The sequence below is a fragment of the Mytilus galloprovincialis genome, chromosome 3, assembly GCF_965363235.1.
Source record: "Mytilus galloprovincialis chromosome 3, xbMytGall1.hap1.1, whole genome shotgun sequence".
Classification (NCBI taxonomy): Eukaryota; Metazoa; Mollusca; class Bivalvia; order Mytilida; family Mytilidae; genus Mytilus; species Mytilus galloprovincialis.
In genome coordinates this window covers 58,189,291-58,250,683 of record NC_134840.1, presented here as the reverse complement: position 1 = coordinate 58,250,683, position 61,393 = coordinate 58,189,291, and the positions used below count along the sequence as shown (strand labels likewise).

Genomic DNA, 61,393 nt, shown 5'->3' with positions numbered 1-61,393 from the left:
TGAATATTTGTTATAAATATCACAACGGACTCTTATATATGTCATGTGACATACATATCACACGTGTGCAACTCGAATGATTCTGCGCTCTCTTTTATCACAAATAAATCTTCTCGAGTGATCTTATTGAGCAAAATGTATAACGACCTCACTTACTGTTATTGTGCTATAAATAAAACAATAGCATTTGAGTAATATGCAATACAAGTTGAGGTATTTATATTTACTGTGTCGTATGATGTTATAGAAATATAGAATGATTGTTCAAAATTAAATTAGTTAGATAAAGTAAATATTCAAATGAAGCACAAATGAATAAAAGTTAAAAAAAAAAATATGCACAAATGCACGCAAAAAGCATTTTAACAACATTGGTAATCATAAGCACACTAGCTTGTGACAAGAATGTAAATCAACACTATTATTTTACAGACAAAACATGTCAACGCGCGCTGACTGTCGCTTTTTGAGGCCATGTGATTCCCAAAATGTTTGCTGTTTAACCTTGGTATGGATTGTGAGATTTGAAGGTCGATGAACTACTTTATACCTTAATTCATGAGTCTAATGTACGACGCAACATATGTTTGGTGTACACAATTATATACCTGGTATCTTTGATGAGTTTCTAATCAGGATAATGTACATTATGCAAAAAAATCACAAAAGAGAAACGAAATACACTAGAGGGACAGTTAAACTCATAGATGAAAATAAACTGACAAACAGACAAATAACAGTATTTATATTCACAAGTGTTTGTAACACAATGTAGACTGCTGTATCCCTTTTTTTGACATTTTTACTTATTGCTTATTGTGTCTTTTGTTCACGCATCGTTGTCAATATAATTGATTTGATGCGACTGTCATACAAGTGAGAGGTTTAGCTAGCTATAAAACCAGGTTCAATCCGCCATTTTCAACATAAGAAAATGCCGGTACTAAGACTGGAATATAATAGTTGTTATCCATTCGTTTATGTGTTTGAGCTTTTGATTTTGTCATTTGATAAGGGCTTTTCTTTTTGAATTTTCCTTTGAACGCAGTATTTTTGTGATTTTACTTTTAAGCACTGTTTACTTCCGAAATTGAAAATCTTTGTAGCTAGTCTTTTCATTATGTCGCTTATAAATATGCAATATCAGATGATAAAATAATTTCATTTCCTTTAATAACTAGTATCTTCTTCAGGTAAACATGCTCTGATGAAAATACCTTTTGATTTGGAATAAGAATGCAACAAACATTTTCATAACTTATTTCTATGGTTCTTGTAACGAACAATTAGAAATATACCTTGGTGTATACAAATAACATTTGCGATTTACAATTCTCTTAGAAATCTCCGACTTAAATCTAATATTCAGATTTGTTAAAATGAAAGGAATATACCGAAAAAAAGATTGCCTCTCTAAACCTACTTACCCTGAACCGAAACATATCTATTATTATTTATCTGAATATAAAATAAATATCAGCATTCTGTTTTTAGATACTAGTACAATGAAATTAAAAAGCTTCACCGTAACTATTTCAACAAATTGCTAAAAATCAAAACAAAATAAGGATATGCCAAAAGACACTCAAAAATCATAAATACAAGAAAATCGGACAATTCCATGACAAAAATTGACGAACGTACAAACAACTAATAAAACACAGCAAAGAAAAGTATAGGACTAAGAAACACGAATCCCACCAAACATTGGGGTGAACTCAGGTATACTCAGGTAGGTTGTTACACCACTGAGTCGATGACACTGCTGGTGGACGTTTCGTCCCCGAGAGTATCACCAGCCCAGCAGTCAGCACTTCGGTGTTGACATGAATATAAACTATGTGGTGATTTTTTATTTTATAAACTTCCTATTTACAAAGCTTCGAACTTGTTCGAAAAACTAAGGATTTTCTTATTCCTGGCATATTTAACCTTGGTCATATTTGGCACAACCCTTTGGAATATCGGGTCCTCAATGCTCTTCAACTATGTTTTGCTTTATAAATATTTTGATCTGAGCGTCACTGATGAGTCTGATGTAGACGAAACGCGCGTCTGGCGTATTAGATTATAATCCTGGTACCAATGTACTTTTACTATTCTCAGAGTATAAGATCCTCATATTAATTAACACAATTTTAAATGTCATACACTGACTTTTATTTTTGGATCAAAATACAACAATCTTTTCTGTTATATAAATTGGTGGTCAGGGAAGCTACTAAACCAGCTTTAACTCACCATTTTTTCGGAAAATACCTGTACCAAGCCAGGAACATGAAAGTTGAGTTATTCTCGTTTGATTTTGTCAATATTTATAAACTTTCCTTTCTTGAATTTGCCTTGGAGTTCGGTATTTATCTTTTATGGATGCGTTTGTTCGGATTGGTGATTGAAGACTCCATAGTTATAAAACCTTTAACAGTCATTTTCACAAAATGTTTATACACCTAGTGGTATCCTTATGTATATTTTCTACAGAGCCTTTTCATTTACATCTGATTAAAATACAACAATTTCAATATGCACAAAATGGGCGTTTCATGCGCTCTTGGCGCAGCTGTTAATGAAATGTGTTGAAAAGATAATATTCATAAATAAGCAATTTTACCTTATATTTTCATATTTATATATTACATCACTAATATGCTACATGTATGAGTTGTTTCTGTATCCATTATAACTTTAACTTGTTTTGTTTGATGATTCATTAAATGGTATGTTATTCTAAAATCGAAGACAAAAATGAATAATTTCCCGGTCTGAAAGGAAATGGGACGATAATGCATGCATAAAAAATGATCATTTTCTATATGCTCTAGTTTATTTTTATACTAACAAGTGCATAGAGTTTATCTAATCAATAACTTATATGATTTTATTTGGTAACTCTGACGCTACTTCGGAAACTGTTGTAAAATAGTAGCATGTTTTTGGATCCTCGAAACAATATTAGTATTATCTCATGATAAATTATTACATTGGGAGCCACTTCAGAGCATCGGTCAACACCTCCGGCATATTGGTGTTCATGTTGTTAAATCTTTTGTTTTCTGTGCTGTGTTTTGGGAACTGCTATTTTGCATGTTGCATGTTGCGTGTTGCGTGCTGTATGTTGCGTGTTGAATAAAGAATAAAGTTAAATGACATTTTTATACGCCCGTCAAAATTTTGACGGGACGTATTATGGTATACAAATGTCCGGTGTCCGTCCGTCTGTCTGTTCGGCGTAAACATGTCGCACCGTAACTTGAGAACGACTTATCTAAATTTCATGAAACTTTATATAGTTGTTTTTTATGATGGTCAAATGATCTGTATACTTTTTGGTCAAAATAAGATTTAAACTTTTTGAGTTACGGCACTTTGTAACTAAAACAGGGGTGTGTTTTTTTTCACATGTCGCACCGTATCTCAAAAACGATTCTTGATTATTGCTTAAAACTTTACACACTTCTTAGTTATATTAATCTTAATATCGGTATACTTTTTGGTGATGATTCAAAATTTCATTTTTGAGTTATTGAGTATTTTGTAAAAAAGGGGGAGAGTTTTTTATATGTCGCGCCGTATCTCAAAAACGATTTATGATTATTGCTTAAAACTTTACACACTTCTTTGTTATATTAATCTAAAGATCTGTATACCTTTTGGTGATGACTCAAAATTTTATTTTTGAGTTATTGAGTATTTTGTAAAAAAGGGGAGGTTTTTTTTTACATGTCCTGCCGTATTTCAAAAACGATTTATGATTATTGCTTAAAACTTTACACACTTCTTTGTTATATTAATCTAAAGATCTGTATACCTTTTGGTGATGACTCAAAATTTTATTTTTGAGTTATTGAGTATTTTGTAAAAAAGGGGAGGTTTTTTTTTACATGTCCTGCCGTATCTCAAAAACAATTTATGATTATTGCTTGAAACTGTACACACTTCTTTGTTATATTAATCTAAAGATCTGTATACTTTTTGGTTTGATTCAAAATTTATTTTAGTGATATTTATAAAAAAAAAAAACCATGGGTTTCACATGTCCCGCCGTGTCTCAAAAGCAATAAATGGTAATTGCTTAAAACTTTCTCAGAAACTATTTATGATTATTGCATAAAACTTCCACACAAGACGTCGGGCGTATCATGCGCTCATGGCGCAGCTGTTTATTTGTACATTAAGTCTAATCTTTCATTTTAGTTTGTTGTTGTGCGATTGCTGTTTCAATGAGGTCATTCAAAATTATACTACAATACCTTCGAAATATGAATGGTGCTTTAATTTTTAAGGGTGGTTAATTAATCATCACGAAAACAAAGGAGTAGGTCCGGTAAGGACCGATTTTGGCCTCAAATTTCAGGTTCATCCGACGAAAGATTTTGACCACTTTTTAAACACTTAAGTGTCTATTTTATTTGAATTAATTAGTTTATGTGAAAGATTTTAACAGATTTAGTCATTAAAAACGATCCGATTCAAGCTCAAATATGAAAAATCTACCTAATATGCCGAAAAATGTCACTTTTCAGATGGTTTTTGGTAAAAATGAAAGTGGCCGCATCCGTGTTCATCCTCAACCTTTATATATGTTATGTATTATCATAAAATACAACTTACATTTCAATATTTAGGATGAACACGAATGCGGCCACTTTCGTTTTACACGAAAACCGTCTAAAATTTAACTAAAATGCTAGAATTATGACGATTTCAGTCATTTAGCATGACTTAATGGTGCTAGTACCGGATATATGTGCATTGTATTGTCAAAAACAGCCCATATGTATGTAGCAGAAGCATTCTACTGTCCAATAAATAACTAAAGGTTTACATTTTAACAATTTTGTAAAACTGCTATATTTTGGGGCCAAAAAGGGGTCTTACTGAACCTACTCCTTTATAGATATAGGAAGATGTGGTGTGAGTGCCAATAAGACAACTCTCCATCCAAATAACAATTTAAAAAAAAAGTAAACCATTATAGTACGGCCTTCAATGTATGTTATTTTTTTACCAGTGTCTGCAAATGTAACTCTTTTTTATGTTAAAGTGACAGAATCTGAAAAATAAACACTGTAAATTTTCGATATTCATTCGTTTAGTTTACTTGAGGTTCAATGTTTAGATTTATGTCATAACTGAATGAATGAGTCAAATTTACTCTGCAGTATATTATGCTTGTAGATATCCTTCAATTCATTTAAAATTTATAATTAACCTTTCAACAAAAGTCATTTAAACTTGGATTCTGGAGACTGATAGTATTAATTAGATGATATGGGTAATTTGATAGAATTGTATGACCTGTTAATTATTTTCAATGACAGAGATTTTCTCTCAACATAGATATCTTTATATTCTGCTAAAATAAATAAACAATTTATCAAGCTAAAGGTGAAATGATCTCTAATAGTGACCCCATACAATAATTGAAAAACAATTAAAACTAGAATTGCCATTGCAAGCAATAGCGGATGTCACCCTTCCCCCTATTGCCACTAAGCGGCAGCCATTTCAAACTTGTTTAACAGTAAATGCACAAATATGCATGGCTATTCATCTTTTTGTAAATGTTCAGTATATTCAGAGCATTTTAAAGTATTTCACATTTATACCGTTTCCATGGCAACGGCAGCCATTTTGAAAATTTCAAAGTCAAAAGTCTCATCTTAACTTGTCAGTTACCAATAATATAAAATTTCATTAAGTTAAAACCATTTTGAGAGTTTTTGACATTTTTGCAGTTTCCATGGCAACCGTGGCCATTTTGGAAATTCCAACTTCAAAAGTCATATCTAGACTTGACAGTTAACAATCATATCAAGTTTCATCAATTTTGAAGCATTCTGAAATTTTTGCTCCTGTATCCATGGTAACATAGTAGTTCCAATGATTATCAAAATCATTCAAAACCTGTATATAGTGGACAACTATATTGCATAAAAATTTGATGATTTTAGGTTCAAGCATACCAAAGTTATTCACCAAACCCGGAAGTTTTTGGAGCATTTTGACCTTTTTGCATTGTTTCCATGGAAACGACAGACATTTTGGAAATTCCAACGCCAAATTCCACATCTACCAAAGTTGCTCATCGTTATGCTAAAGTTTCAAAAAAATTGGAGCATTTCCATATTTTTGAAATTTTTGGTGTAGTTTCCATGGCAACATAGCAGTTCCAAAATGTGCCAAAATCATCCAAAACCTGTATATAGTGGGCACCTACATTGTATTAAAATCTAAAGATTTTAAGCTTAAGCATTCACAAATAATTCAAGGAACTCCAAAATTTTATTTTTTCACCATTTTTCCGTTTCCATGGTGATGACAGCCATTTTTTAGTTCCAATTTTGCACAGACTCTGGGGAGTCAGGGTTCCTTGTTATAGTGCACCATCATTCGGATTGGTACTTTTGGCTCTGAGAAAGCGGGCGGACAAAATTAGGTGGAAGTATAATAATAATAATACAGAAAAAGAAACAGAGGAAAAGCAATATGTCACCCGACATTGTCGATCGGGTGACATAATTAAGGAACGCCCATGTGAAACGGTTTATTTATCCCACCCCCACCCTCTTTTCGGAAAGTCATCACTAAACATATTCAACTTTTTTCACATTTTCACATTTATTACTTTTTATTAATTTTATGTAAATGGACAGAAAGTCACAGGACAAAAAGCCACAGGACATAAAGTCACAAATAATTTGTTGTCAATTGTTTGAATATATAAAAGAAATATTTGGAAATATTTAAGCCTCGGTCACACCTTACCGGATAGCACGAACGGACGACAAACGTAGGAAAATAAAAGTTGTCCGTTGACAAAATTGTTATCCGTTGGGAGTTTGTTGATGTACTGACCAAATAAAACGGAGGCGTAACGAATGCATATTCTAATGCAACAACGTTTGTAACGTTAATTTTGATTGGATAACGTCACTTTCTTACATGGCATCAATTGACAATTGATGCTATTGGACGTACGCGCAAGCGCAGACGACATATGACAGATTTTAAATACATGTTTTAACGTTGTTTTCTGTTAGTTTCATTAGAATGGAGATAACAATATTGTATTTTAAGCTCCGACGGCATCAATTTGGGATTTGATGGTCGCAAATACCCGTTTACTGTCTCCGCTAACGCGTCGCCAGTAAACTTAATTTGCGACCATCAAATCCCCAATTGATGCCGTCGGAGCTTAAAATACAATATAGTTATCTCCTAAACGGACACACACCGGATATGCATTGTACGAGAAACGGAAACGTATCGGATAGAACGGATGTCGAACGTACATCCAACGGACGAGTACCGCACAAAACGGACACCGAACGGAAGCGTACGGATGAACAAGATATACGGAAAAATTAAAGGCGACAGTAATAATACATGTAAATCGCATAAATATTCAAAATGTTTCTGTGTAACTGGTTTTGATTTGTTCTCCAAAATGCCGCCAAAGGACAGTGTCTGGCCTAAGAGCTGCTTGATTGTGAAGACGTGTCCTTACTCTAAGATCGATTATGGTTAATAAGATTTCATGAACCTTAAGAAATCTAATAGGCATTTCTGACGCGAAATCTTCAATTTGGCATTTATCCGTTTCAGATCCGTTCGTCATCCGTTTTATCCGTAATACGTCCGGTAGAAGTCCGCTTCACATTCGTTCAACATCCGTTAGACGTCCGTTAGACGTCCGTTAGAAGTCCGTTGGTGAATTTATCTGCCAGACCTCCAACGGATGTATAACGGACACGTAACGGATACAAAACGGAAACGTAACGGACGAGTACCGTACAAAACGGACGCCTACCGGACGTTCCACGTACATTTCATCCGTTGGACGTCCGTTCAAAGTTTTGAACATGCTCAAAATTTTCCACCGGACAAAACGGACGTCGACGGATAAAACGTACGCTTATAGTACATGCAACGGATATGGACGGACGTCTAACGGACATGAACGGATTGAAAAAAAGTTATCCGTTAGTCATCCATTCGAGCTATCCGTTAAGGTGTGACCGAGGCTTTAGGCATCCGTTCGAGGTATCCGTTAAGGTGTGACCGAGGCTTTTAATACATATATTCATAATAAAGCTTTAGAAATGTGTCATTATACTTGAAAAATAAAGAATTGTTAATTTTTAATCATGCAAAGGATATATTTCTTGGCACCATGAAGCCATTATGACTTTTTTATTACCATCATTGATATTTTTTTTTGATAAATTGTGTTTTCAAAATTGGTTTATATACAAAAGTTCAAGAAATATATAAAACTGTTTTTGCAAAAATAAGCGTTTTCTTATTCAAAGAAAATAATTAGATAAATTGAATTGTGACTTTTTGTCCCTGACGTTTTACTCCACTGGGACGATGCCACTGCTGGTGGACGTTTCGTCTCCGAGGGTAGCACCAGCCCAGTAGTCAACACTTCGGTGTTGACATGAATATCAATAATGTGCTCATTTTTTAAAATTTCCTAAGGATTTTCTTATCCCAGGAATAGATTACCTAAGCTGTATTTGGCACAACTTTTTGGGGAATTTTGGATCCTCAATGCTCTTCATTTTTGGTATTATTTGGCTCTATAAATATTTTGATATGAGCGTCACTGATGAGTCTTATGTAGACGAAACGCGCGTCTGGCGTACTAAATTAGAATCCTGGTACCTGATAACTATTTCTGTCCTGTGACTTTCTGTCCTACATTCTTAATTTTGACCAGGACTTGGATACTTTCTAACATGAAGCATTTAGTTCCAGTTCACACAACTTTAGGAACAGGATTTAAAAACAAAAAAGTCGTGAAATATTGAGTATAATACATTAAATTTAACAGTCAATGGTCAGTCTGCTAAGTACAGAAAAATAATTTATTAGTAATTTCAACACTCCTGAAAATAGCAAAGTATGGTCAACAATTAAAAACTGCTTATTATAGATAAGATATAGTTTACAAACTTAAGCTCAATGACAGTATTTTAAACTTTAATTAAAAGACAGATATTGAAAAAAGTGCAAACTGCGTGATAAAATTGAGAAAGGAAATGGGGAATGTGTCAAAGCGACAACAACCCGACCATAGAGCAGACAACAGCCGAAGGCCACCAATGGGTCTTCAATGTAGCTCGAAACTCCCGCACTTAGGCGTCCTTCAGCTGGCCCCTTAAAAAATATATATACTAGTACAGTGATAATGGACGTCATATTAAACTCCGAATTATACACAAGAAACTAAAATCAAAAATCATACAAGACTAACAAAGGCCAAAGGCGCCTGACTTGGGACAGGCGCAAAATTGCGGCGGGGTTAAGCATGTTTATGAGATCTCAACCCTCCCCTATACCTCTAGCCAATGTAGAAAAGTAAACGCATAACAATACGCACATTAAGTTTCAGTTCAAGAGAAGTCCGAGTCCGATGTCAGAAGATGTAACAAAAGAAAATAAATAAAATGACAATAATACAAAAATAACAACAGACTACTAGCAATTAACTGACATGCCAGCTCCAGACCTCAGTTAAACTGATTGAAAGATTATGTCTTCATCATATGAATATCAGGCACAATCCCTCCCGTTAGGGGTTTAGTATCATACTTTCATAAACATATGAGAAGAACATAACCCGTGTCATGCCAACAACTGTTTCTTAAATAAATGTGTTTAGTTCCGATGCAAAGACCCTATAAGTGAATCAATATTAAAACCAAAATATGCAATCTTTAATGACCTGACAACAGTATCGTAACCATGTCCCTTCTTAATAAGTCTGTTTAAAGTTTTTGTAAGCTTTTGAGGTGAATACTGACATTTTTGTGCTTTGTAAAGAATATTACCATAAAAGATTGGATGTGAAATACCTCATCATACTTTATTTCCTCCTATAGGAGATTGACATAAGACAAAATACAAATATTATGTACAATTAGAAAAGTTTTGAAATCACATAATTAGAAATGTCAATAACTTAATATTTTGAATGGAAAAGTATTTACAGTCTACAGTATTTTAGGAAGGAAAATCCCTCGTTAAGGACTTCCAAACGATGTTCTGGTATTAAAATGTCACAGAGATCTTCATGGTTGCCAAGCAAAAGATCTGAGAAGCTCTCATCCGATTTTGAAACCGTTGTGTACATGAAATTGAAACTAGTTAATTCAGTTAATCTGTTATAAAGTGAAAGTCTGTGATTGAAGTTCTGTGCACATGCATATTTGGTGGTTCAGTATATCTAGAACAAAGTGTCCACACAGTTTGCAATTTCCGCTAGTAGGAGGAGTAGTCCAGAGTTTAGCTATATATTTTGCGGTTATAAGACTGCCACTAATTTTTGCATATTGCCACAGGAAATCATAGTTATTGTTTTCAGATAATCTTAAGAATTTGACGAAATCGTTGTCCCTGCGCATTCGCTCTTCCTTTTGAAGTCTTTCAATTGGGTTAACAGCACTACTGACAATGTTTTTCCACTGAAACTTGGTCGGGAATGTGCCTGTAAACATATAGTTTGTCAAATATTTCAAAAGGGAAAACTTTGATAAAATGTTAATCACATCTGGGATGAATCCATATTGTTTTCTACATGTATCTCCGAAAAACTGGTATAGTCTGTAGATGAAAATTTGTTTTGTAAGAGATTCCGCCTTCATTTCACATAGTTTACATAGGAACATCAGTTTCCGTTTTTCAACTAGTACTGGTAGTCTCTCGAGGTTGATCATCGATTCGCACATATCTGACCGTGTTCGTCTAGGAAGGCCTTAAATATGCTTCACAATGAAATGTTGGAAAGTTTCAAGAGACGTTATGTCTTTCATTTTTAACCCATTCCAAAGCTCACATCCGTACAGTACCGTAGGTATTACGATTTTTTTGTAAAGGCTACACACAGTTAAGGGATTTAGCAAACAAGTTCCAGTACCGGCTATAGCAAAATACGCATTTCGGCCCTTCCTACATGAAAGCTGAATATCTGAGCTTGGCGATAAATCAACCGTTCTTAATATTCCAAGGTGCCTTGTCTCGGTTAAAATGTTAACATCATTATCTCCAAGATTAAATACGTGTTCTAATTCATTTTTGTAGCATAAAATGACAGATTTTAGCGGATTAAACTCAAATCGCCATCTAAGTGAGTAATCGTAAGCACAATTTAACAAAATCTGGAGTCTTTGTGGTGAGGTACCGATGCACACTACGTCGTCAGCAAATGATGGATTACTTGTATGAATATTTGAAATATTTGCAGTTCCAACTAATTCTAATTCATTTAACAGATCATTAATGTACACCAGGTAAAGAAAGGTCGATAGTATACCACCTTGTCTGACGCCTTGTTGGACTTTGAAGGGAACTGATACGTGTTCATTGACGTAAACGGCACTGGTTATATCGCTATAACAATCGGAAATAACTTGTAGTGCTTTACTATTTATACCAAGACGGAATAGTTTGTATATTAGGCCACTATGCCACACTGTATCAAATGCACGGGAACTGTCCAAAAACGCAACGAACAATTTGCAGCCTAATTCTAAGAGGTAATAAATAGTTTCTTGGAAGTTGAAGGAGGCAGTTATACAGCTTAGTCCATTTAGAAAACCTTGTTGTTGTAAATTTGGGAATAAATCATTCTGCAAAGAGGTTACTAGTCGCTTCTTTAATACAGTTTCGAACAGCTTGTAAAGTATTGGCAATAGCGATATAGGACGATAGTTTTCGGGCGCTAGTTTGCACTTTCCATTACCTTTATACAATGGGATTAATAAACCATGCTTCCAACACAAGGGAATACGACCCAAACGAATCACTGCATTAAAAATACGAAGAATAACTGTTTGTAGTTTACTTCCACTGTACCTAACATGTTCGTTTTGTAGCTTGTCATAGCCTGGTGCCTTTTGTAGCTTGAGGTTTCTGATCGCTGTTTCGATTTCAACTGTTTATTTCCCCTCCTGGGAGGAGGCCATTATATTTTGCACATGACTCGAGTGTGCGATCTACAAATTCAGTCACGTAGGCCTTGAAATCACTATCAAATTTAGCGTTTTCGGTTGGAGTATACACGCCTGCATAAAAGTCAGCAAATGCATTGGAAATATCTTCAGGAGATTTACACTGTCGGTTATCATGCAGTATTTCTGAAATTTGGTTGGTTTTACGGCATTTCCGACGGGATATTAAGCGCCAAAAGAGTCTAACATCACACTCGGCTGCTTCGTCGATTTCACGGTAAGTATTATCCATATTGGCGTTATATGCAAAACGTTGACGATTACGAAATTCGTTTTTCGCAGATTTGTATTCAACATAGGAAGGAAAGGACTTCCCTCGGGGTCTACCATGATTAATCCATGTCCTGCGAGCTAAGCGTTCAGCTTTGTGTGCTTGTTTTACTTGATCTGACCAGTACGGCTTAGTGTTGGGATTAAAGCTACCTGACGGTATTGTTATGTTTGCACATTCTTTCAGTTTATCTGTAAGTTTGCTAGCTAGTGTATCTAAATCTAGAAATGTGCCTAATGGCATATCCAAAAGATCAACTGCTATTTCATTTGTAAGTTCGTTGTAGGCATGCAAACTACTATCAGATGCTTTGCGCCACGACGGCCAAACAGTATTACCTCCATTTGACGAATTAGCAACACACGGTATACTCAGTTGTAAGAAAACAGGTAGGTGGTGACTGGTCTGAAGTAAGACTCAAAGTTCCTTCAGGAATATTTTCGCAAAAAGTTACGTCATTAGCCAAATCCTCGCTGACGAGGAAATAATCCAGTACAGTACGAGTCGGAATGAACGTGAATGATGAAGGATCACAAAGATTGCTAGCATTAATCGGAACTATGTTATTCCTTAATATGAAATCTGAAAATATGATGGATTTGTTCACATTAGTTCGTTCAAGGTCGGTTACTCTGCAACTAGTGTTGAAATCACCAGCTACAATTACGGGACCAAATTTTGCATAGTTGTTGACATAATCTTCAACAATGTTCAGTTCATATTTGTAATTTTGCATGTTACTGTCTGCGGGTAAGTAGACCGAGAAAACAAATATAGAGTAGTTTTCGTTACACTGTATTTCAATTCCTAATAATCTTTCAGAGACCGGACAGTTAATTGGTTTTATGTTGAATTTCAATGTTTTCTTGTACATAATTGCAACGCCACCCTTTCCACATTTACAGGTTTCAATGTTAATATTTGTATCTGCTATACCTATACTGTGGTAATTAGTGTCTAATGTGTTGAGGAATTTTAGAGAGTGGTTAAATAACTTGTGCTCCGATAATACGGCAATGTCACAATGTGTATACCTAAAAAGTTCTGTTAGACAAACTGTTGATGACATGATACCGCGTACATTCCAAGTCACTAGAGAAAGCATGATTGTAGTTATTAAATATCCAAAATGTACATGAATGTAGCTAAGAGCCATCTTGATAGTGATGTGTTTCAGTTGATTGCTCATTGTTAAGCCGATCGTTCCAATCACGATTACTATACCAAGGTCGACAGATTATGTTTTTAGGCCAAAACTCACTGTTTTTAAGTAACGGTTTAGATTCCATCGTAACGTTTATTCTACCAGAAATTCTGCCTTTACGTGGTTTGAACAGTATGACGTGCGTAATATTAACTCCGCGTTGTTTCGCATAGCTCAATAGGCCCTCCTTACTTGAGGAAGGATCAATGTTTGTGATGTAAAATCTGGACGTTCGTTTTCGGCTTACACCTGTAAAGTTATCATTTTCTGGTTTGGGATCATTTTGGACCCCGTTAATCCGTACCGGAATTTGAAAGGCAGGTTTTATTGCTTAAAATAAAGAATATTACCATAAAAGATTGGATGTGAAATACCTGAACGTATAAGATGTCTGCATGTTGAGTTATATTTACGAATTATTTCCTTATATCGATGATAAAATTTAGTAAATGTTTTGACTAGTTTGTGATATCGAAAACCCTGGTGTAATAATTTTTCAGTAATACATAAATTTCTCTCGCTAAAATCTAATACGTTGTTACATACACGAGCGAATCGTACAAGTTGAGATATATAAACACCATAAGATGTTGACAAGGGATGTATGTCAAAGAAATATGTTGAAAATTCGTTGACTGATAATAAATTTTACAGCTAAATTTTACAAAAAGTATATGTATATCATAGGAGGTCATATAACCTTCTTGAATTATCATAATTAAAAATTCTTCCAATTTTACAAAAAAAAGTATAAGAAATAATGCAACACGCAACACGCAACACGCAACACGCAACACGCAACATGCAACATGCATAATAGTCGATTTCCTGTGTTTTGTGGTTTGTTGTAAATGCTATCGTGTTCTATTTTCGTCCTATATCCCTGTCAATATTTGTCTAATGAGTTTGATAGCCTTATGTAATTTCATACTTTCATACATTGGGCGCCTTTATAAAGCAATATATTATCATTCTTCCTTGTATTGTTCGGAGGGCAGAGCAGTACAGGGATATTACACTGCTTATGACAAGTGTCGATTCATACAGTGTATTGATTACTTGTAGCTTTATCTTCATTGGCGTAACATTCGCATTACTTGCAATTGTACCTTTATATCATAGAAGAATGAAATAAATAAAAAGTTTGCATTGAAATGAGACAGTAATCGTTTCCAAAGATGAAATATCTATTACAATATTGACAAAAGAAAGACATCAAACTAATATGGGCAAAATTTAAATATGATACCTTAATAAAATAAGGAGGTGTGGTATGATTGTCATTAGACAAATATCCACCAGGGTGCAAATGTTAGCAACTAAGAGTCACAATATGGCCTTCAGTAACAAGCAAAACCCGTAATGTAAAGTCAGTTATGAAAGAGCCCGAGCTAAAATATGTAATCTTAATTAAACGAAAAAACATCTGCCTGTTCATTAATAAAACAAACTAAAAACAAATACAAACATACAACAATCAACGATATCCACTGAATTACAGTTGTGGAGTGGTTTCGATTGTGTGTGAAAGTTCAACCAACTCTTTCCTCAATGCTCTTTAACTTCGTACTTTATTTGGCCTTTTTAACTTTTTTGTATTCGAGCGTCACTGATGAGTCTTTTGTAGACGAAATGCGCGTCTGGCGTATATTCAAAATTTAGTCTTGGTATCTATGATGAGTTTATTTACAACCATTGGGTCGATACGACTGCTGGTGGAGATTTATTTCCCGAGGGTATCACCAGCCCAGTAGTCAGCACTTTTGTGCTGACATGAATTATCATTGATATGGTTATATTTATAAATTAACTGTTTACAAAATTTTGAATTTTTGAAATACTGAGTCTTTTCTACCTCAGGCATAGATTACCTTAGTTGTATTTGGCAAAACTTTTAGGAATTTTGGTCCTCAATGCTCTTCAACTTCGTACTTTATTTTGTCTTTTTAACTTTTTTTGATTCGAGCGTCACTGATAAGTCTTTTGTAGACAAAACGCGCGTCTGGCGTATATACAAAATTTAGTCCTGGTATCTATGATGAGTTTATCCTTAACCGAAAAGTCAAAATTATGCAAGAACAAATTTGATTTGTGAAGTTGTAACCTTAATAATGAAACAATTTAATTATGGATTAAAGAAAAACCCGAATTTATGTGTATAAAAAAAATCATTATAGTAGTACCAACAGGCTTGTTGAAGCCGTTCTTGTAGTTGCACTTTTTATGACGAGTGATTTGTACCATCACTAGCTGTCATTCCATAAGTAATAATAGTTTGGCAACCTCCTTTACACATTTTATTGTTAACAAAAACCTCGCCACTTTTTCTAACTTTTCGATTTTTAATGCTCTTACCTTCGTATTCTATATGACTTACCAACTGTATTTAATCGAACGTCGCATATGCTTATTAAGACGAAACACACGTCTAACGAAACAAATTGCAAGCCTTATACAAGTATCTTAAATGATATTTTGTATCAGTGATTAGCAAGATACAATTTTATGCCCCATTTATGGGCATTTTGTTTCCTGGTCTGTGCGCCCGTCTGTTCGTTCGTCCGTTCGTTCGTCTGTCCAGCTTCCGGTTAAAGTTTTTGATCGAGGTCAGGTTAAAGTTTTTGGTCGAGATAGTTTTTAATGAAGTTGAAGTTCAATCAACTGGAGACTTTGTACACATGTCCCTATGATATGATCTTTCCAATTTTAATGCCAAATAAAAGTTTTGACCCCATTTTCACGGTCCACTGAACATAAATTATGATAGTGCCGGTAGGACATCTGTGTACTTGTTAGATAAGAGAGAAAGATATAACAGATTAGAAAAAAGAGTAATTTACCTTATTTTATCATTGACTATTGTATGTTGTTGGCATATTATATATAGATTTATATATAAGATCCTGTACTTTTGAGTTTGCAATTTGCTCAGGGACTTTCTGATTAGAATTTCCTCGGAATTCGGATTGTTTGTTAGTTTACTTTTTATTTCCTTGTTTATTATTAACAAAGTAGTCAGTACATAATTAATAATCTGCATTTGTTAAATATTCCATTGCAATATTTATAAATCATTTAAACAAATATGTTGAAACTGCCTTAGTCAAAGTTAACCTTTTAATTGTTTTGACTATTCGTTTAAGGTCCCCTTTTCCAATACAGTTCCTTAATTACTTATGCAAATTCAGCTTTAAAAATTTTGGTTTTGATCGTTCTGTATGAAGGTCTTTCATACAAAAGCTCACAGGATCTATGTTGATTTTTTTATGAACCACTATTTTACAAACACATATTATGGTAAAAAACATTTGATCAGAACTGTGTAGCTTATCTTGTTTTCTAATAAATTAATTTGGTATGTAGGGGCATTTAGAATTTCTTCAGGGTGGAAACTATTAGGGGTTACTATCAGATACGTTTCTGCATTTTTGAAACTAAAAAGCACATACGTTTCCTTCTACAACTGTATTTTTTAACTAAATATGTGTATTAATAAGAAGAACGATACCAGTAAAAGCTGCTTTTATATTTAAATAAATGGAAACGTAACAGAACTCCATTTATATATTATGATTTAAATTTGAGTTATGACCCTTTGACTGATCGTCTTTAAACATGTTAGTAAATTACATTTATTTAGATTTAGATAAAAATTATAATTTCCTAATCGAACAAGAAATCTCTAAAAGAAAAACCAATTCAATTCCTTAAATCGTTAAAAAATACATCAATGGTAATATATTCATCGGTATAGAAAAATATAAGTGTTTTGAATAATTGAAACATTCTTTAAACGTTAAACTTACAGTAAATGAACACATCAATGTTATTTCATGGCAACACAAAAGTGCAGTATTGCCATACTGTGACCTATACTTGTTAACCTCTAAATGTCCCTAGTGGAGGGTAATCTAAATGGCAATCATACCACATTTTTTAAATTTATATTGGGCTTTCATCGGGGATTTCATCGGGGACGAAACGTTCACAAGCAGTTTCATCGAACCAGTGTTTTTAAAACTCATCAAAGTTACCAGGCTTATAATTTGGTACGCAAAACGAGTGTTTCGTCTTCCATTGACTCGTGAGTTCAGCTCAATTAACAGTTGGAAGACAAAACTAAAACCGAAAGTTCAAAAAAGTTGGATATATGGCTAAGGCAAGCTATTTCTGGTGTAAATAAACCTTCATGTTTTGAATAAGATATTACTTACTATTTAACACTGTATTATGATCTTTGAAAGCCATCAGTTATTTTTTCAATACAATAGAAAATATATACAACAACATGAATCTAAAAAAAATAAAATTGCCAGAAATCAACGTACGATGTCAAAGAATAGTGTTACAAAGTGTAAAAAATACTGAGTGTTATATGTTATTTCTTTCCGACTCCATCCTGGTACACAGAGTGATAATCTTCATTATACAGTGAATTCACTTTCAATATTGGATGTAGTCGTTTGTTTACAGAGTGAGTGACAAATGTTAGTTCGTTTCATTATTGGCTATAATGCTCTGTTTATTATCTACTGTCAATCAAATGCTATAAATACAGAAAATCGAGGAGAAACATAATTCCACAAACATAAAACTGAGTCTGGTATGAAATGTGTCAAAGATTCAAAAAGCGGAGTTGAAATATATATGGTAATAGTAATTTGTTTGATGGTGTTTTAAGTGCCATTTTTAAGCGCCACCTTTTGGGCTATTTCGTGGCGGTCAGTTTTTATGGGTGGAGGAAGCTGGAGTGCGCAGAGAAAATCCATCGAAACTTTGACATGAAAACTGACAATCCCCTGCAATGAAGATTAGAGTCGAGTGCACAAGCACGAGCTGGGTTCGAACTCTCAACCTCAGTGTTTACTGGCTAGTGATAACAATAGTAGAACTACTTAGACCACTTGGCCACCGGGTTCCCTTATACCCGCGTCACACTGTGCCGATTTTTACGCCGATGGCAACACGATTAAGAAAATTTTCAAAATCGGGACTGATCGTATCCAGATCGGGCTATTCTTAGTGCCATCTTTAATCATCGTAGAACCATCGGCCGCTTTTTCTAGCTTTCGGGGACAACTTCGGGAAGGGTTCTAAATTTTTTAACATGTTAAAAAATCCCCGAAGGTGCTTCCGATGTTGAGGGTTCGTATTGAGTTCGTATCACCATCTTCACCATCGTAATGTCACCGGGAACGCATCTTTGAACATCGTATTGCATTCGTGTTTCCATCGTTTCCATCGGGCAGTTTTGACATTACGATGTCTACACGAATGAATCACGAAGCTACCCGAAGGTCTTACGATGGCAACACGACTTCGTGAAGACCTCGTAGTCCCATCGTGTTGCCATCGAATAAAAGTACGAAGGCGACAAGATGGAACTACGACGGCAATAAATCCAGCTAAATGTAAGTTAATTTTCGCGCTAAAATACATTTAAAGTGCCATGCGCGATATGCACTGGTCAGCCTAATACGACAGTTAAGAAAGACGTTCACAAAACATGGAGTTCATATCATATGATTCTATGAGAACAAGAAAGGCGACAGCGTTGATTCTATTAATTCAAATTGAACAAGAAGAGCAGCTATTACAGGCTCAGGGTTTACTTTTACAAGTAAAATATTATTTTTTGTCAATTTTTCATATCAAGTCACATATTATTGAAAATCATAAACGCGCCTCGTACACAAACACTGTAGGTACACGTATATAGGGAAACCAACTTTTTCTTCATTATTCTGATTTTTTATGTATCGTCCGAGTTGTTGTCACACGAATGTTTACTCCCTAACCATTTTGTTTTGTATATGTCATATTTTGCCGCATTTGTTGCTTTCCCCACATCCTTCCTTTTGTCTGCATTATTATGATATTCTCCTGGAAAGAGCCCTTTTTGAATAAAAGGTGTCAACGAACCCATTACCTTACCTTTAAGATAGATCAGTAAACATGGGCATACTTATGGGTGATTACTCAGACTAGTGCACACATTTAACAGTTCAAACAAGGCAATGCCGAGCGTGGCATCCCCTCGTATGTAACATATTGGGGACAAATATGGACACTATATTTGTATATCGGCATATAATTTAAATGCATCGTAAGCTGTACACGACGTCTTTTATACATCGTATGGCCATCGCGCCATCATCGTAATCCATCGTGTAACCTTCGTGATCCATCGTGTAGGCCTCGGCTGAGATATGAAGCTTAAATACCCGTCTTCGGTTAACCTTCGTATGTCCATCTTTTGCTATCGTATATAATTTCGACACCATCGTATAGACTTCGTTATTCATCGTACTTGCTTCGGTCACTTTTTGGTATTTTAACGAGATCGGGACCAACTTCCTACGAACTTACAATTTTCGCATTCGGGTGTCCATCGTATATAAAAATCGGGACAGTGTGACGCGGGCATAATTATAGTAATTTGAAAAGACAAACAAAGGATACTAACACATATATTTGCGGAGCCTTTATTCGAATTGAAACAGGAAAGATGATATCTACTCATTCCTACATGTTTCTTTGGGATGTTTGCTGTAACAGACATATATTTTCTAACATTTTTGATAAATTGAGGTGCACACCTTCTATAATAAATCAAATTTAATAAAAACAAAATTGTCAGTTCTAGTACTGTATTCGTTTATTACACAGAATGGCTACTCTAAGTAGATAATATGGATGAATCTTCAAAATCTTCAAAATCTTTAAAATGTAATGTTACTAAGGGTAATGCCCGCGTCACACTGTCCCGATTTTTACGCCGATTGCAACACGATTATGGAAATTTTCAAAATCGGGACTGATCGTATCCAGATCGGGCTATTCGTAGTGCCATCTTTAACCATCTTCAACCATCGGCCACTTTTTCTAGCCTTCGGGGACAACTTCGGGAAGGGTTCTAAATTTTTTAACATGTTAAAAAATCCCCGAAGGTGCGTCCGATGTTGAGGGTTCGTATTGAGTTCGTATCACCATCCTCACCATCGTAATGTCACCGGGAATGCATCTTTGAACATTGTATTGCATTCGTGTTTCCATCGTTTCCATCGGGCAGTTTTGACATGACGATGTCTACACGAATGAATCACGAAGCTACCCGAAGGTCTAACGATGGCAACACGACTTCGTGAAGACCTCGTAATCCCGTCGTGTTGGCATCGAATAAAAGTACGAAGGCGACAAGATGGAACTACGACGGCAATAAATCCAGCTAAATGTAATTAACTTAATTTTCGCGCTAAAATAAATTTAAAGTGCCATGCGCGATATGCACTGGTCTGTCTAATACGACAGTTAAGAAAGACGTTTACAAAACATGGAGCTCATATCATATAATTCTATGAGAACAAGAAAGGCGACAGCGTTGTTTCTATTAATTAAATGGAACAAGAAGAGCAGCTATTACAGGCTCAGGATTTACTTTTACAAGTAAAATATTATGTTTTGTCAATTTTTCATATCAAGTAACATAATGAAAATCATAAACGCGCCTCGTACACCAACACTGCAGGTACACGTATAAAGGGAAACCAACTTTTTCTTCATTATTCTGATTTTTTATGTATCGTCTGAGTTGTTGTCACACGAATGTTTACTCCATAACCATTTTGTATTCTATATGTCATATTTTGCCGCATTTGTTGCTTTCCCCACATCTTTCCTTTTGTCTATATTATTATGATATTCTCCTGGAAAGAGCTCTTTTTGAATAAAAGGGACCAACGAACCCATTACCTTACCTTTAAGATAGATCAGTAAACATGGGCATAATTATGGGTGATTATTCAGACTAGTGCACACATTTTACAGTTCAAACATGGCAATGCCGAGCGTGTCATCCCCTCGTATGTAACATATTGGGGACAAATATGGACACTATATATGTATTTGACACATGCAGACAATGGTAAATTGAATATGCATATTTGATACATAAACTATTTTTTTAGAAATCAAACATATCATTCAGTAACTGGAAATACCTTTAATATTGTCTTTAGAACCAGCATGTAAAAAATGAGCAACCAATTTCCTGTGTATTATGCTATTTCAAGGAGAAAAAACAAGTCCATCTGTATGACCTTGACCTTTGGCCTTGAACGTAAAAAATGTCAGATCATTACAAGGAGGAACAATATACCAAATGTGGTTAAAATCTCTTGAAGCATATTGGTTTTAGAGTGTCCACAAGGGTGATATTGCCTTGTATTACAACTGCCACTGTGACCTTGACCTTTGAACTTTAATGTCAATAGCGCTTAAGATATTCTCCTTCTCCCTGATTCTGCTGGCATTATATGCAGAGACTCAGAGTCAAGTTTTACCCTTCAAACCCACGGTCTTCCATCTTATGATTAAACCAGAAAGTAAATGTACAATATAATATATATTCAATATCGATCAAACAATTTAAAACGCGTGATCCCTTCGGCATATAATTTTTGAAATACTAAGGCTTTTCTACCTCAGGCATAGATTACCTTAGCTGGATTTGGACAAACTTTTAGGAATTTTGGTCCTCAATGCTCTTCAACTTTATTTGGCCATTTATCTTTTTTTGATTCGAGCGTCACTGATGAGTCTTTTGTAGACGAAACGCGCGTCTGGCGTATATACAAAATTTAGTCCTGGTATCTATGATGAGTTTATTTAAATGCATCGTAAGCTGTACACGACGTCTTTTAGACATCGTATGGTCATCGCGCCATCATCGTAATCCATCGTGTAGCCTTCGTAATCCATCGTGTAGCCTTCGTGATCCATCGTGTAGGCTTCGGCTGATATATGAAGCTTAAATACCCGTCTTCGGTTAACCTTCGTATGTCCATCTTTTGCTATCGTATATAATTTCGGCACCATCGTATAGACTTCGTTATTCATCGTACTTGCTTCGGCCACTTTTTGGTATTTTAACGAGATCGGGACCAACTTCGTACGAACTTACAATTTTCGCATTCGGGTGTCCATCGTATATAAAAATCGGGACAGTGTGACGCGGGCATAAAAAAGACCGAGATTTTAATTGTAAATTTGTCTGTAGAATAGACTTGCATACTAATACCACATTACAAATAAAGGATAATGCGTGAACATATGATATCAATTATCATATAAAGACTTTGAATTAAAATTTCAATAAATGGTAGTGTATAATCAAATGATTATGTTTCCTTCAATTTTTACTAAAAGTATATAAGACACACATAAAACTATAATTTTATTAGCCATGGCGGGTTTGTCTTATTATGTTCATATCTTAATAAAACCACTTATACATACTAGTGTGGAGTAGTTCAAACATAAAATAGATGTATGAAGCTATTGTTATCAAATAGTCCGTTCCTATGTATGTTTGCGTTGGTTTTTGTTTCACTTCAGTATTTCTGTTGTTCCGTTGTTTTCATTTTATAGTTGAAGCGTTTCCCTCGATTTTAAGTTCTAACCTAAATCATTTTCTCTCAATCGATTTATGACTGTTGAACAGCGGTATATTACTGTTGCATTTATTAAGTATCATCTAGAGTTGAACGTAAGATATTTTAATGTGATTGTAGAAAAAAATCATCAAAGATACCAAGCTTATAATAAGTAAATCGAGCGTTTTGTCTACAACAGATTAATCAGTGACAGTCGAGTCAAATAAGTTGAAAGTCAAAATAAAGAACTGAATTGAAAATCACTGAAAACTCAAAATTCCGAAAACTGCTGTCAAATTTAGCTAAGGTATTATATTCCGGAAAGAAAAAAACCAAGTATTTCGAACAATTCAAAACGTGTTAAACAATATTTATAAATATGACCTTATCAATGAAAATTCACGTCAAAACAGAAGTGCAAATAACTGGTATGGTGACACCCTTGGGTTGGATTCCCGACCAGTAGAGTCATTTACTCAGTGGTTGTACAGTAACTCATCAGACAACAGAGTTTTAGTTATGTACACCAGACACGCGTTTCGTCAACAAAAGACTCATCAGTGTCGCTCAAATAAATGAAGTTAAATAGTAGAATAAAGTGCAAAGTTGGAGAGTATTGACTACTCACAATTCTGATTAGTTTTACTGAAAACAGTTTAGATATTCTCTTCCTGTGGCATAGAATCCCCAGTATTTTGATTAGTTCATGGCTTTGTAAACAGTTCATTTATGTATGATAGTATCACTGATAGTTCATTTCAACACAGAAATGCTGCCTTATGGGCTGGTGATACTCTCGGAGCGGAGACCTACACAAGCATTGATATGCTCAATTTGGAAATTGCAATATTGATCCAGTACATCAACTAGAGTATCGAAGATTGATACGTTTTGTCTTTAATCTTTCTTGCCTACTTCACTAGTAAAGATGTTTAAGAGTTTGGTTTCATGGTTTTACTCTGTTACTCATTCGTTTGATGTGTTTGATCATTTGATTTTGCCATTCGCTACGGTCTTTCCGTTTAGAGTTTCCTCTGAGTTCGTTTTTGTTTGTTTGTTATATAACTTAATACAAGTTCAGATTCAAAGTCGGGGGGTATAACTGGTTAGTGTTAGTCATTTTGTTTTTTCCGTTTGAATAGTTTCAAATTTTTAAATCCGGAACCTTTTATAACTCTATAAGGTGCGACTTTGCACAATGTTTCATGTTGCTAATACTATAATATAACCGGCGTACAAAGCCTTTTATAAACTATGTTGTATGTGTCCTAAAATAAAATAACGACTTACTACATAATGAACACGATTTATTTCATACAAAAATATTTGAAATATACATGTAATTCAGTCATACATTCATTCTCACAGTCATGACTTTTAAAGTCGATCTCATTTATGCATATTTATACATATTTCAAACAGATCTAGTTGAAGCATACAATGAATGGCCTGGCGCCCTCATAATGATTTACAAAATACATGTATATATAATTTGTCATTGTTTTAAGATTAAAGATTTAAATATGATATACTTCGTATGCAAGGAAAGTAAATGTACTGAATATATGTATGACAAATCAATATATTTTAGTTATTGTCACAGACACCCAACATCTTTATAAATGAAATAAACATAAAATGTATATTCAATTACATGTGTTTAAAAATGACCTTTACTGATAAAATTATTTTAAAGTACAAACTCCTTCTTACTGAAATAAATTAAGACTAGCTTTGGTCTGCTTTTGCAATTTAGGACAGCAACCAATATTGCCTTCATACCGATACCATATAAAACTGAAAGGAACACTCAAACTCAGGTGTCGAAAATAAGCTGACGCCATGAATATGTTGTCAAAGGGTATAAACGGTGTCCTCTAGATCAGCAATCAAATTACTGATCAAAACACAGAAAATGTAAATAATATCAGTAAATTTCTGATTAAAATGGCAAAGAGTTCTTTAACAACTTTAAGATCAAGTTTGTCTGCATTAGACATCGATTAAAAAAACTTAAGTGTGCTTGGTCCTAAAAAAGCTGCTTGTTACAAGAAGAAAAACATGAGAGTACAAAAGTGGCATCTTTAATTTATGATATAACAGATAAAGTTGAGATGATATAACAATCAACAGTATGGCATATTACTTTTTGTGTTGTTAATTCTGCAATATCACTTTATCTATTTCAATAATTTGCAGAATAATACATCAAGAGAATAAATATGCTACAAAAAGGGTTGCATAATTTGCATTCTTGTGAAATATTAAATTGAAAAACATTCTTATAAACTTAAGATTATAAATCAAACAATATTTATCTCACTAACGGTTTAAAATTATCCATTAACTTTTTATCAATGCAAGTCTATGGTATATGAAATGAGACAACATGTCTTAGCACTTTCACTGGACGGACACTAAATAAACTAATTATAACGCTGTTGAAATTCAAAAACAAACAAACAAATGACTGAGTACTATATCGACACATATAATGAACCTTAGTGATTATATTCATTCGTTCATACAAGTTCATAACAAAATGTTAATTGCACATCTGAGCATGCTTTTTGGACTTTGGATTACACTCATTTATTTACATATAACATACTTCTGTATGTACTTTGTTTACTAAAAAACAATATATCTTATTTTTTCCATCTTTCATTCATATAAAGCACTTTAACAAAAATATTTACAATCACAATATATATGCAATATTTATGCACGTTTAGTCCAAGAAAATTCAAGTCTTAATATATAACAAACAGAAAATTGGCACTATCTACTTGACGATAGTCTTATTGTTCTTCTTAAAATATGTATCTATCTTGAATACCACAACTGTTAACAATACAAAATAATAAAGAATCCAACCTTTAAAAAATTTGTAAGGGTTCCGCGGAACCCAGTGTCTCGCCTATTTTTGCTGTAAATCACAGGCTCAACAACAATGAGGAAAAAAATCAATAAAAATATTCCTCTTGTTACTATTTTATGATCGTAAGAAAATCTAAGTCCATTTGAAAGTAAATTACAGAAAAAAACAGAGTAATCTTTTTACAAACTTTACTTCTGGATACAATCTTATGATCATAAATAAGGTTATTTCCAAGTTTGGTACAAACCCAGGATAGTTTAAGAAAGTTATTTAAATTTTAAAAACTTTAACCACAGAGTGAATGTAATGGTTCCCTGCAGAAAAAACTAAGTCCATTTATAAGTAAAATACGGAAAAAATTGAATTTTATTTTTACAAAATTTTCTTCTGGATACTATCTTATGATCATAAACAAGCTTCTGTCCAAGTTTGGTACAAACCCAGGATAGTTAAAGAAAGTTATTAAAATTCTAAAAACTTTAACCACAGAGTGAATGTAATGTTTCCCCGCAGAAAAAACTAAGTCCATTTATAAGTAAAATACGGAAAAAATGGAATTTTATTTTTACAAAATTTACTTCTGGATATTATCTTATGATCATAAACAAGCTTCTGTCCAAGTTTGGTACAAACCCAGGATAGTTTGAGAAAGTTATTAAAATTCTAAAAACTTTAACCACAGAGTGAATGTTTTGTTTCCCCGCAGAAAAAACTAAGTCCATTTATAGTAAAATACGGAAAAAATGGAATTTTATTTTTACAAAATTTACTTCTGGATACTATCTTATGATCATAAACAAGCTTCTGTCAAAGTTTGGTAGAAATCCAGTATAGTTTAAGAAAGTTATTAAAATTTCAAAAACTTTAACCACAGAGTGAATATTTGTTGACGCCGCCGACGACGCCGACGACGACGGAATGTAGGATCGCTTAGTCTCGCTTTTTCGACTAAAGTCGAAGGCTCGACAAAAAAAACTAAAAAAAAATCCATGTGGATAAGAAATTTTAAAAGAAAATTGCTGGTAGAGTCTGTCGAGAAAACAATGCATGTCTGGAAAAATAGAAAAAAAGTAGTAGAGTTTCCAAGGAGATTTAATATAAATATTCCCACAATATAGCAATACTATAGTATCTTTTAAAACTTAACTATTTAAAAATAGTATCCTGATTTTTTTTTTAAATGGTTCCAAATTCTTTTTATTCAGAAAACATGTATGCTGTTATTGAGGATATTATTGGAATGTATTTTTAGGAAACGTGTTGTCATTTTCAATGACATAATATACTAAACAAAACAAATATGGATATCAAGCAAAACGAATTTCATGGGAAAACCCAGGCTCTGAAAGTAAATTTGTACACTGTCTGATTTACAGTTTTCGAACTGACCATTAACTATCTACCTATGTTTATTATTTAGCATTGATTTTTTACGTTAGTATAAACCTGACAAACTAACAATTATGCAGTTCCCTTTACTTCCTAAGACGTCTAGGCATACATTTTAATGGTCTCATTTTGGGGGGAAATAATCAAATTATTTTTGTCCATTTTAATGAACACATCTTTAAATGCAAAATTTGGAACGGATTCATCCTTTTTTTTTTTTAATTTCCCTCCTTTTAAAGAAAGTCTCCTACTCGGAAAAATCCGAATGTATTAATTTTATGGTTCGTGGCAATTATTGTCAGATTTGACACTTTCACAAAAAGTTCATCTCCTCTTCTTAATTTGAACAAAGCACCTAAATAGCTGGAATATTCTCCGAACTGCTTATTTTCATCCCAACATTTGGTTAAAGAGTTCATTAGCAGTAGTTCTTCTCCGCCATTACGATATATGATATTATATCTATAAAGATAATGAGAAAGGCTGTTAGAGTTTGATCTAGCATCAAGTGAACTACTGTGTCCAAAATTTTCTGCAAATGATACATGGGAGTAGACATAAAATAATCCATCCTCAGGAACAACTAGTCGGCCATTGCGGTAGTCTACACCATTAGTAAATGCCAAGTCTTCTCTGTGGATCCACTTTGGAATACTAAACTGATTTCCAGGCACTGTAAATATAGGAGAAATACATTTGTAAATTTCACTTATGAATATATAAAGAAAATATAAGATAAGTAAAAAAAGGTTTGTAAAAGCATTGTTTCATGTAATAAGAATTTCAGCTGCATTTTGAAAAAGTTGATTTCATGACACAGCGTAGTGCCACTGTTAAAAAAGCCCTACACTAAAAGTTGACGAGGAAGCTAGAAAAACATTAATCATTTATTTTTTAAAATGTAACACTTTTTTCGGAAGACATTACTGAAAATTTATATTTGTTAAAAAAAAAATGATAATAACGAATTCATCAACATCAGACCAAATAACAACTATTTCGTCTTTTACAGAACCGTTGTTGGAACAGAGGGAATAAGAGCATAGACAGACTTAAGTGCATTAAGTGAGATTTCTTTCGTTTATTGTTATGTGTGTAAGGTTTTTAAGCATATTTTAATGTGCTTTTATCAGTTTGTATTTCATTTGTATGTAATGTTACGACCATATGGGCTTTTTTCTGCATTAGTTATAAGTTAACGATGCAATTATATGCAAGGGTTTGCAAATACGAGTTTAGATACAGGTGATCGATTACACTTGCTTAGGTTCATAAAGTAAAATCACAAAAATACTGAACTCCGAGGAAAATTCAAAACGTATAGTCCCTAATCAAGTGGCGAAATCAAATGATAAAACACATCAAACTAATGGACAATTCATATTCCTGACTTGGCACAGTCATTTTCAAATGTAGAAAATGGTGGATTGAACCTGGTTTCATAGCGCTAAACCTCTAACTTGTACGACATTCGCATCAACTTGCACTGTTTCATATAATATCTATGACATATCTGAATGATCTTTTATCTGCATTAATCAAATTATAAATACAAGTATGTACAGGGGTTTGAGAAATAAATTTGTGTTTAGATACTAGTACAAGTGCTTTCATTACACTTGGTACGGTTCAACTTTTATTCTTCCAGAATAAGTGATCGTTGAAATATCAAATGATTGCCATATAAACTTAAAACGGCTTTAACTTACCTCCGGGTTGTTCATTTCTACGATTATATCCCATAAGATGTGCAGCATATGTAACATTTTTCGAGTGAGTCGACTGGTGAGCTGGTCGAATTGTACCTGCAAGAAAAGGAAAATGTAAGGTATTATTTGCATGGATACTTTAATGTAAAAGTATAATGTTAGTTTGATGAAGTAATTGTCTTCGTAAATTTTACAGATGTTGGTTTCGATACTGTTATATGTAGCGAAACCTTTTAATTGAAAAACATCGGATTCCAAAGAATGAACAAGTGATAAATTATCAGTCAAGAGTGTATGTAAGAACACATGTCAGCAAGGCAAAACGAGTGATAGATTTCATAATAGACTGACCCTTTATATACTTGGAACTAATGACTGTTAGTAAAGAGCGTCAGCGATACGTGTACCTAGTAAAATTACCAGTTTATTATATAGAAGTTGCATAAGGGAAAATGGAAAATGAAGATGAGTATAAAATCGGCGATTTAAACAGTTAGCAAGTGTAGTAATTATCCTCTTGAAACAATCCAGAAGATTAGGCTCACTGATTAAAATATATATCATTGACATGTTTTTAATATCCATGTCATATTTAATTATATTGGGCGATGAGAAAGCCGTTTAATATAGTTAGAAGCTTGAATATTAAACATGGTATCGCACACAAACTATAATCAAACACACAGACACCGTATATTTCAGCCTACACAACCATTGCAACGAGAATGGCATTTGAAATAATGACTTACGAAAGCAACACAAAATACTTTCTATTAAAGTTCGGACGATTTTAAAACACAATTAATATAGAATGTATTATGAATTTCAACCCGTTATTATTTTAAATAACTTGAAGATAACAATGACAGCTAATTACAGCAAAAATACAAGTTATATAACTATAATAGCAGTATGGTAAAGTATTTAACTGTCATCACACGGAATGCTGAACGAGCTTTTATACAGGGTTTGTTGAATAAAAATGATCATGATGGATTGGTATTTAATGTCCAGTGTAAAATATTACATGCTTATCAAAATATGGAAAAGGAATGAGACACACAATTAAACGTATAAAACATTCCCCCAGGAATGGATAGATCTATGTCAATAACATGTTAATATGTCTAGAACCCAATGTTCTACTAGACCAACGTCTTGACCCTAATTTTTAACTTCAAATTCCTTAGACAAAGCTTAACATGCTACCACCAGAACATCGAAGCTGTCATTGTAAAGGAATAATAATGCACGTGTCTGTACGCCCTTCCTAATATCCTATGTAGATTTCAATAAAACTTTTCCACCTGTTTAGTTTTGATCTACATGATTTTTTTTTTTGGGGGGGGGGGGGGGGGGCTTCTAATAAGCACATAACGTCTGGATATCATACATTAAATATATTTAAGTTCAAATAGTCTTTGTTACACTATGTTATCATAAAGCCACTGTTTCATTTTTTTTATTATATGGGATTTACAATGGCAAGATTTTGACTTGCGACTTGTGACTTTCGGATATAAAATTGCATCATGTTTGCGTTCTATTAAATTCATAGGCATTTAAAGGAAGTGCTTTCCGTGGCAAAACATAGACTCGTGGATAGAATATGCATTTAAAAATATGAGAGAAAGACTCTTTTGTATATTTATTATAATTTTAAACTGAAATGGGTTCCTCTTTCAACGATACTACAGAACTCCATATAGAACCGCCTGGTGCTATTCTTATCAGAAAACTGGAAACAGCTTATCTGCATACCAATTTGCATACGGAATGAAGAATCAGCAAATAGATCTATAATTACTCAACAGAGGAGAAAATAACATCAAATAATTAATTTTCACCAAATATAAAACTTGTTAAACTTAACGCCAAATTGATTTTTATTTCGACCGAGATAATAACTAGGCATTTAGAAGGCCAATATTTTCCCTGAAAACACGAAAAACCAATTAGAGTTTCTTATCAAAAAATTGCAGAAAGTCACAAAACAAATAAAGCCTTTTACCAGCTAGTGTGACTCTATGTCGAGGGAAGTTTAATTTGTAAATTAGATTTTTGTCAATGAATTGGAGGATATTGAAAAACCGATTGAAAAGTACAATAATGCACCGTTTGAAAAATAACACTTGAAGTTACAAGATTTATTATGCAGTTAAAAGATGAAATTATATTATGCAAACATAAATTCTGATAACAGCATTTTGGATTCAATTTTATATAGACCGTTGTTTTCCAAAGTATTGGAGGGTATGTTCAAAACTAAAAATATTACACCCTGTTAAACAAAATTCACATGAGTTTAAGTTAATTAGTAAAGGTATTAAAAACGTTTTGTAATAGCTAGCTTAATAAAAACCGTGTTCTGAAGCTAGTAAGTAAATAAACACAACGTTGATCCATATGTTTTGGCTGCTTTTACATGTCATATATTTTATTAGATGCTTGATCAATTATCTAATTATTTATATGTAAGTTATAAACATCATGTCAATACGGTTAAGACCAGTATTTATTACGGTAGTAGTTCAATCAACGTGTTGATACTGTCGGAATAAGACCAACAACTGATGTAATATAACACAATCATAAACAATCTGTTCTTGCCATGCTGGTCTAAAACAGTACCATCATAAATACTGTATCCTTATTCTACGAAAATTACGACTCTGTGATGAATAAAAGAGAGCATAAGATACCAAAGGGATATTTTCATTGTTTTACTTATAAGTCGGAAAACGAACAGACAAACGCCATGACAAATCACGAAAAAAACGACAAAAAAAAATAAACAACAGTTTATTAAACACAGTTCATAGAAATCTAAAAAAACGATTTACAATTGAAATTGAGATAAATAGGTAATCGAGTAAAACTTGAGTACATTTTGTAAATTACTTCACAAAAACACTTTTGCCCTACATCTAAATCAAATTTTTAACAACAAAAATGCAAGTGAACCTTGAGTTTGAAGATGATCACTTATCTTTTGTAAACACAAAGGTAAAATGAAATATGAGAACGCACTTGAACAATAAGCACATCTTATGCATGAATGTAAAATCATTTTCCAATTATTTTGTTATTTATATCAATTAAAAACCCATTACCAATGTGTTGTCAATTAGAGCACATGAAAAATGACAACGAAGATGAGTGCTTAGGTTCACTATAGAACTTTGAAGTATAGTACCTCAAATTATACACCAAACGTGCCTCCATTAAATATAGTTTTAATTGCGTAAGTATTTTTGGATCTTGATATGTTGATTGATTGTTGGTTTCTTAATGTTCAGTGGCACATATTGCATAAATGTTCAGAACGATGGATTTTGATATAAGAGAGTATATAAATATCAAAGTAGAAAGTTTGATAAGAGAAATTATATTTGGTCCCATAAAAGGTCAAACTCGTCATTACTTTTGTATTATTTAAGAATTGAATGTTTCTTTTTGTAAATTTATTGGGGTGTAAAAGCGTTGACCGAAGTACATTTTGTATGAAGCGCGGAAGCGCTTCATTCTAAAAATGTACGCACGGTCAACGCTTTTACAACCCTATAAAGTTACAAAAAGAAGCATTCAATACTTATAATTACATTTTTTAGCTATGATCATGAAAACACGAATTTTATATATTTTATTATTTAATTCACCTGTGCACTTTATTGTTGGAGCACGTGTTATCATGAGTGAAAAGTTGTATTGAGCAATGCAACTGCTTACGGAATAACACTTGATGTGCAGTTAGCCAATCAGAATAAAATATTATAATGAAACATACATCTAATGTAATTATTAATAAATAATTACATTAGATGTATGTTTCATTGTAATACTTTATTCTGATTGGCTTACTGCACATCACGTGTTATTCCGTAAGCAGTTGCATTGCTCAATACAACTTTTCATTCATGATAACACGTGGTCCAACAATAAAGTGCACAGGTGAATTAAATAAAAAAATATATGAAATTCGTGTTTTCCTGATCATAGCTAAAAAATGTAATTATAAGTATTGAATGCTTCTTTTTGTAACTTTATAGGGTTGTAAAAGCGTTGACCGTGCGCACATTTTTAGAATGAAGCGCTTCCGCGCTTCATACAAAATGTACTTCGGTCAACGCTTTTACACTCCAATAAATTTACAAAAAGAAGCATTCAATTCTTAAAGGAACATGAGTACAAAGTCTGTCTCTTTAAAAAAAAAGTGTAGAATGTCATTTGTAAAGACAATAAGACGTCATGAACAGGTCCAAGTTCTGGTATTATGTTTGGCATAGGTACAACCCGTTGACTATTTTATCATACACGTGTAGCAGTCATTGAACAAACTATACTAAATTGTTTTTGCATCATACCGACGCCTGCTTATATATAAATGATGTCAGTACTTTGGGTTAGTTTTGATGGTGCAGGTGAAAGCAGCCTTGTTTAACTTTGTGATTTTTTTTTTATCTTACACTGCATGAACTTCTGGTATTACCTTACAGTACAAGAGATATTCGAGAATATAAATCAAGCACTGCTTTGAACATCATTATAGGTTTAATTTGATTAAAGGCTCATGAAACACGCCTTTCTGCAATAGATTTGTTCATGCATTCTCGAAATCATGCTTTAAAAGCTTAATAATATAGAAAAAAAATCTGAACAAAGAAAGACGGTTACATCATTTTTATGTTCAGAGTTCGCGTGATGGAGATTTGACTTTAATTTTCTTTCACTCGTAAAATAGCACAACTATTGCATGTTTCAAAGGCGTTTTTCTTTGAATTTTGTAGATTTTAATCATGGATAGCGTTATAAAGAGAATTACATCAAACCCTTTGTATGCAAGAATCATTGTCCATGAAGCTGTTACTACGTTAACTTCAAATCTATAAAACAACCGTTCCAAAAGAACTCTTCAAAAGAAAAAAAACATGGTTTCCCTAAAGCTCTTTAATTCTGGAGGGACATTGGTTTTTTTTCAGTACGTGCATCGATACTCGAGCAAATTCATGAATCCGTTTTTATTTTCTTTTGAAATTTCACCTCTGGTGTCAAATTTCGTTTATGTCATTTAATAAAAATTGAACAACAGCCGAAATAAAAAAAATCTTTGCATCAATGTCATGCTGTTGAGATGCTAAAGTAAAATGGGACGTAAGGTTAACTTGCCTCTCTAATGATATGGTCGATTATTGGGTCAAATGTAATTAAAACACAATAATATAGCCTTTGCACGAGATGTAAATAAAAACTAAGAACTGTAAATAATGAATGTGCATCCATCATAGTACATCCTCGTCTTCCTAATTGTCAGAACAAAATGGAAAAAGGAGAAAGAATTCTCATTGTTTTGCCGTTGTCATTCATAAAACGGAATTACTAAAGAGAAGCTAAGAGAAAACAAATTGCCTTGTAAACATTTTGAAGTATGGCCAAACTCCCTCATTGTTTCACGCACAGAATCAAAATAGGAAAGCTGATGAAACCTATTGGAACTATCTCATTCGACAACTTTTAACAATCTCAAATTTTCCCCATAAAATATAAATATTTCAAATGCATCACATAGTTGTTTCTTGCCATTTTAAATCAAATTGTACAAGCATTTTAACAAATTAAAACAAATTTCAGAAAAATACCGTGAATAAAAATTAACCAATCTGTAGCTATATATAACGGCTGTTTACTTTAAGAATTAATGAAAATTCAAGAACTGATAACATCTACGGAAAGTGAATTTTTTAACCATTTAAAGGTATTTAATACAGCTAACCTCACATAAAATTATATGGAGATGTGATACTATTTTTTTTTAATAAAATTTATCATACCTCTTTGACCTAGAAAAATAAACATGCAGGTTTTGAAAAAAGTATTGTGATCGCTTTTTTATCAGACGTACTCTAACAAAATAGGAAATAGCCGTTTCAATTCCAAAAATGGGACAGGATGATTTTTAGAATGGAACAAACATACATGTAACGGCCGGCGCACTATTTTTTTTAAGTTGATATATTTTAATACTATTTGACTGAAACTTTCCCACAATTCCTGTTTTTGGTTCAAAACGGGTTTATTGTGAAATCTATGTCAAAACAAGTAATCAGCATAAACAAAACATGTCAACATGTACAAAGGTTATATCTCTTTGCATTTTACTGAAAATATTACAAAAGAACAATAGAATGTGTATATCATACATAAGGCCATTGTCCAACATAACCCTGACTCATAAAAAAAACCAAATATAATCGCAGAGAGGTGCCACAATTATTATAAGAGAGAATAAAGGTTTCAACTTCCATCAGATGATAGAAGGCTTGGCAAACCAAAAGACAAAAAACTGCATTTGTTTAACCCCTACTCCATTTTCATTTCTCTGTGCAAGTCGAAGCAATATTTTAAAATGAACTGGGGTTGTTTAATATAATTCAGAAATTCTGAAAAAGGTCATAAATCATTATGTGTTATTTAAGCAAACTGATACAAGTATAGACGATTGGAAACCAAGTTCGAGCGTCATTTGGACCATCAACCATTACTAGTATAGTTTTAAGGGATCAATAAATTATTATTTCCTCAAAGTTTGGTATATACATTTGTAATTGTACTTCGAAATATAGTGCATCTATTCATTATGATACTTTATTCTGATTGGCTAACTGCACATCACGTGTTATTCCGTAAGCAATTGCATTGCTCAATAAAACTTTTCATTCATGATAACACGTGGTCCCACAATAAAGTGCACAGGTGAATAAAATAAATCAATAATAAAATTCGTGTTTTCATGATCATTGCTAAAAAAATGTAATTATAAATATTGAATGCTTCTTTTTGTAACTTCATAGGGTTGTAAAAGCGTTGACCGTGCGCACATTTTTAGTATGAAGCGGGGGTTCATACAAAATGTACTTCGGTCAACGCTTTTACACCCCAATGAAGTTACAAAAAGAAGCATTCAATTCTTAAATATTATTGTTTGTAAAAGTGTCAATTTTGGTTGATCGACAGGAACATCGAATTATATTTTATAGTAGACTCCTGTCACGAAGATTGTTGCCAAGTTCTGTTACCCAGTTTTTGTTTCAGATAAGATTTTGGTATACAACCTTCAAACTGACGACGTACAAAATAATTTGTATGAAATTGCTCTTTTTTCAGTCTTGCTGAAAATGACAGCTAAATGAAATTATTTGGTTTTTTATAAGTATTCATAAATTCCTCTTTTTCCATCGATTAAAATTGTATTTTAGTCCTATCTGATTTATTGTCAGTGCACTAGTTTTTATGTGTGCAATGTTACCCAAAAAACACCCCATAAATAATTAAATAAATATTTTGGAAAAATGTTTTTATAGAAAGTTGATGATTTCACTACTGTTTTAATACATTTGGAGATTTTAAAAATTAAAATTCAGAATTTTACGCCAGATTCGTTTATCAGCCCGACATGTTTCTATGCTATTTATTTCATTTCATATCAGCTTACCTACAAGTTTCTTTAGAATTCGGAATGTTTTCGATAAGATTGAAGGATCAAAATGCTATAAAGATGAAATACAACATTGTACTGGTATTGAAAATTAAAATGATAAGTTAACACAAAAGGGTTAGACTGATACGTGCTATAAATAACTTGTACCAAGATATATTTCAAAAATATATTTTAAAAGACAGGTTGGTGATGTAGAAAGAAGAAAAAAGCAATTAGCTGTAAATTTCACATATTTCTGTATCTTATTAATCATTATTGCATCGCAACTGTCATTTGGTGCAAAGAACTAATTATTTGCATTCCTAAAATTAATTTTATATGGAAAAACCTCAAACCTCTATGATTCAAGATATTTTGAACTCTCTTTGAAACACATGTATATATTTTATTATTTTTAATATGATTTATTGCATAACCAATTTAAATCCCTGTTAAACTAACTTTTTATACAAAGAATTCATGTAGAGTTCAGTGAAACATTAAAATTTGATTTCATTTGAACAAAGTATTTTTTCTACATGTATGTACTTGTGAAAAAAAAGTAATTTTAAATTCACTTGAAATTAAAAATCTCCACTATGATTATTTTCACACTTGTATTTTTGTATGAGTAGGTAATTTCAAAATTTACATATTGATACAACTTGTTTCGCATAGTCACACTTAATTAAACCAAAGTATTCGTAAGTTTGGATACTTATCTACAAAGAATCTTCCACAAATTAAATAAAAAAAAAATATCATTCAAGGACTTCTTAAAAGTTTATATCTTTACGCTCACTGGAAACTAACAGCATTGATTCACCTAACACGCACTTACATATATAAATGCACCTGTATACTAAAATTATGATGAGTTAAGCTGGTTTTATACAAACTTTAAGCATATGATTAAACAATTAATATTAAAAACTGCATGGTTAAATTTTCCAGAAATTTTTCAACAGATAAGGAGGAGATACGGGTATGAGAAAGACTCGAAGACACTGACTTACGGAGACTCCGATGACTATTTACATGATGATTGCCGAAAAAGTAACATGGTTTCAAATTAATATTATAACAGTAATTGTCAAGTTATGTCGTCCAGTGGCAATTATGACAGTCAGTGTTTATTAAGCTTCTCAAAACCCGGAAAACGGTGTATAAGTCGGTTTCACTGATCCAAATGACCTTTAGTTCCTCCCTTCTCCACGTTTTTCTTATGAGATTTACATCAACTAAAGTATACTTTCTAAAAATTCTTCTTTAACATGTTTTATGATGCATACACATTGTTTTGTTTATTGAATTGATCGTACAAAACTATCAAAGAGCATGTATATATGATATTTTATAACTTTTCTTTTCAAAGTATGTTTAGAAATTCATTATTTTCATACACTGGCTGCCAAGGATTTCCAGAAATAATTAAGAAAATATTGTCGTAAAAAAATTCTCAAAAGACATATAAATGAAATCTTTGCATCGTGACAATCAAAGACAACGACAGTTCGTTTCCTACTTAGAGATTATTAAATCCTTCGCTAAATAACACTTGATTTCTGTCTTAAATGTTAGTCAAATCAAGAAGTATTTGTTAAATTAAATTTCCACGAAGAAAATTGCACATAATAGCGAAACGAATGAAGGGAACACGTTTAATTAGAATGCGTGCAACGTCAGTCACCGGCATTCAATTAGAGACCTTTTGGCGTTAACAAGAATTTTTCTTTGCAAAATATTGATCGAAGATTGTTGTTTCTTTAATTGGCGCAAGAAGGACGTCAAGCTTTTCCTTCGTTATTGGAAAATTTCAATATCTTGTCGAAATATTGCTAGTAAATTAAGATATTTGTTTACATGAAGTTTCAGAAATATAATATGCGTTTTGTTCCCTTCAGCTATTGTGACAGATCATGCATTGAGTTTCAGAATAATAGGAAAGATGTGAAAGAAGACACTGAAAAGAAAAAAATCCATTCTTTGTGGGTTTTTTTTTAATTGCTGAGTATCTTATGTTGTAAGAGGTTAGTGAATCAACAAGAAATCTTCTGACATTGTTTTTAAATCTGACATGGGCAATCAGATTGATGAAAAAATGTCAAATGTAAGAAAAGAAACAGTGCAAATTTATATAAACTAGATAATTTGGGACTCTAGCCCATTATTGGTCACTAAGGCGATCTCGAACAGAGACCCAATTTAGTCATCACTTTTTAAGTCGATAAAATCGTAAAGGATTGTTTGCATAAACTATCACACATCAAAAATTATTACACATAAAGTACAGAATAAATTACCAGATAAATGCATTTTTGAAAACGAAAATGAATAAAAATCTACGGCAACAACTCGGTGGCATCTACATCAGGTCTTTTACAGTAATGCCATTCATGAAAGCGTTTCTACCAAAATAACCGTACTCTGCATATTATAATATTTAATCATAAAATAAACTTTATAGTATAGACAGAATTAATTGTGACGCAATAGAATAATAACTTACTTTCAAGTTACATTCAGAATTTCTTCAGATATGACATAACTTAGACCTTGGACTTTGAAAATGACTGATCATAATTGTTTCAAAGCTTATTTGTCAAAGAAATGTATAATTTAGTTAAGTCTGAAATATCTTTTTTCGTAAATTGTTTAATGTGAAATCTCTATTCTAGACATGAAGACTTCAACCAAAAGGAGAAAACTTTCTGTATACAAGATTCGTATTTTTGATATCTGAGACACAAAAATTCTTTGTTATAAAACATAAATGCCAGATGGCGGATGTGCAATTATTTTAGGGCCACTAAATAATTTGTTGCAAGCTACTGTTGTTGTATTATCTATGGTACATATACTAAGCGATGAAGAAATTAGATCAGGTTAGGTGTTTGATATTTCTGTTTTATGCAATTCAGTCCCATGAGCGCAACGCCAGTCACCGGCATTCAATTAATGCCACAGTATATAGAAAGAATATTACATGTGTTATTTAATCTTAACCGTTACACAGTCCCTCCTAAATATCAACAGATCCAAGGCTTTGTAGTACAAAAATTTAATGGTCAACGTTTGAAAAAATATGTTACTGGACAACCTTCTACTTTAGAATGATTTCCTCGACTCAAGCATGGGAATGATTGTTTTTTTTTTTTTATTATACGTCTAATATAAAACATGATTATTAAATGTCGATGAACTAAAACTAAAACAAATACGGATTTTTTTTTTTTGATTCTGCAGACAGACAAACCAAATACGTCGATACCATAAAAGACCTCAACTTCTTTGGAATCATAAATAAATAAATCAGTACATGATGAACTCATATATAAATTCAAAATGTCTTTAAAGAAATATGGATTCCAATAGCATCGGTTCCACAATGAATTATTCAATCATTTAAGACGTTTGGTTGCCATCTCATTGACGTATACCCCAAATCTCCTTTACTTATATTTATCCTGAACAGAAATTCAGTAAACCAAATATTAGTACTCTTATGAAAAGCACAAAAGCGTTTATAATAAAGAGGTTTAGATTGCTTCTGGTTTGTAATAATGGTATATAACGTTAATGTGCATGTAAACAATACAAATAGCTAATTTTCAATGAGTGGTTATCGTTCGAAAAAAATACTATTTAATAATCCATTAGACAGAAAATATAATACAATAGAACGAGTAGGCAGCTAAAGATTAGAACAGCTATATGTTACCTTTGGCAAACACTTATCTCAACTAATATACGTATATTATATAATGCTAAAAAACAGAATGCCAGACAACTTTAAACCAAACATATCGTTCCTAAGCAAACTAGCGGTTGATCAATACAAAAAAAAAAAACTATATAAGATTTTTCTGCTGAAGATAAAACCTATTAATCTCTACCCATATAAAACAGAGTTGATTAAGACATAATGTGCATCAATAACCTATTTATTAAAGATAAACATTATCTCTTAGACATTTTAATCAAGCGTTTCATATATTCGCTACCAGAAACATATTAAAACGACAGAGAATATCTTGTTCAAATCCATGCTTTTTGAATAAGAAGCATTGGTAGCTAATTACATTGAGATACAATTTTGATAAGTCGAATATCTTCATAACTGAAGTATTGAAGCTCTGATATGAGACTCAGAAACAAATTATTTCTAATACCGCATGTTCCGTGACACTGGGACCAAGATGGTGATTACATGAAATAAAAAGTTGATCGGTATCAAGAATGTCGGAAATGAATCAAATTGAGAAGCTTTTAACAGAATAAGATTCACATAATATCAAACGAGGCTCTTGAAGCGATTCTAAATCTCGAATAAAATATGAAAAAACGCTACACTTTACAATTCAAAATACTAGAATTATTGTTGAAACAGAAATCATAGTTGTTAAGATAGTATTTAGAAAGACATCTAATAATACAAGTATATAAATAGCTCCTTAACTTGTAAAAAGAAAACATTTACAGTCCCTTTGGAAAAATGCTTATTCAAAAAATGTAAACGAGGACCATATATCTGACCAGTTAGTACAAAAAATACATTTATTGTGTTACTGTAACGTAGCATGTCATATATGATAAAAGGAATTGTTTTTTGTACACTTTGTGGGTGGGATGGAGCGTGATGGTGAATTAACACTCAAGGGGACAAAATGATCAAAATGATGCAATTATGGCATAAACAAATTTGAAATCAACTTATACCTGCTGAGTGCTTTTGGTGAAATCTAAGATTTTGTGATGATCAGTCGTTGGACAAATCTGATCTTATTTATATATCCATAGTGACCTAATTCTTAACCTGAGCCATCAATTATTATTTATACACTGTCTTGACTTACCTCTAGCCATTTCTTCTCGAAGTCTCTTCTCAATAAACTGAAAATAAAATAAACATTTATCAATGATCAACAAATAAACCTAAGGACACATATCATATCAAGTATCATATATATATATTTTTGGAATGGGGAAGACCTGCTTGCAATGTTCTGGGTAATCTTATATTGGGACTATCAGGATATGTTTAAATAAAAATATTTTTGAATGTGCTCGTTAGGCATAACACAAAACGAAGATATAATTGGATGGGAACAAGAAAGCTGCTTATTTTTATGTTTACGTTAAGAGTGTTAGGGAAGACAATAAAAGAAGCTTACTTCATCTTAATGTGGATAACGAGATAGCATTAGCTTTTGATGTTATTCAAGTCAATACGGCATTATTCGCCTGACGCTAATGTATTAATATAAATCAATATGACTTTTTGTAGCAAAGTAAATCACATAGAAGGAAATAAATTTTGATTGAAAATCAATAAACCAACGTAATTAGTACATGCAATCAACTGTTAAAAGTCTTTAAGCCGCTTATGACAAATCAAGCTTAATAGAAGTAAGATAAGTTAATGGTAAAAGTCAGCCTTCATTTTTTATTGTTGATCAGCTTTTTATTCTCTGCAAAAAATCAGATTATTTTTTTTGCAGAAATATTTTAACAACAAAGTAATCTCATTTAAGTTTCAATAATTGTTAATTCTATCTTGTCGTGCTTTTTCTCAAATGTACATGGATAATTTTGTGATAAAAGAAACCGCAGTTTACCTTGGAGGTACCCGTTAGTCTTTATAACAGATAAAATCCTTTTTCAAAGAAGAAACAAAGAGATATAATATTCACTAAAATCATGGAAAACTTGAGTGTCTGTTTTTCTAGCATTCAGATGAACATTGAATGAACCAGAAGTTTAAAAAAAGAAAATTAAAGCTCTCCCAATTATGATAATACTAAAGAAGCTTGACTGTGTAAGTCGAATTCTACTTTGTCTACAACAGTTGACCTTTAACGTCATGTTATAACATAAAGCCTTCTGACCATGAAATTGAAATACGTTCAAGATTTCCAAAGTGAAACGATCTATCGTTCAATGTTTCTATTTGAAAAAAATATATTAATATATTCGTACATCATTAGATTCACCAGTCATAAAACGTACATCAACTCTAAACAGAATCCAATGGGTTTAACCAATTTCCCGGTTATATTGAACAATTTTCTAGTATACTAGAACACACCCGTGATATCGCGGGTCCGTGACTGAAGTATATAACTATGCGCAAGTCTTATTTTAGTATTAGTATTGTCATCTGATAAAGTCATGCCGATTATAAGATACTCAGTTTTCTCTGCTTTCAAATCTTTCTGTTTGAACCCGTCGAACTGGAACTTATCAATTATTGATAATATTAATTATTTGGAAAACAAAAGGTCCTGGAATGGAGTACTTTTTAATCAACAGCATTGTCCTATATTAGTTATAAATAAAGTTGAATTCTTTGATTCGCTGTTTTACGTCATGCCCGCTAACAAATTGAAAACTGTACCTGTACGCCTTATTTTAGTCCAGATTTTTAGTATTCGTATTGTCTTAAAAAGTCTAACTGATTAAAATACTACAATAGGTAACACTTTGACAATTAAGTAGTGTCAACCCTGTGATTATGACCCGTGTATATATAGCATATTAATCCTGAATACACCGTTTGGAGGTGCGCCTGTCAGATGCGGAACGTACAGATAAGGTAATCGGTAACAGGTGAATATACTATTGGTATCGGTATCGGACTCGACCCGGAACTTCTTAATTATTGGCAATATTAATTACGTGGAAAACAAAAGGCCTGGAGTGGTGTAATTTTTAATCTACACCTTTGTACTATATTAGTTATATATAAAGTTGAATTTTTTGATTCGTCGTTTTTATGTGATGACGGCTGACAAATTGGACCTCGTAATTTTAGTATTATAGATTCGTATTGTTATCTTAGAAAGTTTAACTGATTAAAATACTACAATAGTTAACAATTTGACAATTAAGTAGTGTCAACCCTGTGATTATGACCCGTGTAATACTATATAGCATATTAATCCTGAATACACCGTTTGGTGGTGCGCCTGTCAGATGCGGAACGTACAGATAAGGTAATCGGTAACAGGTGAATATACTATTGGTATCGGTATCGGACTCGACCCGGAACTTCTTAATTATTGGCAATATCAATTACGTAGAAAACAAAAGGGCCTGGAGTGGTGTAATTTTTAATCTACACCTTTGTACTATATAAGTTATATATAATATATAATTTGTCGTTTTTACGTGATGACGGCTGACAAATTGGACCTCGTAATTTTAGTATTATAGATATATGTAAGACTATGGATTAACGGTACAAGCATGAGTGTTTTGGATGGACAAACATGCAAAAACCAAAACGCTTCATAACTTACACTACACAATGTAACATTTCATACAAGTGTAATAAATGCAGTCTAAATAAAAATAAGACCCTTTTTTGTCAATTTTGATCTCCGGCATAACGTGTTAGCAATCGGAAAGACTTCCCTTAACCCCCCCCAATAAAAAAATAAAAACATATTCTTGCATGAATTAGGGATGTCGAACTTGAAAAACTCCAGGCCATTCTTTGTCGGCGGAAAAATTAGCTTAGCCATCGTATGCTTGTATGAAACAAGGCTATTGCTCTATCAGGAAAAAGAAGTTGAACTGATATAAATTGGGGACAACCGAACGAAAAACAATTCCCATATCCAAATTAGTTTTTTGTTTTCATTTCGCAAAGGAATAAAAACCACTCAATGGGATCATATACAATACAACACGATAAAACAGATATACAAAATATTTATTTATTCCTGTAGTTCTGATGTAAGACACGTGCGTATAATTCACTAGGGGGCTATGATAACTCTAACCATCAGTACAAGATTAGATATTAAGCTGAATTACAGATGCTTATTGACAGAAGTGGAAACGTTTTTCTCAGATTTCTAGATCTGTTAGCACACAATAAGGTGTAAATCAGGCTGGCTTTACAATGGATGGTGTCAAAATGATTAACGCTTCGGCAGATGTCAGATGAGTTTATTATATGATTGTTAAGTAATCGATTATTACCATGCCATGGCACCTTATAAATATGATCAGCAGGAAAAAAAAGTAAAGAATAAGGAATTTCAGGGTTGCACCTTGAGCTGATTTAAGTTCATGTTATATAATTCAAAATCAAGGCATGCGGAATTACAATATACTTTGATATGTAACATCTTACTTTATGATATAGGAATCTCAATGATTTTGTATCTTGTTGAAAGTATTTTATCTGTACATATAGACATTCATGTGGAAATACTTTAAGAAGTTTAATTTAATATTATAAAGAAATAACGAAACACAAAAATGTCCTTAAAATAACCATTAAACGGTAAATCTACTTTAATCTTCCTCAAGTTGCCATTTGCTTAATTTCTGAGACACCAGTGCATTCCATAAATCATTAAAATGTGTTGCATCATTTGATTGGCATAACTGGATTTATATTCATCAAGAGCATTCAGAATCATCGAAATACAAAAAGAGATAACCCGTAGAGTCCTAACAAGAATGATCCAAACTTCCCAAATTCTTAAGGCATCTTTGTCTGAAAAGGGTCACAGGTTTTGTTAATTTGTAGAATATATGAATTGATAATTGATAAACTATTGAAGACCGGGTTAACCACCCCATGTTATCTTTAAAAATTCACGAATACAATGGTAACTGTGATTGTCTGGACTCCTTCTTTCCATGAGCCCGATAATGTAAGCAATCATGTTCTTAGATATGTTATTTTTTACGTTGAATTTGGTACAAAAGATGCACTTGTGTGCTTTTTGGCATAGAGTAATTTCCAAACTGTTCTTGGCTCTCGACTCTAAACGAAAAGACAAAAGCATTAGATGGGCACAAAATAGTACGACCACTTTTCTGTTTAATATCAGTTTATGAGTCAAAATAGTTTATACTATATATAGTAAGCTCATACTGATCAGTAACATATATACAGATATAGATATGTTTTTCCTGGTACTGAGGGTAGATCTTTGTTACATTTATTTATCACTTTTCTGTACACTCGGGTTACTTAGACCTGAATATTGGGAACTGATGTTGCAAAATTTTGTCCGAACCTTTAAGAACAAACATACGGCTGTGGTACTGAGCATTTCAATAAAGAACAAAGGACTTTATAAAATGACTTAGATGAGAAGACGCTTCAATTAAACAGAATGAATCAATTGTATATATATACATTTCATTATAACCTTGCTATTAATTTTTGTTTCTTTTTTAGACCGTATAGGGCGATGAAGAGATATGACCACATTCTACCTTACACAACACTTTGAACTTCATCCCTTTCAGCGGGTAAAATGAAACATTAACTAAACACATATCGCTCGAAGCATGGAAGTGAGAAAGTATACTTTAGGTAGCTTTTCCATATCAGTAATGATGATCACAAAAATATTTGTATTTACCAGAGGGCAGATGAGTGGTGTTTTAGAGACAATGTATACTGACTATCTCTTTGAGCGTATTTAACCGTATATTTCACTCGAGATTATTGTTCTACTCAGACCCTTCTATAATTATTATGATCACAAACGTTAAATATTTTACTCTTGTTTGGTCTCGATGAAGCATGAGGGAACGACAATTTTACATCAAATATCGGGGGGGGGGGGGGGGGGGGGTGATTGGTGTAAGTTAAGTCAAGTTGATGACAAAATAATTTATTCTGAATCCAGATTTCCCCATACCATATAGTGTTAAATTTACAAGAAAAATGATTGATAGCGTCGAAAAACTCAATAAAAAAAATCTGACTCGGGACAAACCATACACCCGATCCCCTCGAAGTTAAAATTGTTGTTCCCTAATGAAGATCGTTACGCACAAACACGTGTCGTGCGCACGGAAAACAATCACATGTAATTGCAGATTACATATTTACATGCACACACCCTATTACCGGCAGATATTAAAGCATCTGTATTCCCGATTGCCATTCCAAACAATTGTTTGCGATCGTGTACAGCAGGTTTTTGTCTGTCTTTTCGATTGGCATTGCAATATAATGGATTTAGCAATTGTGTACCGTAGATTTTGATCTGTGCTATATGTTGCATCAGATGCATCAGATGTGCATGTTGTAATGTCGGTCGGTTCGAATATTCAATGCCATCTCAGAAATAAAATCCTATATACCCGTGTTATATAAAGGTATATAGGAAATTATTTTCTGAGACAAGAGCCTGTGGTGCCATCAGATATTACAGGTTGATTGGGAATGTCATACATATTTCAATACTTATTCAAAAACCTTTAAATAGCTTTAAGACATAAAACGAATATAAAGCAGATATGAAATTGGCCTAGACAAATACAGCCATGTCTGTGGTAATGACGTGTCGAAAGATAAAACTTCAAAATAAATTTAAATCAACAAATGTCACACACATCTTATAGCTAATATCAAAGCCAACTTTAATCTACTTTGTAAGCTAATGTATTTATTTAGAGTTTGATTCGCTTCATTTGTCTTCGCATCAGCACAGCTTGTAGCTCGCATAAAAACGTTATATACAGTATTGACATCATATATCGAACAGATAATAAACAAAATGTACGGCTTTTACTACTGTACAGCACGAAAGGATTTTTTTAAGTTTGGGAGGTTCAAATAGTGATAATTCTCTTCATTCTCTGCATAAGAAAATGTAATTTTAGAACAAAGAGCTGGCAACTCAGTCAATTTTTTTCAAGCTACTCGAGTAAAAAAATTTCATTTATACCCTTTCCTACAAAGTTTTAGGAAACTTTCATTTGTAAAGGGGGCGGGGTTGGGGTGGTGTGGGGTGGGTGGGGTTAAGATGAAAAATATTCGGTCCTGCATTTTTTAGTTGTAATCTCTGTCCTGCCTTTTTAGTTTTCAATGTGTTCGATCCTATATTTGTTTTTATTATAATTTTTATCGTTAAGTTTATCCTGGCTTTTTTTTTACATAAATTGTCATCCTGCCTTTTTTTCTCATCTCTTATCCTTTTTTCAAATTTCATCCTAGCCACCTCCCCTTACTAGTGACAACATAATTATACATTTTTCTGGAACATTTTAAACTCTCAGCAGCTCATTCTTAAACTCTACCCCAGAGAGCAATTTAAAAACATGAAATATAAAAATTGTAGCCAACTTGTGGCGTAATTTACTTTAGGTTGAATATACCAATTTTCTTTTATATCCAGCAGAGATATTTTAATAAACTTCACACGCAGTCAATACACAAAAATTCAATTAAACTTTGATTACTTTTCTAAACCAATTCTGTTTAATTAACCGTATGTTCGATATCAGACATGTTTGTAAATGAAGAGAAAGTGTAAAAAGCTAAATCTCCATTTTAAAACTTCGGTTCTTCATGTATTGAGTGTTTCTGTGTTTCCAGTGTGATTCTATGATGTGAGAAATCGACTTTTCTGACCAGGATACAATAGTTTTAATGGTCTCTTTGTTTTTAACGTCTATGATGTGAGGTAGAATTCTCTTGACTCCACTGGTAAAACAACATGATTTCATCATCAATCAATTTTTATGTTTAAATAGAAATCTGTGATTCTTTGTTTGGAATATTCGATCATTTCCAATCACATATATGTTGACTGACGCTACCAGAAACGATTCCATTGATTATCTATTTGTTAACGAAGCGTATTATTTGATGGCAATTTGCTTCTGTCAAACCACGGAGAAGAATAATGAAGGGAATCTTGACTGGTACTATAACGGTTATCTGCAACGTTATGTAAGGTCGATAGGGTTTTCCAACGTTTATTTTTCATTTGTTGTTTAATGAAAATAAATGAATTCTACTTTTCAAAAAGTCAATTTACTCTACAATTCCTTAATACAATTGTATTCTCGTATGTGTCTGTTTTGACGAAACGTTGTTGCTAGGCCACTGTAACACTCATATGACAGTTTACCTCCTAAATCAGGCTTTCATTTTTCGCATTATTGCCGGGTTTCATAGTCCAGTCTGTTTGCAGATTTCGACTGGGATAAACCCAGCTAATTTTGAAAAGAAATGAAAGTCTCCTTTTAGAAGAGATCATTTATATTTTTTGCATTCATTTTGTAATGGCGTGTGTACCTGCAAAGTTTGTTTTAATAATAAGTATGATGTATACGTGACTTCTTTAAGATAAAAACAATGACATTCAAGTATCTCCAACTTATTTTTCAAACTGGTGTTTGAAGATGTCAGCAGGTGACAATATATGTAATATGCAGAAGATATCAAAACATTATGTATGATGTGCATGATAATTTTGGATATTAAAGTACGTTGCATGGCCTATCAAAAAAAAGTTTTAAAAAAAAAACACGAAGAAAAACTAAAGTGCGTCTTGCGTCATGAATGCTTTAAGAAAATGGATTGCAAAACATATATCTGACTTGCTAATTGCTTAAAACAATATTCACACTTATTTGAATGCATTGGGAGAGCCATCATCACAGCCAAAGTCATAAACTTACGACTCAGTCAAATCAATAAATGTATTTGTTTTTAGAAATAAACAAAACTTATAATTAAATTTACCGAGACAAATGTCAGAAGATGTTAACAAAAAACTAAAAAAAAGAAACATAAAATCTATGCTTTACAGTAGACTTTATATGTTTAATACTGAAAACCGTAAACTTTTCAATGGCCGATCTTATGTGTCGTTTGGTTGGTGTCTCGTATCCATTTATATATGCATAGGAATTTGACATGATATAGATAATAAAGAAAATTACCTTAGAAAGAAATCAATGTTATTTAAAAAAAATCGTGACTTATTCATTGATTGGCGATCATATATACTGAATGCTCAGTGGATAGTATTCTGTGCATATTCAGAACGAGAAAACGTTTACAACGAATCCGAAAGGAAGATTCTGCAAAGAAAATGGACCTGGACGAAGGGTGTTGAATTTAGAATGACAACGGGAAAAGAGGATTTTTATATTGGAATCAAGTTTTCTTTCAACTGGTAACTAACGGACCAATTTTTAAAATTGTACATGCGCCTGTTATAATGCACAGAGAGCACGGTATATTAATATACAGAGAGTAGGGCGATCATCTTATTAAAAGATTCGGATTGAATGTCCTCATTCTGACCAAACCGGTTACCATGTATTTATTCATACATCCTACACAGCCGAAGGAGTGTATGCGTGTATGTGTCAAGAAAGAAATCCTAGAATAACAATAACCCTGAATTCCGAATTTTTATGATGAGCACTTCCAAGGTTTAAGTAATGCTATTAATTATGAGGAGGATCTTATAAGAAACGTCCCGCTACTCTGACGATATTACTAATGTTTCTTAAGTTGTGGGAAATAAGCATATGTTTCACATGTCTAGAGAATATCCATGTATTATTCCAGTTTGAGGATCATATCTTCTAATTTCCCCGAAAAGTATAAAGTTTCAAAAACCGAAATAATTTTCGAATGGAACAAAATCGTACCAACAAAAAAGTTCAGAATGAATCCCCCACCCCCACCCCGCCCGCAATCATAAGTCGGAACCACATGCATGCAAGATAATGTCAGAGCTTTCCCTATGAATAGAAAATAATGAAGGACATCGTTGGACTATATATAGAAAAACTATACTGTTTTAGCCCACTGAAGTACATTGTATCACACGATTATACTTACTTGTATACATATATATGTGTGTGTATCATATATACCGTTATTTATTAGTCCTCGATGTATCATCATATAGGTAAATCCATCAAATTATAGGATACATATATTTAGGGAAATGTACTAAATGATTTCTAGTCTATAGTCATATAAGTTAACATTGTATTTTTTGATGTGGTGAAACTTAATCATAAGTTGTGCAAGTAGTTGAAATTTATTTGTAATTAATAATAATGTTGAGTTTTTTCGGATATGACACAGTTTTTTTTAACAAAGACGAGCATTAAATTGAGATCACAAATATTACATCCTACTAACATCGGTGGTCTATTTGGAAAGAAAAAATGGAATGGAAATGCAAACATCTGCCATCCTCAGTGTAAATCTGCACAAACTCGTTAATATGATAATGAATGTAAAAACTTAAACGTTTCAACGAAGAAAACTCAAAATGGAAATTTCTTCTTTTTTTGTGTATAATTGAAGGATGCACAACAAATTACAACTATGGTTGGTATTCCAAACGAACAGAACGATTTAAAAAAAATCTTCGAAATTTGTTTAGAAAAGGACAAAAGAATCACAGGAAGGACACATAAAAAAATCAAACATATTAAATTTCATTCAATCAATTTTACGTTACATTCTTTGTTAAATTTTTCAAAACATTTAAATGAACATACATCTTGCATAGGTATACAGTAGGTTATTTTTTTGTCATTCAAATTTATTTCACATATTTTTTCTGTACAATATCATGAGGTTGTTTTTACACGTTCATGCTTGCAACACATTAGAATTAAAGGTAAATATTTCTTTGTCGGTAGCTTTTAAACTGTATACTACGTAGACCCAATCTTCTTTTAACAATTAATGTTTTGAATAGATTAACATTTTGATATACATCACCACTTTATTTTGGCAATACACAAATATAAAAATTTCAGGTCAACAAAATCTGTTAAGGAAGTCGGTAAACACTGAATAACAGTAAAATGACTAAAGGGCAACACACAAATATGTACATAATTAGTCGTGCGACAGATGCGAGGATAGAAATGTATTAATTTACATACAATTGGAAAATGTGTCTTGTTACTTAGTACAAGTAAAATAAAAATACAACAAGAGTTTAGAAACTAACTATCGAAGACCAGTCTACTGACGTGTACTTTTCTCTGTAATATAATTGTGCCAGAAGAAGACACACTGTCATAAAATGTCAGAAGTGAGTTACCGTTCAAGCAGTCATCATTGAACTATTTAGTACAAGTAGGGGTGTATGGAAAAACAAAAAGTACACTATACTACAAATATTTAAACATAGTCATAAAAAATACTTCATAAAGATATAATTTGTATTTTCAAAGCCCTTTTTTTTTTTTTAAATTAGTTTAATAATTGATGAATATATTATACAGTAAATATGTATATTCCTAATGTTTATATAATCATTTTATTATGATGTTTTTTGTATCTTGCCCGACAAGGGCCCATGATTGGTTTAATAAAAATAATGTCTAATAATGTCTAAAAATGTATACTTTTAAATAGGGGAATATAAGTATACACATACGAAATAGACTGCAGTTATAGAATTTCATTTTTTTGTTTGCACAATATTGTATATTGTGTTGATATTGAACCGTATACTCATTTTGTCTGAACCACTAGTATGGTGCAATGCAGTGCGACATAGAAAAAAAAGACATACGTAATCAACATATGTTTTACTTACCAATTCCAAGACAGCTAAGAGTTGTTTTGGTTTTTCAACACAACATTCTTCACCAGTGGGTTTACTTCTGCGAATAAACGCATCCAACATTCTATCTTCGTCTTCTGAAGGCCCTAGTCTAACACTGTCACAAGGAACACACAATTCCTCTGTTTCTAGAATTTTTGCGATTTGTTCTCCCACTTTTGGCTGATGTGAATGATGAACCAAGTCATGACTGAGTTTTCCAAAAAGTACAGAAATTGTGACCACTAAAATAAGTCCTCCTGCAACCACCACTGCAGTCAATCCAAACAAATATTTCCGAAGTCTTATACATTCCATTTCCAAATTTTGATAGTCTAGCGAATATTTTTCCATGGCACCAGTTGATCTTCCGTTTGAAAAATTATTTAAATTATTAGGTTTGGTGCCTCCTCTAAGAAGTACTTCAGAACTACTGTCTACATGCTCGGGTTCTGACATTCTCGTGAAAATCGTGGCCTACCTTTAAACTGAACTTTATTCGATAAAATATTCAGAGGACAAAATGTGTCTTATATAACAGTTATTTTTTTTTTAAATCCAACAACCATTAATTACTAACGGTAAAATCACTACCACAAAAATAATAGACCGTTTCACCAATACACTACTCGACAACTGTTATTGATAATCTATTTTTGACTTTGTGTATTCAACGTGCATTGAATCACATGGTTGCGCATGTCTGCTTCGTATTATTTATATTACGGAGGGTTATTCAACATCAAAACGATTAATAATCAACTTTACGGTTTTACAGCATTTAAAGTGGCATTTGTATTACTAATCCATAAAGAATATTAATCGGTGTTTACACAGAACAATTCGTTGAATATTCGTAATACATATTAATGTGGTGGGAGTTAAAAAAAAATGATTGTCTGAGAATTATTAAACAATTTACAACACCGATCATGTAATGAATCCTATTAAAAAGAATTAAAGGGACGGACTTATAAAAGACTAAAGGAAATGTATAAACCTATAACTATGTTTTTTAAATGAAGTGGGTTTAAAAAGGGGGATGTTAATGAAATGCACCATTTTTTTTTACATTATAGGAAATTGCACAATATTGCGAAGAAAGAACGATATATAAAAGTTTGTTATCCCCCCTTCTTTATTCCTTAATTCTAAACTCGAAATAACTTGAATATGGATAAATAAGACTCGAAATAACTTGAATATGGATAAATAAGACAGAATCAGTTATATATTACTTTTACTTTTCTATAAGATGAAATTTGTACTAAAATTGACAATAAAAAAAGAATTAGACTCATACAGGAAATATAAAATGTTGGAAACGGTCAGTGAGAGTTGACACGATATCCAAAATAATTCACAACTGTCAAATATTATTGATATAGGTAACACGTATAAAGGATTTAATTCTAGCAACTAAACTTTTATAGTTGCTATCCCATTTCCATATACTTTTAAGTTTATTTATTACTTTAAAATTGCTCTTCTTTGTGAAATGAAAAAGGGTCTCTTCATGTGACTTAAAACCATGAGCATTGGACATCCTAATAAATATTTGGCCGTCGTCGAGGGTCGGAAAAACAAACAAGAATCTTTCAATTTCAGGTCAACTCCGTCATATAAAGTGACATAGTCAGATATTTAAAATTTCAATACGTTTAATCGCAGTATAAGTGACAAATATAAGCCGTTACATAAATAGATTTATTCAAAATATTTAAATACATATGATACGCCACTCTATTCTTAATCGTAATAATAAATTGGGAAAGAATAATGAACATATTTAACTTTTTAAAACACCCAACACCCACATAAGATGCTATAAATGTGCAAGCTGGGGCATCCGTGTACTATGGACATATTCTTTTTTATCCTACATCACGTTGCGTAATATACCATAAGCATCATCTTGATTTACAAAATCACCGACTAAGAGATGCATAAATAATTTTTATTTTGGTTGTTAATTTGCACATACTCTACGTTCCTTAGATATTAACAGTGTGTTCGGGAAAGGCTTCAGAAATATTGCATAAATCGCATTTTGCAAAGAAGATTCTTGAATCTGGTTTCAGTTATGTCTGTGTTTATATTTTTGCCAATGCCGATGAACGGTTACCTGTAACTTGTATAATGGTGTCACTATGGTGGAATTTACAGAATAGAGAATTATGGACAAAAAGAGCAGAGTAAAGGGCAAATTGAACCCCAAAAATTCACAAAAATAATATTGGGATACTTAATTATAAAGAATAGAGAATAATGATAATTTAATCAAGAATAAAGAAATTTGGTATAAAAAAATATAAAAAGTACAAAATGAAAGGCCCCATTCCCTTAATCAAGGATTTCAAATCCTTGCCCTAATAATCTTTATTTACAAATCAGACACTATTGTTACTGTATGTGTGGTTCTGTTCAAATTCCCTTTATATCCGTGTTTTTTTTTTAAATGCAATACTTTAATTCGTTTTGACTCAAAGTTTCGAGCAAGGTTCTATCTATCTCGAAAGAACCCCCGTGTTACCAATATATATATGTACACGAGTCAAATATCTAATAAAAACGTGTTTAAATATGATTTTTAATCATTAAATAGTTATTTTACAGTTTGACCTAATATTAAAAGGAAATTGTATATATCTTTATTCTCATGCATGATAAAATCCATTAAAAATAAAAATATGCTAAGAAAAATTTAAATATTACTTAATAATTTCTCAAAATAAAACATATGCTCGGAATAAGGTCAGATATAATGTACAAAGTACTCATTGTCGTAAAATTTACTTATGATTAATCCCTTAGATGGACACCGATAATTCCATTAAATATCAAAACAATTTAATTTTTGCAAGTAAATAAAATCTCATAGCACCAAAATTGCCCTTCAAAACGAAGTATATTGTGTGCCGAGTCATTTGAGTGCATTTCCCCCGTTATTATCTGTTTACTTCAAGAATTATATAGATTGATTGCTAGATGGTTGTTTGCCTATTCTCCAGTGTCAAATATTTCAGGTATATTCAAGACGAGAACACACAAACGCTTAATCCAATATGAAAGTTTTGTAAATTAGATGGAATAATAAGAATTAAGGCTAGATATTTCGCTGGATGTATGATAGAGGTTGAAATTTTGGCCTGATAAAAGCACACTAACGACTACTTAAAAAGTTGGTAGGCAAAAAAGAAAAATGATAGTCTCCCTTTAAGGGGCATCAGATTTCCGTCCCCATTCCGAGCTGGATGTGGCTGCGTACTTATACATCCTAAACAAACAAGCAGTCACACCATTAATAGTTGGTTAGTATATACAGTAATTGTTGACACATAATTGTTCTTGTATTGAAACTACATTGAATATATGTAATACACATGTAATTTTCCTCCTGGTCCCTTATATACAGCTCGCGAACTTAATGCGGATCTTGTTAAAATTGCACCAATTTGTCACATGGTTCTGATATTTTGAATTACAAAATCTTTTCCAGTTTTATACAAGAAATATTGAGTTCAATTTTTAGTAGAATCGGTCAGCTGTTACTATAAAATAGAATAGAATAGAATATTTTTATTCCCAAATTACAGGGCTCATAAAGGGCATAAAATCAGAAACAATTGATTTAGAATGAAATTCAAAACAGTGTAGCTGTGGCCATTGATTGACACATTAAAATCATCCATTGACTGGGACAATTTACGTGAACGTTTGTCTGTAACGACCACTGTTCACGACGTACCTACGATAGACATTTAAACTGTGGGGTCACCAAAGGTTTCTTAACGCCTTTAATTATAAAATAATTCGAAAAATTAATCAGGAATAACCTTTGTGTTTTGATTTATATAATTGATATAAATCAAAATATCGTGTTATTTCTGATTATTTTTTCGAATTACTTTATTTAGGTGTTGAGAACCTTTGGTGACCCCATAGTTAAAGTGTCTTTGAAAAGTACATAGTGAGCATTGGTTGTTACATACAAACGTTCACCTAAATTGTCCCAGTCAATGGATGATTTTAATGTGTCAATCAATGGCCACAGCTACACTGTTTTGAATTTCATTCTATATAATTTATAACAACAACAATAATAGCGGCGTATAAATATATATTTAGTATATAAGCATTGGTCACTATATATGGATTGTAGAAAATTGTGTCCACACACGAATACGCAATGAGAACGACTCCAAGAACGACTATAACTGACCAATGTTTCATGAGACAGCAAATATTTGCGGTCAAGCACAGTTCAACAATATTTTTTTGAATTCTTATGATCATGAAACTTCAAATATAAAGTTCATTTCCATTGCTTTACTAATATTCCTATATAAAACACTCTAATGTGTGGGCGTGGAATAAGTTAAGTGTCTGAGAGATGTATGTCACCGATGGAATCTCGCACCCTTTACGGATTTTACGTTTTAGTTCACCTTAGTGCACAAATCTCTTGTTAGCTAGAGCTAGGATATACTGGTGTATTTCACACCAAATGGTCTGTAGATTGTATAAAATGGGTTGAGATATTACTTTTGATCCATTGAATGTTTGTAAGTATATCGATGATAAAAAAAGTATCGACGATTAAAACCAAATAAAGGTCTTTTTGTTCACAAGACAAATGAAGGTTTTTGAATTTTGAATTCTTAAATGGTTGAAAAGACCACAAACAAGACTATCTTCTGGGTTTAATTACAGCGACAGGAATTTGCTCGTCTTATACTGAATAAATCAATTTACAGGTTGTGATAGTTTTATTATAAAAAGGGATATAATAAGCTACTTTCACTCACAAATACTAGTCGCCAATACTTTTCAAATATTTAATAAATAAAAATAGTACAAAAATAGCTGATTTTGGTTTACACAAGATACTTACAAGTGAACTTTTTATATCAGTATTAAACTTTAACAAAAATTCATGAATTTAAGTATTTCGCTAGAGGAGACAACTCATGTAAATGCCAATGAATTAATTGATCTAAATGTTACATATCTTTTTGAGAATAAGCAATAACATGCAAAAGTAAAATTTTAATCGTCCAATTAACCTCTGACTATGAACTCAATTTAAAGGTAAAAATTTAACAGATCGTCTTGGTGAAATGACGATTATTTAAGAAATTTCTGAAATCGATAACGGTCCCGACGGTCTGGGTGAGTGACAAGAAGATAACACAGTGTACGGTGAGTTAATTCTCATATCCAAGAATTTGTTGCATTTAAGGGAGGCAACTCGAATTTGTTATCAAGAATCAAGGGAAATAACTCCATTTGCAAACGATTAACGCTTGTGTGTGTAAATACTTCTATCTCCCATGGATAAGTTGTATTGAAGATTTTATATTATTGCCAATGAAACAATTATCCGTTCACGAAGACTTAAAGTAAAAGATCTGAACAATAATAGCAAATAAACTTTTTATTTGTGTAATTCTTATGTTGATATAAACATGAAAATAGTTAAATTAAAAAGACAGTACTTTAATGTGCAAGTTCATTCACATTTTTTCGACGAGGTCCTTGACTCCTTGCTTTTATATAATTATTCATTTCTTTCTGTAAAGTACCATATTTTCAAATAAAAAAGCGTCATAAATTAATGTGTTTGAAGATAAATAAACAAGTCCATGAAATAAAACCAGCACGACCACTGTAATTTTACACATTCACTAATTATCACCTATCATGCTGACTTATATGGGATTGTTATCACAATCATGATGCCACTTTTTCAGATAAAAAATAGACCGATAATATACCCAGATAGGGATTTCAGTACCACGAGAGAAAAAGGTCATGCGATTATTCCCTATCAAAATTAAGTTCCTATTAAAATCCTTGAATCATTGAATACAAAAGATGTCGACTGAAAATATTACTTTATTAATAAGAAATAAGATTATTGGTCACATATATAATAGTATATAAACATATTATTGACAATATTGCTTACAGTTCCGAAATATACAAAAAAGTAATAAACAACTTTGATAATGAGAATTGTAGTACCGACTTTATATAAGACTTGATAGAAATGGTTTTAACGAGAATTTATCCTCTTTTTTTTTTTTTTAATAAAACAGGATATATTTGTTTAAATAGAATTTCTTTAGAAATGAATAAATTTACAAATATCCTCAGTGGCGGATCCAGGGGGGAGGGGGTTCCGGGGGTTAGACCCCCCTTTTTTTGGACGATAAATGCATTTGAATGGGAGCATATAGTTGGACCCCCCCCCCCCCCCTTTACTCTGGGTTGGATGGCTGGATCCGCCCCTGGTCCTCCAAACATCATAATGTTAATCGAAATTATTCATATACAAAAAAATATATTCAGTAATGCCATGGAAGTAATATTTAATATTACTTACATGGTAATGCATAACTAGAATATTAGTTTTATGTACAACTGTTATTTCAACGGAATGTGATTTTGGCTAATATGTATACATTTTAAAAAAGAAAATGTAAATTGCGATCGAATGGACTGTTCATGATATCATCGAGTTTGCTTAAAAAACCAACTACTCATAAAAATCTTAATTAGTGCCAATATATAAAATAGTTTACAAATGGTTCTGTAACACTGTGTCTTTGTATTACTGAACAAGCTATGTTTGCGAATTTTAGTGGCAACACCATAGTCCTTCAATTTATGTTTAATTTCAACCACGGTCAAATTTGATGACGTAAAGCCTTTATATCATGATTCACTTTTGCAGTCGGTTGTCCACTAAATTTTTCAGACATCTTTAACTAACACTGTACTTGTATTCAGTGTTATTTAAAAAACGCGAGTTGGTATTATATGATTTTAACGGTTTCAATTGCCGGTAACGAATTTTGTAGAACACTACCATCCTCTGTCCTTACAAATATTTTCTTATACATAAAATGTAGTCTAGGAGAAAGTCTAATAGTAAAATCAACTGTTATAGTTAGTCCTTGTCCATTAGAATTATATTAGTTAATCCGATAATTCCACGACTCTCTTGGTGGCAGTCTACTAAAATCGTCTACCAAATTCAGTAATGCAGTTCATCTGTTTGAAAACAATATCTGTATACATCCACGTCAAATCTTAAAGACACGGAGTGACATCTATTCCCGGGTTTCAGTCTATTTCGAATGATATCTTCAAATGTGTTTGCTGCATTTAGGCGATCATGAGGGTTAATATTGCTACATTGTAGGCATATATTTACAGAGAGAGATCTCTGGTCAATGTGGCATGTTGTTTCCCACATTGTGTCCGGATAGCCACACCATTTTACTATAGGAATAGCTCATCCTGAAAAGCAATTGTATAAGGTGTTAAAGAACTCAAGTACAATTATCAATATTTTTTTCGATTTTAGGAATTGCCAATAATTGCTGAACCGAGGTCAACGTATTATAACAGGGGTTTTCGTCGATCCTGTTATATTTAGAATTCGGGGGAAAAGTCACTGGATACTGATGAAACAAAACTAAGTTTAGCTTTACGATGGTTTATATACAACTTCTTCAATAGTGCAATACATTAATTACAATAAAAGTACAACGGTAAAGATTCCGAAAAGACAAAACAAATGGTAATTCCAATAAATGTTCTATACTAAACACAATGAATGTCACGTATCATCAAATATTTGTCCCCCAAAGTGGAACTCTACCACAGTCAGTGTGAGAATATGGCTATTGAACATTACCTTAGGCAGCAACCATTTGATTTTCTGGGGGGGGGGGGGGGGGGGGGGCTATGGTTTTTTTTGGAAAAAAAAGTTTGTTTCCAGGTTTTGGTGAAAAAAATAATTTGTTTTGGACCCTGAGAAAAAAAAAATGTTTGTTTCACCCTCAGCTGCCACTATATGTAATGCTAAAATTGAAAGAAAAAAATTGTTTTCCGTTTGTCGCTAAAAAAATAGATTGCACAGAAAAAAAAACCATAGCCCCCCCCCCCCCCCCCAGAAAATCAAATGGTTGCTGCCTTATGAAAAACATATCTAGATTCTCAGGAGGGCAAACCCTACCCAATTGTTTATGCAATTAACTTTATATTCCTGAAATATTTGCCACTGGATGTTAAGCAAGCAACAGCAATTTAAAAAAAAATCCTTGGATATGAATATCTAAATTATTGAATACAGACAGTAGATAGTTGAGTCTTTCATTTGATAATTTTTGTTAAGCGTTTTGCCACTGACTTGTTGAAGCAAGCCATGCAGTGGAAAGGTCAAATGCCTATGTTAGGAAACTAACAAAGAATTGTTCTATATGATTGTGTGTTTAATTACAAATGACAGACGCTTAAATTATGTGAGAAATCAAACCCTATAAAATTAAATATCAAACTAAAAATTGATTTAGTTGTTTAAACGTAATATTAAATGCAAATATACATGTTCCACTTTGTTTTAAAAAATAGTTCTTTTCATATACTCGCATATTCAAAAGTCGTCAAATGATAAAGTGAAGATGAAAATTGTGAAGTCGATATCACACTGGGTTATTTCCTTGTAGAACCTAAGATTTGAACAAAACACTGATTCCCCGGCCACCCGTCAATTCCAGATATGGTAATTATGTCATAAAATTAATATATACTTGACGCCTGAAGACTGGCGACTGATGGCTTATATAGTCGAGATCAATAAACACCTAAAATGTGAATATCAATTCATTTAGATGTACTTGTCTTTAAAGGAAATTATTCTAATTACTTTCAAAATAAATTCGAGTAAAAATTCAAACAAAATCAGGCCAAAAACAAGTATTCTGTAAGGTTAGCAATAGAAATTATGAAAGGGTGAACCAATGAAATTACAATATCATACTGTTGATTTTTGTTGCCATTTATGCATAAGGTACGCTTCACTTTAAATTTCGAATCTAAAACGATGTACTGCAGTGACTGTCTATCATTTTTTTTGTAATGAAATTCCCCCCCCCCCCCCCCCAAAAAAAAAGAATTCGAAATGAACATGGTTTATAATTATGGTTCAATTCAAAATGCGAGCTCATTATTTGCCCATCCACGATGTCAAGGTAGAACAGAATAAGCATACAGCATCAAATACTCTATGTTTATGGTATGAATGAAGAAGATGTGGTGTATATAGGTACACGTCAACGAGACAGCAACCCAACGTCAAATATTATAATTAAAAGACATTTCCAGGGAAGTATGTTGTCTTCAACAATAGACAATAATCAACAATGTCTTTTCAAAATGTCAGTTTTAAATCGAATCGAGTCTATAAAAGTTGTGAATAAATTAATAGGAAACAATCAATGATTTGCCATTAACGTTTATTTCGTATCATAAATCAAAACAGAAAACAAATAAAATGTATATATAGCTTAAGACAGACGTGACTCCCCCCGTTTTGTTTTATCTCGATTAGTGGACGGGTAATACGACGAACGTTTTACTTTAAAGTAACAGTAAGAAAAAGATACACAAATCAGTTACTATCATCAAACTTTTATGAATGCCATATATATATAATAGGTATTGAACATATTTTATCTTCTTTGCTTTTAATGGAATATCGTGTTCGGAATACTGGGTCATACTGATTTCGAATAAAACTTCTTTTCATTGTACTCGAAATGATGGTAGTGGACAGACTTTAATGAATTATTCAAAC

General features: G+C 32.5%; 1 protein-coding gene across 1 annotated transcript; it reads right to left on the bottom strand.

Annotated features, from left to right (window-relative positions):
- Positions 1-27,349: 27,349 nt before the first annotated feature.
- On the bottom strand, positions 27,350-52,391 carry LOC143068437 (uncharacterized). Its single transcript, XM_076242504.1, has 4 exons — positions 51,739-52,391; positions 41,239-41,275; positions 28,909-29,004; positions 27,350-27,872 (listed from the first exon to the last, which is right to left on the bottom strand). The coding sequence occupies exons 1-4, from the start codon at positions 52,201-52,203 to the stop codon at positions 27,433-27,435; spliced, it is 1,038 nt and encodes a 345-aa protein (XP_076098619.1). The 5' UTR covers positions 52,204-52,391; the 3' UTR covers positions 27,350-27,432.
- Positions 52,392-61,393: the final 9,002 nt, after the last annotated feature.

What these genes read in the sequence shown, in the direction of transcription:
- LOC143068437 (XM_076242504.1), bottom strand. Translation starts at nt 52,203, where the DNA reads ATGTCAGAACCCGAGCATGTAGACAGTAGTTCTGAAGTACTTCTTAGA. An exon ending in TCTTAGCTGTCTTGGAATTG is followed by an intron (nt 41,276 to 51,738) that starts GTAAGTAAAACA and finishes TTTTATTTTCAG; the next exon opens with TTTATTGAGAAGAGACTTCG. An exon ending in TCGAGAAGAAATGGCTAGAG is followed by an intron (nt 29,005 to 41,238) that starts GTAAGTCAAGAC and finishes CTTTTCTTGCAG; the next exon opens with GTACAATTCGACCAGCTCAC.